This window comes from Alligator mississippiensis, chromosome 3 (assembly GCF_030867095.1).
Source record: "Alligator mississippiensis isolate rAllMis1 chromosome 3, rAllMis1, whole genome shotgun sequence".
NCBI classification, from domain to species: Eukaryota; Metazoa; Chordata; order Crocodylia; family Alligatoridae; genus Alligator; species Alligator mississippiensis.
In genome coordinates, this window is record NC_081826.1 from 243,891,373 (window position 1) to 243,963,461 (window position 72,089).

Consider the following 72,089-nt stretch of genomic DNA (forward strand, 5'->3'; position numbering starts at 1 on the left):
CAAAGACACCATATGGGTCTGGGTATAGCTAGTGTGAAAAATAAGTTCCACATCCAGATACTAACTTTTAAGTGTTCTCTTTTTTTCCCATCGCCAGGTGTAAACAATGATTTTTCCATAAGACTCAGAACAAATCTTACCATCCTCATACAGTTATTTTTAAAGATTAATTTCAAAGGAACTTTTTTCATCTTACTATATCATTAGCAGCTTCATTTCAGACTCAGGCTCTTGGACATATTATGTGGACTGTTCTGTGAAAAAATACTTCTATTTTTTCTATTGTATACAATATACTTTCCATTTCTTAGACTTTTTCTTTTTTATATATAAAGCCTTATACCATTAAATCAATTGCAAGGGTGATGTGGTAGATCTTGCAAAATACCTGTTTAAAAGATTATGGACAGTTTATTAGGCCCCTGCTACCTATTACATATATTACACAATTAACTGGTTAAGCATGCAATAAATTTAGACCAGCCACATATGCCAAGTAATTATCACGTGATAAAAATGACTATCCAGCTATAAAAAGAGCCAACCAGTAATAAAGTTAGTGCTTGAAAATGTGTAGCAACTCTGTACCTGATTTCTATCCAGCTTTAATTTAAATGTGTAGCAGGGCCCTCAGTCATGCAGAATAAACAAGCCCTTAGTACCCTCCTCCATTACATTGCTGAAAGGAAAAAGGGGTGCCTAGTACAAATAATTTGGAAGTTCTAGAGTGACAATTGGATAACATCACCCTTAACACAGGCCATTAGGGGCCAAAGAGCATTCTGCATGAGAGGAATGAGATTACAGACTTCTAGCTTAGGATTCTAATTCCCGTTGTTCATCTAAGTAACAGTTTTTATGCTGTGTAAGTGCTAACATGCCAATTATGCATAGCCATTCTGTTTCCCCAGAAGTGTGGATGTGTAAGTGTGTACACAATAGGCTACGCACTGGCTGGGCATGTACGCTAGGGCTGTGTGATTCGGCCAAAATTTGGCCTGATTCGGTGGCCAAATCTCCAAATCTGAATTGAATCAGAGGTACTTTTAATCTCTCCAAATTGAATTGGAACCCTCTGAATTGACTTGGAGAGATTCGGAAAGATTTGGAGATTCGGACATAAAGACAGCTTTAAATGTTGTTTCTACATGCTTCTAGGTTGCAGATGGCTCGTGAGTGCTGTGATGCTGGGATGCATGGAGCATCCCACAGAAGCACAGGGGGGCTCCCCAGCACACTTGGCAGCAAACCCGGTTGTGGACCAGAAGCACTTCTGATCCACTTCCGGGTCCACTGGGGAGCATGCAGGGGGCTCTCCCCCACCCCCCTGGCTCAGTGACTGGTGCCTCCTTGGTCTGGGGGGACACCTGGGGTCCTCCTGTGGCCAATCGCCGAGCCAGAGGGGTGTAGGTGGGCCCCCAGCTTGCTCCCCGGCAGACCCAGAAGTGGACCAGAAGTACTTCCAGTCCACTTCTGGGTTCACCTCTGAGCATGTGGAGGACCCCCACACTCCTGTGGGATGCTCCATGCACCCCAGCATTGCAGCATTCATGGGCCACGCCTGCTACCTCAAGGTATATAGAAAAACTTTTAAAAGCTGTGTCTATGTCTGAATCGCTGATTTTCTGAATCAGCATTGAATCTTCAGATTCGGATTTGGCCTAATCGAATCAGGGACAGTGATCTGAATCAATTAATTGAATCGCTGTCCCTGATTTGGGCTGAATCTGAATCAACTAGGGCCCACTTTGCACACCCCTAATGTACACAGTTATGTACATGTACCCATTATAGACTGATCTAAGGCACAAAGATATAGGGGGCCAGAAACACATTAGTAGTATATGTTAGACTCAGGAGGAGGGGGAGCTCTCACATTTTTAGCCCCAGTAGTTGAGTGGTTAGGGCACGCATCAAGGAAACATGATGTGGTGATTCAAGCACTATGCTGAGAAGTCAAATAGATGTATGTTCAAAATCTCTCTAGGCAAGGAGTATCTAGAACCCCAAGCCCTGGCCTTCCTGGATGACTGCGTGAGTGTGCTAACAACTCAGCTCCTGGGGCTAAAAGACAACCTGGGTCATTTTTTTCTGAAACTTATGTGTGTATGTGGCTACATGTATATGAAGCATGTGCATTCAGGCTTACGTGTCCAAATCAGAAAGTGGAGGCCCAAAATGGTCCAGTAGATGACTAGGAAAAAATTACTTAGATGCCCAAAAGAAAACAGAATTTCATTCATAGTCTCTTCAAAAAGCATTATGAGTGGTAACAAAGCTAAAGCTGTTAGAAGAATGGATACGGGAAGACAGAAATAAGAAACTGCTGTAAAATCATAGAATAATAGATAAATAGGGCTGAAAGGCATCTCAAGAGGTCATCTAGTCTAACCCCTTTTTCAAGCCAGATTCACCCCTATTTAAGGCACTACAGTCAAGTGTTTATCTAAGCTGCTCTTAAAAACTTCCAAGGATAGAGATTTCAGTCTTTCTGGGTAGCCTGTTCCAAAGTTTAATGACCCACACAGTTAGAAAATTCTTCCTACTATCCAACCTAAATTTCCCTTGTTGTGGTTTAAGACTGTATTTCTTGCAGACTGTCTCTGCATGCCTGTGCAGTAGTCTTGTACTCATCCCTAGTAATATAGTCAAGTTCCCACTTTTTTTACACCTTTTTGAATTTCAGCTCACTGAAGAGTTCACTGTTTAGCCAGACTGTCTCTTGCTACACCTCCTACCCTTCCTTTGCATGAAAACAGCCTCTTCCTGTGTGCTTAAGATATCCTTACTGTATAACTAGCAATACTGGGCTCCTTTTCCCCTCAGGCTTCTCTCCATCCAGGAGCAGGGATTTCATGGGATCTTTCCCACTGGTTCCCTATCTCTTTCCAGGAATCCTTCTGCTTGGAACACCAACCCATGATCAAGGAAGCCAAAGCCTTCACAACACCATCTATGCAACCACAGGCAGATCTCCATAATGTGTCTGCTCCTGCCTGGGCCTTTGCCTTTGATAGGAAGGATCAATGAGAACTCAATCCAAGTCTCTATGGGTCAGATGAAAAGTAGAGTTTTTCAGAAAGGGGAGGAGAGGAGAGGAGCCATCTGCCTTCCTTCCTAGAGAATCTAAAATAGCAGCTATAATGTGACAGGTAAAGCAACAGCAGCACATCTTTCCAGTTGGTCATTTGGTCATGGTTGCTAACTGTCTGTAAATTTATGGAGAGTCCATTAAAAAAAAGGATAAAAATGTTTGTCCACAGAGCCTGAAAAAAATCAAACTGCCCATAAAATGCTAAATAACCATAAGCCTGATGGAAGATACCTTATTATCAGAATGAAGCTGCATGCAAGTGCTGATGGATGGCAAGCAGAGCAGTGCTACCGTATATCTGAGCAGAAGCTCAGCTCAGCTCAACACCCTGCAGTGAGCTCTCCATTAGGGGAAGCCTACGTAACTCACTCCCTCATCCCCAGTCACATGCTGCAGCTACATCCTTTTGACCATTGCCTATCTATAATGGGTGCTTGCCTCCAAAATAGGCAGGGCTAGTTGGCCCCCAACAAGATGAGGCCCTGAACAGGACATGGATTGGGGGGGAGGGGGGGGTGCATCTGAGATGAAGCTGTGGGGCCAGAAGAAGGGAAAGATAGTGCAGGAGGGTCTGTCCTTGGATAGGGGGAGCAGGGCTGGCAGGGTTGTTGAGGTTAGTGGTGGCCTGGTGTGGGGGCAACATGGTGCAGAGTGTGGTCAGAGATATCAGGATGTGGGGGTCAGTGAAGGAAGGAAAATGTCTCCATGTGTCTTATTTTAATGTGGGAATGCTGTTGCACATCAACAACCACATTAGACTTTGCAGCCATTGTGAAGTATTCTTTTTTCATTCTATTTTGCTCTGCCTTTGAGGACTTTTATTTTATTTTTGGATTGTTATTAGTTTGGAAAACTTGCTCTTGAACTTGCCACCATGAGGGATTCTATCAGGGGTATAAAACTTCAGATGGCATTGCTCTCAGACACTTAAGCCTCTCCGCCTCTGCAACTCAATTTTGGGTCCATTGTAAATTTAAATTTATCACTAATACTCACTAATACAGACAGAGGGCATGGTACTGGAGAGCATAAGAATACAGAGACACTATTGTCACAGTTTGATATGCTCTTTTTAGGTTTGTCTAGCTAGGATGGGAAACGAGTATTCTGCAGTTCCCTATTGTCTCCTTACAATGGATTAAGTGCATTGACATAGCCATGGGTCTAAAACAGGAGTGGAGAGTACAGTGGACCTCAGGTTTTGAGGCTGAACCTGAAGAAGTTATAACAGATACACTGAGAACTAAAGAAATGAGCTAGGAAATCTGACTTGCCAAGGCATGGAAGACAAAATAGAAATCATCCTTCTCAGATCCATGGGATCCATCTATGGTTGAACATCAAGTTTCCTTCTCAGAAGTATGTATGGAATGAGAAATCAGTTTAATTTCTTTCCCTCATGCTCTGAATTTTCCTGTCCTGCATGACTGCCCAGCTATTCCTCAGGTCCTAGGAGAATCTGTGTTGGGGGCTCAGCTATAAAGTGAGCAGGCTGGGAGCTATGGTCAAAACACACTTAGGAGTGGTGAGGAGTGGCCAAAATTTGACTTAATCACCAACAGACAATGTCATGTCTCTTCCTCTTCCAAAGAGTTTACGTACCCCCATGTCCTGACACTCCCCAGCTGCTGAAACAGAAGGAAAAAAAGGCAGGGTTTCCGATAAGAACTTTTTTGCTTAGTGTAAAAGTGTAGTTAGAGCTTATATAGTACCAGAGTCTCTGTTGAAGTCTTTGGCACCATTTAATTACAGCAAAGTATAGTGTCACTACAGTTTCTTTGTCAATTAAGTGCTATGCACTAATTATTCATAAAAGATCTTAGGCATCACTTAAACTCCATTACAATGTAAAGACTTAAAAATATATTTTAGGAACAAAGCATCTAAAAATTTTACTTTTCTCTTGCAACTTTCTTTTTAAAATGCAGTAGTTTCAATTATTTTTAGTCTATCTACCCAGATATTTGAAAATATAAACTATTGCAACAATAAAAAGGGAAGAAGCAGTACAATATACTTCTTGATTGCAAACCACAGTTACATCTTTGATCTTACAAAGTACTGCATGCCTTCTGACCAATGCTGGATACCTTAAATTTTCATTGACATTGATGGGATATGAGATTGTTCAGTACATGGAAAGACTGGGCTCTAAAAATGTAAAAAGCTCTGAATTTTCATGATCCTGACTTGGCAAAAGTTATTCATCAAACCCACAATAGCTTCCTTTAGTCAAGTGTTCAACCACATTTACAATTTATATAAGATTACCTGGGAGGAGGAGGGGTGAGAGGAGGTGATAGAGATGGCTCAAAATTGTAATATGTTCTCCATTTCCAGGCATTATTGTTTTCTTGGACATTAAGGATGTATGAGAAATGAGCCTTTTATTGTGCTGTTAAAATGCAACATGCAAAGCATTATGTTTTATCAAAACCTCAGTGTGAAAAATAATGAATCTATTGATAAAATTTAGGATACTTTTATGCCTTCTGATTCATGGCTAGACTCTCTGTGCTTAGTGAATAACATTGACTTGTGTGAGGAGTAAGTGTAGGCATTTAATTCTGAACTTTAGCTTCAATTTAAAGATCACTGCCAATCTACCAGTGATATTTTGATCATTAAAGTAAAACACAAGATAAATACTGAAAAGTCAGAGTGAATACAGAATGTGCAAAGTAGGAAGAGTGAAAGGAATGAACCTATATCTGTCCTCTAGGTACAATTTAAAATCCAAAGCAATTCCTCTCAGATTTTTAGACACTTTTCCAATATGCCTAATATTCCATCAAACAACCCAATATATCACAGGAAATTTTTGAAGTGAGAAAGCTAGCTATTGATTATTTGTCTGCTGTAGCCCACTGAGACAAACCATTGATGGGAAGAAATAAGACCTGAAGGGCATCTAGTTGTGAAAGGGGGGCAGGTATTGTGTAGCCTAATTATTTCAACTGACCACTTAAAAACCACATTCTGGAGATTTTTTGAGGGAAGGGAAGTATAAAAGATCTCTCAATAAAGCAGATGATACCTAGAGAGAGAAATGTGTTTCTTACAGTGCCCAGAAAGAGAAATAAGTGAATGAGACTTAGGTACTTCGTAACATCCAGGCAACACCCAAGAAACTTCCTGAAAGCAGGAACAGACAAGCTCCTGTAAATATCTCTCTCTCCAGACCAAATTCCAGTGAAAACTAATAATTCAGCTAAAACTGCATAACAAAAGCCTATCTGGACAAGTTGGTTTAATAAAAGCTATCACCTTTGTCATGAGTTCTGATTCGTTTTGCCTGTAGACCAATACAGCTACAACCTGTATTCCTGAAACATGGATGTACCTATTTTTTAAATGAAAACTTCATAATTTTACAAGAAGGAAGCAAAATTTAACACCTGGAAACCTGAGAGCTGACACCCTTACTCCTGCCTTTTGTTGTCAAGCTAAATGTCCATGTTCACAGACCACAAATCTGCCTCAACACAAGATAAATTCAAGAGAAATTCCTTGCCCAGGACAGCATTCCATCCCACCATCCTCCTGTGAAACGTGAAACAACATAACCAGAAGGAAACATAATTCACCATCCTGCTTGCCATCAGACAACATAGATTTTTATCTGAGCCTAACTGGCACAAAATGAACTTTTCCAATCAGGAGATCTTACAACACTTTCAGCTCTCCTGTGAAATATGAATTTTCATTTCCACCTAGGAGAAATTTTACAATCTTTGCATTCTCCCATGCCTGAAGAAGGGTGAGTATGTCTGAAAGCTTTCAAATAAAGATTTTTTTTTACAAACATCTAATTGGTCTAATAAAAGATATCACCTCTACCATGAGTTCTGATTCCTATTTGGACAAGAAGCATTTGTACAGGTTATATACCACATCATGATAAAAGAGGAGAATGTGGGGCTCTAGAAATATATAAAAAATATTCTGACTCCCCCACTTCTCCTCCTCTTCCACATCCCCTGCCCCCACCTGTCCTCCAAACAAAGAGAAGGCTGAAGGAAAGTATAAGAAACTTATATTTGAAACAGCTCAGTCTTTTCTGCAACCCTTTTTTTTTCTATTCTACATCATGAATTTTATATTCCTGATTCAACTGTGTGCGCAACTACATGCATGTGTATGTGTGTTGTGCATTAGTGTAGGTAATGTACTGATAAAACACATCTTTGAAATAAAACATTTTGATGTGATTATTTAAGGTTTTCTAGTGACATTTGCTTTTAGCCATTTTTGCTAAGCTAAAGATATTTTTAATAATCTTCTCCCATCAGAAGCCTGGTGTCATGGAACAGATGTTGTCAATAATATTTAGAAATTGCAATCAGCTTTGTACCTTGCTCAAATATAGGTCCACAAGTATAAGGTGCTGGTACCTTGAGTGCTATCAAACTCACACTGAAATCAATGGCAAAACTCCTATTCTTGTGCAGGATTAGGCCAAACGGAAATAGAGGGCATGCTCAGGAAGTACCTAATAACATCAATACAGGTTTTTTTAACAGTTTTTAATTACTCAGTAGAAAAGTTGAAACTATCTTTTTGTGAATGCAAACATATTTTAGCTCTGAAGCATCTGATTTCTTCTTGCCTCTAGCCTCTGTCAGGGAGGCTTGCTAACTATATCCCATGGGGAAAGTCACATGGGTTTGACTCAGCCTCCAGCACTGGCAATTGGGACTCCCTGCAGTCACAATTGCTATAGAGTCCAGCACTGGAGCACTGCGTACTCCCTTTGGAAAAATTCAGGTCTTGCAGGAGAAGTATAAAATGTGCTGACTGATTAAGTCTGAACCTTAAATGGTAACAAGAGAGCCTGTTAGCAATGCAAAATGAGTGATAATGCATACATCAAATGCACCTGTATTTGCCCTATTATATGAGACTAATAATAGAACAGAGTTGAAGATATTCAACAATTAAAAGCCAGTACTTATGGATCATAATTACCTTTTCTGAACATTATTTAATTCATTTATTTGTTTTGAATTATTAAATGTGCAGAAGGACAAACAAATGCCTGTTGTACCTTTGTTGAAATCTATCAATTTATGGCAGGAATAAATATAGCCCTTTGTCATAAGGTGATGCATTGTTACATGAAAATATAAGACTATGTGCTGTGTTCTTTTTGGATTAAATTTATTTCACTTGTGGAAATAAAAAATAACTGGGTATTGGGCAGGTAAATACTGGTGACGTAAAATCCACCCTTGTCCAGAGTGCAGGGCTTATTCTTGCAACCTGTGGAAGCTGCAGGTCCTCTACATTATTATGTAGCCTAATAGCCTCTGTCCAGGCCTAAACAAGTCATTGATCAAATTGACCTAAATAGAATACACATGAAGATCTAGATGGTATGTAGGTTCCGCAATATATATGAGAATATTTCAGAAACTAATAGTAAAACAGCTGACCATGGTGTCTGTATGTCTGTGACAAGTGGAAAGCTGCACAGCAGCAGGGAACAATGATGGTAGGTGCTATTGTTGAATGTACACATGGTTTATGACTGTAGAATCATAACATAGTCAAGTTAATAATCACTGCACACAAAATAGTTTTATTTGGGAAGTGCCATTATTTTCTGAAACACCTTTGTTTTTATAAGATGAAAAAACAGTCTGCTGATGTCCTACAAGGAACACTAAGTGTGCCACTTAAGTGATGCAAAAGGCTTTATGCTGGCCTTCACAGCTGGGTGCATTTTACTCCTTATGTTTTACACTTCCTCTGGTACTGCTGCTGCAAGGGGCTGTCTGATCTTTAAGTTCACATTGATTTTTAAAATATACATTTGAGTGCTTTCAAATGCACATTTTATTAGATATGCATTTTTATTTAACTAAAAAGTCCATGAAGTTTGTATAAGGGTATAATAGCTGATACACACTTAGCAGAGCTTTGCTAGTGGCTACAACAGAGCACTCCCATTTCTACAGTGTTTCAAATCCTGATTTGTCTTACACACAGCCTTTTCAATCACTTACATGAAGCAGTGGTGCAATGTCACTCCAAAATTGACACCACTGTAGTACATCTGGTGTAGCTGTGGGGATCACTGGGATTTCAAATATCCTGCCACATTAAGAAATAAGGAAAAAAAAGTTTAGGGAAAAAAAACTTGGCCTAATTAACAAGAATGAACTAGATTTAATGATGAACAATTTATTGGCAGTTAATAGAGCTCATACACGGTAGCCAGGAGCTAGATAATTTATCATTTAAAAAAATCTCTATTACATGTAAAATCCCTTTCCTCTCAATATGGTTACTGACTGCACTTCACAATTACCATTTTTGTAAGCTTGATTTACTGGCAAATGAAGCTATATTTTATAGACTCACAATGAAACGCGTAGATGCAGTAAATACTTAAATGTGCAGGATTTAAGTTCTTTGTCAGGCAGTTTACATGTTCCTCTACATTGGATGCTATTGTATAATTATGACCTTGATTCTACTTACAGTTTCATAGCTTTAGCCTCCAGTAACTTCTATGTCCATCTGAAAATCTCCTTAACGTGCTTTTGGTTAAAACAGTCAATTTATACGAAGTAGGAAAGAACTCTATGAACACACAAGTATGTTCCAGTTATTTCATACTGCTGTGTTTACACAAGAGGCTAAGTTCTTCTGAGCAACACAAGCAACTACCACTGAAGTCTGGGAACTGTACCTGTGTGACTGATGCCAGATTTTGGAATGATTCTGCTTTCTTATAATTTGTAAGTAAGATTTTTAGGGACTTCTTCCCTAGCATGTTAGGTGCTATCATAGGGTGCATCTACACTTACAATTAATGCAACATGATAAACTCCAGTACAGTTTGCACTGGAATCAGCTGCTCCCAGGCACAGAGTCTACATGTGCATCTGGGACTGCAGCACTTTGACCCAGGGGACAGCAGCCCTTGGCTGGCAGGGAGTCTGCAGAGTCAGCCCCAGGCTCCAGGTGCTGGCATCACACAGCAGAGGGGCTGGCAGCCCGTGCAGTATAGCAACCTTGTGCCCCAGCCAGCCTCTGTCACTGTCTACACAAGAGTTTCAGCGGAGTAAATTATTTGGGCATAGTATAGTACTATCCCCAATGGTATTATCCTATACCGGAATTAATTTACTGTACTCTAATACCGGTGCATGTGTAGACTGTGACACTTTATTGCAGAGCTAATTAGTCAACACCACAGTAAAATGCACATGTAGGTGCAACAATAGGTTGCATCACAGCTAGTTGTCCCCAGGGAACTCCCATTCCACGTGCACTTTGGTGTGTGGCAAGTTACCCTGGTTAAGGGAGGGGAGGCTGCCTTACCTGGGGGCCTGGGGGCCTCCTGGAGCTGCAGCAGTGGTGATTCTGTCACACAGAGCCTGGCCAGCAGCTGGAACATGGCTCTAGGTGGCCTGGCTCTACTTTTCAAGTGGCACACGCTGCCAATGCATGCATTGCTCTGTTTTCTTTTTCTGCAGGTTTTTTGACCCCTGGATATCAGGTGTTATTGAAAGGAGTTTTTTAAATTAATTTAAGAAGTAAACTCAGATCTTTCAGCATGAAGGGAACTATATAAAAGTGGGAGTTTATTCTCTAAAACTGTTCATTTGAGTTGGTATGTGACAAGTTGTGTGATAACTTTGTTATGTGAACAAACTTGTACCACAAACTACTCCCATTGGCATTAATGGTAACAATCTAACCAGTTTCAGAAGGAGTAGGATTGGACCATAGGCAACAGCCACCACATTTTAGTTGTGACTTGAAGGACAAATGAATGCATAAAACATCAGAATTGAAAAAGTGAGTTATTAACTTCTCCTAGCATTTATCAGTCTCATGAATGGATCAAAAAATTAGCAGCAGTCCAACTCCAAGGAAAATAAGTAAAAACAATTTATTCCCCTGAAGAAAGTAGTTTTATTTCCTCCTTAGACAAGCAACAGAGAACTGAAATAATATTTTGGTTTCTTGTTTGTTGACAAGTAGTTTCTACAAGTATGTCAGCAACAAGAAGAAGATTGAGGAAAGTATGGGTCCCTTGCTAAATGGGGGAGGCAACCTATTGACAGATGATTCAGAAAAGGCTGAAATAATGCCCTTTTTTACCCCAGTCTTCCGAGGCAAGGTCAGCTACCAGACTGCAGGCAGTCCTTGGACTTACGACATAATTGGTTCCTGAAAACTGCATCTTAAATTGAAACGTTGTAACTCAGAACCATTTTTCCCATGGGAAACAATGTTATAAATGTGGATTGGTTCCTGAACCAAGGCCTGATACCCTATTTTCACCAAAAATAACCCAGAATTTTGTATTCGATCAATTACAGATGATTAATATCGCTACATTAATGCTACATTTATATTGTAAATAGCAGTCATATTGATTTGGAAGGATTTCTTTGAGGTGACTTTGCTGGACTTTTTGAAGGGCTCCTGGTTGAACTTTTTGAAGGGTTCTTGGCTGGCGTCTTCTCCAGAGTCTTGGCTGCAGGTTTTTCTGGAGTCTTGTCTGCTTTCTTAAAGAAAGTATCCAAGGAAGTTTGGACAGATGTTCTCCAGGGAGATGGATGATGCAGGGAACTTGTTTGCTGATGTAGCATCACATCAGATCAAGCATTGTAAAGTCGAAACTGACATCAGAAAGTTGAACCAGGATGTCATATAAACGTAAGTGTGAAACGTTGTAACTCAAAACGTTGTAAGTCGAGGACCGCCTGTACTGCACTTGGAAGAACAGTTTGGGGGAGGGTGAGCATCCAATAGTGTGAAAGAACAGGTTAGGGACTACTTAGAAATGCTGGATGTGTACAAGTCCAGATGCAATACACCTGAGGGTGCTGAAGGAGTTGGCAGATGTGATTGCAGGTCACTGACCATTATCTTTGAAAACTTGTGGAGATCAGAAGAGGTCCCAGGTGACTGGAAAAGAGCAAACATAATGCCCATCTTTAAGAAAGGGAAGAGGGAGGATCCAGGGAGCTAGCCTCACCTCAGTCCCTAGAAAAATCATGAAGCACTCAAGGAAACCATTTCTAAGCACTTGAAGGAGAAGAAGGTGATTAGGAACAGTCAGCATGGATTCACCAAGGGCAAGTCATACCTCACTAACCTGGTTGCCTACTATGATGAAATGACTGACTCTGTGGATTCAGGGAGACCAGTGGACATGATATACCTTGAGTTTAGCAAAGCTTTTGATTTGGTCTCCCACATCAATCTTGCAAGCAAGCTAAGGAAGTATGGGTTGGATGAATGGACTATAAGATGGATAGAAAACTGACTGGATTTCTAGGCTAAAAGGGTAGTAATCAGTGGCTCGATGTCTAGTTGGAAGTCAGTATCAAGTGGAGTGCCCCAGGGATCAGTCCTGGGGATGGTTTTGTTCAATATCTTCATTCAGTGACCTGGGAAATGGAATTGAATGCATCTTCAGCAAGTTAGCAGATGACGTCAAACTGGGAGGAGTAGTAAATATGCTGGAGGATAGGGGTAGGACCCAGAAAGACCTAGAAAAATTGGAGGACTGGACAAAAAGAAATGTCATGAGACTCAATAAGGACAAGTACAAAGTCCTGCACTCAGGACAGAACAGTCCCATGCACCAGTACAGGCTGGGGACAGACTGGGTAAGCAGCAGTTCCGCAGAAAAGGACCTGGGAGTTACAGTGGACAATAAGCTGAAGATGAACCAGCAGTGTGCTCTTGTCGTGAAGAATGCTAATGGCATACTGGGCTGCATTAGTAGGAGCATTACCAACAAATCAAGGGAAGTGATTATTCCCCACTATTTGTGCACTGGCGAAGCCACATCTCGAGTACTGTGTCCATTTTTGTGCCACCCCCTGCTCCCCCAAATTGGAAAAATTGGAGAGAATCCAGTGGAGGGAGAGAAAGCTTTTGAAGCTGAGAAAGCTTTCGAAGCTGAGCTATTGAATCATTAAGATGGAGAGCACCATAGTAGGGAAGTTTTTGCCCCATTTGGAACAAGGGTCCTGACTAGAACCTAGGGCCTGATACTTTTTGAAAGCAGTGCATATTTCACTGAGCTGTATAGAAACTAGCTTGTTTCCCTTTTCCTGGCCCCATCCTCTCTCAGCTGTCCAGCTTCAAGATGAAGCTAGAGAGGAGGATTTAAATAAAATCTAACTTGTGGCATGGTGGTGTGAGCACAGTGCTGAGTAGTTAGAAAGAGGCACTTAGGGAAAGGAGACCTGGAATTTAGTTTTTCTGCTTCCTGGGGAAGTGCCCCAACCACTATGCTACTGGGTTAACACATGTAAGGATCCACCCAGTAATCATTGACTGTTCCTAAGTAGAAATTCATGATTTATGCATGTATGAAACTGTTTACCTGCTCAGCCAATGCAGAGCCTACTGAGCACGTCTCACATTCACAATACACATTGAGTAGGATCACAAACTATGTGTAAGTGCCAAAAATGGCAATTACACAGCTGGATAACTGCCATTTGGGCTGGTAAGGTGAAATAGGATTCTGCCACTATGTTCTATTTCCAGCTATGTCATTAGCTTGCTGAATTACTTAGGGCAAGTAACTGCCTCAGTTTCCCTCTTTTATGTTCCTATACTGATAATGACCCACTACTTCCAAGGACTTAGAGACCAAAGAATGTAAAAGAACCATACAATTGTTCAGCTCTATTACCCCGTGTGGTGAGGGATATCAAAAGACTTTGAGTTCTAAGATCTAGAATCGTATCTTAGCTGTGACTTGTGTGAATCACTTTAAAGAAGGAATAAAAGAATGAATTAAAGTGTCCATTTATAAATTCCCCTGCTGTCAAAGAAGCTTTCTGTTTGACCAGAGAAGTTTGCATTCCAATTGCTCTAGTCAGGAAGGAGCTCCCTTTGACAAAGGTAACATTTAGTAAAACAATGGCAACGTGCAGAATTACATCAAAAGTCTGCTAGCGGATGGAAAGAAAGTCCCATACAGAGAGGAACAGCTATCTAAAGAGAGCTGGCTGACTGAATTTTTTTTAGATCCTTTGGATGGAGAGAGTGAGGTGTGTTACCTCAGTGCAGCTTTTTGATCCCAGGTATAATTGGAGAAACAGCGTATCAAACATGTCCTCCATTGTGGAGTTCTCATGGTTGGAAATGTCTGCACTGATCTCTTTTTCCAGAGAACCAGATATAAGAAGAGCTTATCCTCTCAGGGATTATCTTCACAAAGTAATACAGGCCACTTAAGCATATAAGTCATTAAGTGACATGCTCTTTCTTTTTAGCCCAACTTTGGGTGTACACAATGAAACAATGCCATTTCAAGTTCAGAATGACCGAGTCTCTGATGTATTACATCTTTTGTCCAGTAAAATCACAATTTTACTAAGTAACAAATATAGTCCATTTATGCTATTTTACAGACAGTCATTATAGACATAATCAGAGGAACAGATTCATATTTGTTCAGTTTTCTCCTTCAATTATTTCAGCATGCTGAACTTCCATATTAGTACTAGCATTTACTAATGACAATAATTATCATCAGTTATATAGAACTAGTACATCTTCAATGCACTTTCAATTCCATTAGCTCACTTTTTCTCTTAGATGTTAGTGATTTATTATTTTACTCATTCTATAAATGAGAAAATCAAGACACAAAGGTCTAAGCGATATGCTTCTGAGATGCAGGACCTCTTAACTTCTGTGCTCCCCTTACTAAATCACATCTTTCTTTAAGCTCTTATCTATCCATTTTGTGAGAAAGATTGTAACTAAAAAGTACATGACAAAAATGTATTTCTTCTTGTGACGATGCTGTATTGAGGGAAAAGCTGTCATTCTTCTAATCACAAATGGAGTTCTGTCACACCATGGTCACCTTTAACAAGTCAACACTTGTTAACAGCAACCATTACACTCTTCACCTTTCAGAATTTCTATTATACAACGGCATTGAAAAATCAGGTTTTTACTATAAAATGATAAGAGAATATTCATCTTATCAAGGTAATAAATGTGACAAATAGTTCCATTGAGCCAATACAAAGATGATTGATGCAACAAATTGGTTGACTGTTGGACAATCAAAAATGTTCATTGACATCTTTGCAATAGGCCATTACAATTCAATCCAATACTTAAAATATTAACTGAATATGAACTTCAAATTCAACCGCATTTTTTCTCTTTCCCAGTATCTAACAAATAATTTTACAATAATTTATGAAAATGGAAATCAAAGTAAGATGCAATCAATCATTCCTTTTTCTGAATGAAAATCTGGAAATAGCAAGGACGCTCTACTAATTCCTGAAGAAATGTTGTTCCCATTATGTTTGCCCTGTCATTCTGATGAAGTTTTTGCCTCATCAGCCACTCAAACAAGTTTTTTTCTTGACAAAGTGTTAATTAATTGTGGTTTTCAGACATTTATAAAAGGAAAAAGGAAACATTCTTTAAATATTACACATCTGTCTTTTTTTTCTTCTAGTGACCCAGCTGAGCACTTTTTCCTGCAGTACAAAAGCAAATCATTGCAGCCAGGCAAAATTATATTTTTCAGCAAATAGGAGATTTGCCAAAAATTCATTTTTACTCAACCTGTGGAAAAGGGGAGAATATTTTGAAAATGTCCAAACATTTCACTTCTATATTTTCAAAATTAAAATATTTGTTTTGAAGAAGAAAACCCAAAACATTTTGTCTGGACAGTTTTGAAACGAAGTATTCCAAATTTTCATTTCTAAATTGTGTTTTATATTGAAATTGGCCTAAATTAAAGACAAAATAATTAAAGGGCTTCATAATCAGAAAATGAATAAAAACATTTCATTTTGAGCCTCGCAAAATGTTTGAACTCAACCCCAAATAAAACAGTTCAAGTAATATTTCATTTCACCAAAAATAAAAAATAAACACCCATTTTTGCTTTACCCAAATCAAGTTTCTTTTTACTTTTAGTTCAGCTATAGAACTGGATAACCCTGGGCTTCTGAAATTGAGGCAGGACTAAAGTTGCCAGCCAATTAATTTCTAAAGAAGGAAGGCTGGGAGTTCCTTTAAGGTGGTTATGCTTATATTTGCAGGGAGAGGTCCAACCATAGGAATTGTGATATTGAGAAAATGAGACTATGTTAACGGGCAAGGAATATATCACCACTGAAAGCAAGAAAGATTGTTTAGCCAATGATTATATGGGATAAAATACAAAAGTCACAAAAGGCTCAAAAAGTCTTAAAAAGTTAGGGTTCATTTCTAAAGTTGAGCAGATTTCATTGATTCGTATTCCATCCACTCATTTCCGTGATGCATAGTGCTGGTGTACAGCAGCAGGATTGAAGTTTGTTTATTCTAAGCAAAACAAAGATTTTACATCTTTATTCTCCTGGAATTGCATGATACCCGGAAGAAGGAGGTTGTGTGGAGAGGAGGCAGGACCAAGTCTTTTATACCGTGGTGCGGGAGAGGCTAGTTTTGTAAAAGGATAGGTAAAAATGGCACCCTAAAAGGTGTAAAGGAATGGAGACATAGTTTGTGCATGCCTAAGAGATCTGGGAGCAAAGTAGCCCCAAAGCATCTCTTATTATACACTATAAGCTTGATGCAATACTCAGTGAAGTCTTTAGAAATCCTTCATTGACTTTGATGGGTTTGGGATTGGGTCTTTTGTGTAAAAGGCAAAATCAAGTCCTGAGTATGAGCATATTATCATTTTGAAAAATGCTTTAAGTCTTCTAAATCTATTTGTATTCAATCCAAACTGTTTCATTTAAAAAATCTAACCATACAAATGGCAACATTTTAAACAAAAGATTTTGTTTCATTTTCCTACATATTGCTATCGATCCTTTACATTCACAATTTTCAAATCCTTTTTGTCAAGTAAATTACTTTAACAGTGTAAATTTTCCTGATATTTCTTTTATTCTACTGAGATTTGGCAGATCAATTCTTCATAAAACCAGTGTCTTGCCCTAACTGATTTCTAACTCTCTATATTAAATTAGTGAATGCAAAAAAAAAAAAAATGTTCACAAAGCCATGTTTTCTTGATGTTCTCTATTTAGAAGGTTTACGGAATGAAATAGATGTAATATAGTCTCCCACTCTGACTCTATCAAAGCAAGTCACATCAATGCTTTTGATAAATGCTACAATGGTGATATATAAATGTGATCACTTTGCCACAATCATTATGTAAGTAGCCTCCTGTCTTGTTGGGGAAAGAGAAAATGAATTTTGTGCCAAGACAAGCACAGTAAATATTAGTCTACATTTGCTGCCTAGTGGCATATAATATACCACCAAATCAAGAGAATAAGACCAACAAACAGAACATTTTCCATCAGATCTTTTCTACAGACAATTGGTTATGCAACAAATTAAATGGTTTCATATAAAGGATATACTTACCTTTAAAATTTTGAGTTTTCATTAGAAAGCTAAAAACAAGTAAAAGAAATCATTTTATTTACTTGAATGAGAAGCAAGCAAAGAAATCCAGTTCATGCCAGATTTTGACTGATTATTTTTTACCTGTAACAGGAAATTTGAAATTCTCAGTTTTTCAAAAACTGCTTCTGAATAGTGAGGCCTAATAGCCCCATATATATTTAAACATGGGGAGTGAAAGAAGAAAACTATGTAAACTCCATATGATTATCCAAATGGCCAGATTAGCAGTACCCAGTGCTACCTTCTGGAATTTCTGAGGAAGAAAAAAAAATGGTGCCAGTCAACCCTATATGATCCTGAAAAGGCCCACTGAATTTTCAGTAGCAATTCATAGTTAACAGCATGACAGATTAATTACAAAAAATGTGCATAAACAGTGAACTTTTATACATTACCAAAAGGAGATGATTAACTAATAAAACCAATGCAGTAACTGGATTGTCCTTAGTTCTGCAGTAAACTCTGTAATTCCACTTATGGGATAATTCACTATTTGGGTTTAATTCACAGTTGTTCTGATTCCCCATGAATTTCTGATAATTTCATAATTCACTTTACATTCCTTTTAGAGTGGTGAATTAAAGAGAGTTGCTATATATACATAATTAGGAATCAAGGTCCTAAAGAATGCGGGCATTGCTTCTTGTCTTGGTTTTCTCACTGGTAAACAACTAGGGATTTTTTCCACATTGAGCAAGGTACTAAAGCAAGATACTTTTCACACAAGGTACTGAAAAACTCTTCTTTAAGAGAACCTATCAACATCCTAAAGAAGGCATAATCCTAAAGAAAGCATAATGGTCCTGCTTTGAGTTGGGGGTTGGACTAGATTATAGACCAATTTTTGCCCCATTGGATGGAATTATAATTGGTTATAACTCACTATATATAACTCCTATAATTCTGTGTTTGCCCCATTGGATGGAATTAATTGGTTATAACTCACTTTTCCACCAGGTCATTAAAACATCTGTAGATAACATCACCTTAATTCAGGATCAGAAATTTGTCACCAGCTGTCATGACTCAGTTACCATAGAGGCAGACAACTTCAAATATAAGATACTCATCCTCATATTTAAAAAAAAAAAAAGAAATGAAATCACTCATAAACTCTATTCATTTTTGTTTTGTGTCTGTTGGACAGTCTGCTAAGTGTATAATATTGCACCACACAGAGGACACTGCTCTGGGTGATGTCCTTCTTATGAAACATGCTAGCAGTCAGTTTCTTATGTGTCTTTGTCAGTAATGCCATTAAACTCCACTCCAGCCTCATTTAGTCTCTTGATTGTTTGACTCTTGTGAGTGTATGCAGTAGCTGGAAAAACCTATCTTGCAGTTTTTGTGAAATACTAAAACTGTATTGTACAATCTTTTTATCAGTTATGGTGATGTGAAAGTTGAAAAACTCCTCCAATTTCCTGCAGATCTCATGAAAATCCACACTTCTAATGCATTTTAAATCTCAGATATCCAACATAGATATTTTTTATCTTAACTCAAATCTGAGTATTGTAGATGTCCAGATAAAGGCAGAAGCAGCTAATTAACCCTTTAAAAATAAAGTTTGTTGAGCCCCAATCCTACAAAGATGAAAACACATAGTTATGATTTTTCAGTTCAGCCTGCCAGCCACACAGAAGCATTGTGCTTATCACTTTAAAGCTCAAGATGGAAATCTATTTCCTTTTGCATGGCCAAGTGAATGTTTTCTAGCTGCCTGCCTGACTGTTTCTGGCCCCCTCTTTAGTCTTTGTTCACACAAGCTTGCACACACAGATGCAAGTATGTGAGTTCCAAGTCCCAGAAAACAGGATGGGTGCCAAGGTGGATGGCCCATCCACATTTTGGCCCCAGTAGCTGACTGGTTTGGGTGCTACCCTAGAAGCTGGAAATCCAGGTTCTAGGTCTCACTTGCTCAGAAGCAGCATAAACCTATATCTCTCTGACTTCCCAGAGCAATTAATTAATCACCATGCTTTAGGTCAGGCATTATCCAGAGCCCTCTCCAGCACTCCTTTCAAAGCTGAGCCATTGTCCTTTGAACCGAATAGGTGTTTGACAAAATGGATGGAGAGCCACACAATGCTCCTGGTTAGTATCTATGCCTTCATCCTTTCCAGATAGCAACTATCTCATAGAGCCATGCACCTTGTAGCTTTCTCTCTCCCTCCTGACTCCACATACCTCCCTCTCTCAGCTGCATACCAGGCCAGTTTGGCTGTCCACAGTCTTCAAAGAGGATAAAAGATAACACAATGGAAAGTCAGATTGCAGGTTTAAGCCCCCTCTGGGGAAGGAAGAAGTAGAATCTCAGGTGTCCTGAATGAATGCCCTAACCATTCAACTATTGGGACTAAAACATGCAAACCTCCTCAATGGCCTGCTAGTTATGTTGTTCTGATTGACTAAATCTTCCGGACTTGGGCACCAGTACACATCCACTACAATATGGATACATGGCCATGTATACTTATAGTCAGGGTGTAGAATACTGCAACATGCTCAGTCTATGTGCACCTACTTAGGTAGCTATACTGCTGGGAAACAGAATCACTACTTGCACCTAAGTGGCATTTTTGGCACTCAGATGGCTAGAGAGCTGCCATTTACACCCGCAAAGGGAAATAGAATTGACCTTGGATTAGAAGCATTAGAAGAATGTAGAGTTTCAATGCACAATGTTCCTGTCATTCTGTTTGCATTTTAGGTCTCTAAGTGGTGTTTTTTTCCTATTTCTAAAGTTATCCATATAAGCATGCAAAAAAACCCTAACTCCAACACTACGAGCCACATCTGCTTCCGCTAGAATGAAATCCTCTCTAGGAATCAATGAAGCGCATGTAGAGGGTCTAATTAAATCCCTATGCCATTTCCTTTGAAACTGTCAAACTGCAATTGTTATCTTGTATTCACTCACCCCCAGTGGTGGTGTGGTAATTTTAGAAGTGGGTGTACTTAAGCAATAAGACAGGACATCATGCAAGTCATGCTGGGATTGTGCCACACCTTGAGTTGTAAGGTTAGAAACTGAAGACAGAGTACACCAATCTTTGAAGAAGTTGTGTTAAATGCCTGACACACACTAAAGCCTTGCATCTATATTAGTGGGAGGAAAGAAAAAATACAATTGAATAATTTGGCACCTTAACATATTTTCACCAACAAAATATTTAGAAATATTTCGCCAACAAAATATTTAAAAATATTTTTAAAAGATATACATATATTGGAAAAAGGAAATTTTTGCTTACTAAAGTGATTATTTTTATTGATTTTTCTCTTCTTTTCAAGTTCCCTGGTATACAACTTTTTCACCTTCATCCAAGGCTTGTCTTTTGCCAATACACACCAATCCCTGCTCTTCCAATGTTTTGTCTCATTTGTCTTGACCCTTCTGACAGACTTTTTGTCCTGCATTCAAACCGTATCATATGAATGCAGCACACATTACCCTAAACAACTTCTTTGACAGGATGAAAAGCAAATTAAAAGACAATTAAGATAAGAACATTCAGAATTTTTTTCTTAGAAAAGGAGCAAAAATTACATCCTCTACTCCAGAGTGCTACTGAGAGCAACTCTAAAAAACTAAGTCTTACCATGATGATTGTCCTGCACTTCCTTTCTCACTATAATACATTGTTTCAAAATTATACCCCTTTATAATGAATCTACTTCTAGGCTGAGTTCCTTTTCTACCTACTAGATATCATAAACTCAGCAGCTGCTTGCCTGCAAAAAAACACATCTCACCTCAGGAGAATGATCTAGTTTTATCAAGGGAAGCACATATCTTTCCTGTTCTCTCAGGCTTCATGCAGACATTTCCCTTAGAAGTTTCGGGGTTTAGATTGGGTTTAAAATGGCCCCATCAATCTAACTCATTGATTAGGTAGGTGCCAGGAACCTGATCTAAGGTATGTTGGGGTAGGGGTGGGATCTGGGGAAAAGTGGGGCCTGTGGGGGTATTGAGGAACTAGTGATGTCCATGATGGGGCTTGGGGAATCCATAGAGGGTTTACGGAGTTGGAGGGATGGGGGTGGGAGGGTCTGGAAGGGTGTGATGGGATGGGGGGAGGCTAGCACAGTCTATAGGAGGGGACTTGGGGAGACTGGGGCAGAAATGGTGGGATTGAAAAGCCTCTCTGATGCTTCCAAACCCCTTGGACTCCCCAGCCCTCCCTGATCTGACTGAACTGCCCCTGTTCCCAGGGCTAATTTTACCAGTGTTAACCAGTGCCAGGAGGGGTGGAGGAGAGGGGCTGGTGGCTTCATGGGTGGGGAGGGTTGGCCATGACTGCATTAAGTTAATATAGGCTTCTCTCTCCATTTCTCATGAATCCAAGCTATTCTGAGTGTTACCCACTACAAGTGGCTGCCTTGTTACAAAAAAAGAAGCGTCAGTAAAAGAAAAAACTTTTCTAAACTTCATAATCTTTATAAAACTGTGAACCATTTCTTATAAGATCAAAATAAATGGAATATCCATTAACTGTGCCCAAGCAAATCAAACCTTAGGCAAAGGTTCTATTGCACATCTTAAATGCTCTTTGAGTAGCTGTGAAAAGAAAGACCCTGGGGATGGACAAAACCCCAGGGGTGATAAGTCCCTTTCACTTACCCAAGATTGTAGAGGGAACACTGCCAGGGACCGGAGCACCATGCCACAGTGCCGGAGTGAATACTCCATTCAGATGGGTGGTTACAAAAGCCAAAGCAGTACTTCCGGCCCTGGGGAGGGGCATCTGGGGAGAAACTGCAGTGTCTGTCAGGAAAAAATGCCGGAGGATTCTTCTGCCTACGCCAGGCTTTGGCAAACTTGCAGGAGAAGAGTGCAAGGCAACAGATGTGGGTGGTTGGAGGGCCATCAGTCAACTCAGTTTGGGACAGAATGTCAGTGTGCCCCTGAGTAAAGTGTGGAGCTTGGGCTGAAGTGGAACTGGGTCAGAGGAGGAATGGGAGCCTAAGTCCATGGTGAGCTAAGCAGGGGGTCATGAGGGCTACCTGGTGTGGATGCCACCAAAAATTGTTTTTGCTAACAGACTGACAGTAAATTGATAGGAGGATTAACCTTGAACACATTGATGGACTTTCAGTTAATGTTTGTTTATGAACGGAGATATGAATTGATGGGAGGTTGGGTTTTTTTGCTGTTGATTTGTTTTGTCACTTGAGATTCTTAATCATTCCATAGAGGAGAACAAGCTGAAAAAAAAGTGACCTGAGTTGTTGTCCCCTCTGAGACTGTGCAGAAATTAAGTGGGTAGGCCTAAGCTAATTCATACTTGAGTTATTATCATTTCCCATAAAAGGGAAGGAACACCACAGGTGAGATGGATCTTATAGACTAGAGTGCTGGAAAGACTGCCTTACCTGCTACCAGGGTGATAACCACAAGGAAGACACTGAGTAACATCTAGGACATGGTAACAGTGGGGTGTAGGGAGATGGAGTCCCATGAAGAAATTTCTCCTGCAGGCCTGCACTCATTCCCAATAGGACCAGCTCCCTATTTGAAACAAGCTCAAAGTCATGGCAAGTGAGAAAAATAACATCAATGAGTGTCTAGGAGGATAATGCCAACCCCTCCCCATCCTGATGTCATTCACCGGGAAAATGCCAGGCCGATGAGACCTTATAGCACCTACCCCTCACAGCAGCATATCATATAGTTAATGAATCATCCAACCATATGTATTACCTGTGTGTCAAACTTAGTATACTAGGGACATGTTAATGTAATTCTGTGTGTGTGTGTGTGTGTGTGTGTGTGTTCACAGTGAAGAACTGGACCTTGTTTCGAGTTACAGTGAACTAATATATTCCAGATCATTTGGGAACCAGGAATCCTAATTCTAATTTAATTGCTTGTTTGCTATGTGGCCTTGTGAAAGTCACTTAACTTTATGGTCTCCATTTTCCCATTGGTAAAACACAGATAATATTTTTTTATCAACCTCACAGGAATGTGGCATATATTTGTCTGTATAGGCTTTTGCATGGATGGTGCTTTGAAATGTGAAATTTGAGATAAGGCTATATTAACATTATTTACTTGGTTTCAAAAACTTATGAGATGTGAGTGAAAATGTTGCTGTAGGAGAATACAATGAGTTCTGATAGAAAAATATTCTAGTTATTTCACCGAAATCACTTCTAACACATAAAGGGAGGAATTTTTCACAAGCATTTAGCATTAGTCTCACTGTTTCTAGTAAAGTCAATGAAAGATTGTAATGGAATCAGGTTCATGTTGAGCACTTCTGAAATTTTGCCCTATAGAGAGACAGAGTCAAATTGAAATCCATATTAGAAAGGAATAATAATTAAATTGTTGTACAATAATCCTGCATACAGATCTACTAGTAAGGTTCACTGCATCATGTGGAGTCTCACTACAGGAGATCCTGTTGGTAGCATAGCACAGGCTTGACAAAACGTGATTTGCTATTTTTTTCATATACTATCATATTATAAAAGAATCAATTACAAATACAGGATCAAACCAATTTCAGCCTCGACACTGTTTCAATGAATGTAAACATCCAGTTTGTATCTGTGAATGTGGTGAACAAAGTATTAGTAACAACTTAAAAAACTAACTAGCACATAACAATGTAAGCAGGTTATGATGCCAAATAATTAGTTATGCAATTAGTCTCTGTCCAGATGAGACACATGCAGACTATATACAGGTCTAGGCATTTTAGATTCGATAATATGTGACTTACCTAGAGAGAAAAAATTAAAGAAAACTTCAGAACTCTGTTGATTTACTAAGAATGCTGGTCAATACCCAAATATTCTTTGCCTGTAATTTTATTTCTGGCTAACAAACATAGGTTTCTTACTGGTGTCTTGGCTTGTTAAATGTTATATATTGGATTAACAAATATTTGTAATTAATATAGTTATGTGGCATTGAATTCAATGAGCAAAATATAAAACAATCCACTAATTTAGGTATACACAGTAACAATATTGTTCATAATGGAAAGCATGTTGCTGTGTATGTTCCAATAGGAACTGTCAATTTAACTGGCTGGCATAGTTTCAGAAGTTCAAATACTGAATCTGAGAGCATCCAGGGCAGACTTTGAACTTCAGGATAATTATAAGGATTTCAGATATCTATTTATTAACAAAAAAAGAAATATTTTTTAAAATAAACATAAAATAATCTGTCTATGAGAGCTTTCTCCTAATAAACCTCACTCCTAAAAATTCAAGAATGAGGAGAAGAATAAAAATTATGTATTATATATACATATAATACATTTTATATTTATATATATATATATATATATATATATATATATATATATATATATATATATATATATATACACACACACACACACGCATTATTTCTGACATATTGCAAATTACTGTGCTTAAGAATAATAATGCTGTGGCCTGAGCTTATTTCCAAATACAAGGGATATATCTCTCTGTCCATTCTGGTGTCAATAGAGGTATGGAAGCAGACTGCTCAAGCCTTGAAATTTAGGAAGAACTTAATGACATTAATCAGCAACCTTCTGGGACAATTATATAAGTTATCTTTTAGTATACCAAAGTATTTCAGTGAAAAGAATAATGCAGGACCACCACATCAGCAGGATTAAATAATGGAAAACTTATTAACAGGATCCTTTAGGATCCACAAAGAACATGTACAACTTTTCTTAAATCTGAGTATGAAGGTATCTCTCAGATTACCAAGGGATCATATTCTGTATTTTTTTTTTATGTAACACTGAAATTGAAGGCACAATATGGATATGTGGTGTTAACTACTTTTATAACTTCATGGATTAGATCCTGCAAACTGCTCAGTTCCCACTGATACTAATGGGGGTGCCAAAAGTACAGAGTATCTAAAAGGAGATTGCAACACCCTGGCCGCATCTACACAACACACTACTGAACAGTGGTTACTGCGCATTTATTTAGTACTTGTTTATACAAGGTCTAGGCATTTTAGACAAGTAGTAAATAAATGCACAGTAAACTGAGTTACACAGCTGGCAAACACCTTTTTTGTGACACTACTGAGCAGTAGACTAATACTACTGTTCAGTAGCATCACACCATGGTTTTAGCCACACAGTGCTACTGCGCAGTAGTATCAGGTTACTACTCAGTCAGTATCTCATGTAGACACGCCCCCGGAGTCCTATCCTTTCATCTCAACTGTATGTTATATCACTGTGAATTAATGTAAGGCCACTTTGAATTCTGATTCCTAATCATAAGTGAATAAATATATCCCAAGATGTTATTCAGAACCAATTCTGAGAGTATGGGGCTGATTATACTCTTCTTTTAAAATGGGTTTACATTGGTATCCTCTATTGACTGAATTAATATACACTAAGTAAATATGACATTAGAGGCAACAGATGCAATATTTAGCTGTGAGTATTCAAACCATAAGCATCTTTTCCCTTATAGAACAATGAATATTCATCCTAGATATATTGCATAAAAAAACCTCCTTGCCTTATGCAATCAATTTAAAAGAATTCCTTTCAAACCAAATCAATTTCTACGCCCTGCAGCTGTCATTAGTTAGTTAAAATTCTAACTAAAGCAGAACCTCACATACCAACATTCCACACACACACTTCCATTTTCACTTCAAATAGCAACATCTCTTTAAAGAATTAGTACTTGCTCAATTCTGCAGAAATAAAGTACATGTTGATCAGTAGAAAAAATATTGTATTTTCAAACACTGAAGTGACTTTTACTTGCACAGAAATTGTCACCTGTCAATAAGGTAATAATTTAGGAAAAGAAATGTGCATTTTTTAAAAGCAAAATATATTGTGAATATATATGTTTATTTAATCAATAAGGCTATAAATGGAAAGTAGGTAACATGACCTGATAACCTTGAGAAATGACTAACATATACCTACCTATGTAATGTATTCAGCTGTCCAAATGTAAAGTTTGAATCTTACAGCTTCACATAATTCTTCACCTTAATGCAGAAGGATTTATGTACATTTGCCATTGCTTCAGGAACAGATTGAAAGAAGAATGATGCTGGATTTCAGATGTCTGGAGAAAAAATTGCATGCATGGCATCTGATTCCCCTGGGGATTTGACACACATTTGTTTTAATGTTACTGGCATGTTCCTCATTATCTTAGACGCTACACACTGAAAGCAAGAACTTGTTCCCTTTTTCAGGGAAAACATAAATCTTGCATCTCCACAGAATCTCATCAATTTAAGAGATTAACTTTAAGGGAGGGAATAACAACAGAAAAGGTAGAGTTGTTAGGAGTGCAAACATTCTTTCATGCAAACAGATCTTGTCAGATGCCCTGCATCCATAAAGCCAACGACTGAAAAACAAAACAAAAACAAACCTTACACCTTTGCAAAACACATAAAGAAAGACAAAGAAGGAAAGACAGAAAGAATCAACAGTATTTTTCCCTTAAAGATGTTCAAACTGTCGCTCTAACATTCTTGAGGTGTTTATCCATTGGAAAAAAAATCTTATGTCTCTACCAGCAGTTCACTGTCAGACGTCCTTGGTTGGAGGCCTGGAGTTTTGCCACATGCTGACACATAAAGTTCCAGGCAGAGCACAAAAGCCACTGCTGCACACTGCAACAGCTGGGTTGTAACATCCGCCTCTCATTGTAATAACACTTCATTAAAAAACACAGAAAATGCTCAAAATATTTCCATGCCTCACATTCTGTATCTGGTAAACTGATTAGAAAATTAAATGATCTGTTTTCTTCAAGTTTTTTTTGGATTAAGCACATAAAGTGTGCAAGAATTGCTTGAGTGACATTCATATCCCTAATTTGACCCACAATGCATAATTAAGTGCAATAGTTATAAGCAGTGATAGTACTACATTTTACAGTCTACAGTGGAACAGATAGGAAATTAAAAAGGCATTTTTTCTACTTTAAAGATAAGTGCAGTGCTAGGTTACATCACACCACAACAGGAGCTGTCTGATGACATTAAACATCACAGTCATCTTCCAAGCCTACAAGGTGTGAAAAGAATGACCATGAATTGTAAGCCACCTTACCATCAGCTGGACAAGATCAACTAATAAAACCATACTCAGTGGATGCATCTATATGTGTAATAATGCAACATGATAAACTCCAGATCAATTTGCTCTGGAATCAGCTGCTTCCAGGTGCCGTGTCTGCATGTGCACCCAGAACAGCAGTGCTTTGAGCCAGGGCAAAGTATCTCCAGGCAGGCAGTAGGCTCAGGAGGGAAATCCCAGGCTCCAGATGGCAGCATCAGGCAATGTCAGGGCATCTGGGGCACTAGAGTGCCGAAACTGTGGAGCCATGCGGCTGACCCCGCGAGCCTGCTACCAGCCTGAGGCTGCTCCACCCTGGGTCAAAGTGCTGCTGTCCCAGTCACTGTCCAATATGCATTACAATGCAGTTAATAACGCCACCGTAAGATAGTACTGTCCTCAACAGTACTATCTTACAGCCAAGTTAATAAATTCACTGTGCCCTAATACTGGCGTACATGGGGACAGTGATGCATTACTGTGGAGCCAATGTGTCAATTCTACAGTAAAGCACATATGTAGATGCACTCAGTGAGTGCTGAATCAGTGATGCCTGAGTCTTGCATAGATTTCAGTGGGCCCGGGATGTTACCCACTCTTTCTAATACGCAACTTGATATTGAGCGTTTGCTTCATTTACTCCAATGTAACTATTCTTAGACACTTTTGTCATAAGATGTTATTGATTGCACAGTCTGAGAGTGCATAAATGAATTAATTCATCTAATTTCCCCAACCCATTTAAAATGTCATTTCTACAATGGCTTTCTGAAAAATATTTATTCAGTATTTCATCTAAATACAGTGTAAAAACAGCTGCATTTTTAACACTGTGTCAAAGAGGGAACAAAACTACTGTGAGAGAGACAGGTCTCCTAAAATGGCTAAATCAGAAGTGACTTTAACGTGCAGTTCAGCTTGCCAAATAAGAGTATAGCTGATCTTTCTAATTTAAATCAGAAAGTCTTTTCTTGGTTACTGCTGAGGTTAGCACATAAAAGACGTGGTTTTCTGAAGGAATAGAGATATATATACCTAAAGGTTGAAATAGTGACAGTCTTGAAAACTAAAATCCTCTGTTTATACAGAAGCTAGATATAGTGAAGACAGCTACAATATGAGCTTGGGTACCTTTGTTTCCCAGTCAATGACACTCTTTAGGGCTGAACAGTAATTCCTATGTCATCTTGACATGCAAACAGAGCTTGGTGACTTGAGTCAAACTCAGTGGCTAGGGACAGAAATTACACATAAACTGGTATAAGTGATCATAAACCAGCTCAAATCTATAACAACAGAAGCTCATAAGCCTCTTTCAAACTGACCAAAACCAGTTTAAGATAAACCTGGATGGATATAGTATCAAACTTAACCGATGTAGGTTAAAGTGGTTTATTGAACTTCTGATCTAGATCCCCTCCAGATTTAAGTTAACTCCCAGTCCCTCAGCATCCCAGGATGCTTTGCAACTCCCCCTTGCAGGGTGGGTGGGCTAGCCTTGGCCCAAGCTGCCTGCTCCAGCTAAACAGGGAGGTGTGCTCTAGTACCCCCTGGCTTCTGGCCTGAGCCACTGTACGCATGTGGCTGCATTTCCAGAATCAAAAGTGAATGTTTTTTCACTTGCTTATCAGTTCAATCTACCCAGCTTAGACTAACCTGTGAAGATTGAGTTGATTCAGCCTCCGTCTTTTTGGCTATCTGTATTTAGCCAGTGAGACAGATTACTGTGAATGAGGAACCAGTACTCTAAAGACTTGCAAGCTCCGTCTGTCTAAAGACTATTGAGTGAAGTGTTCACAGTTAAGTCTGTCAGTGGCAAGGGTTTAATTTTTTAAAATGTAGATGAAAACAGAGGGTCCACTGTGTATTTTTCCTCTCTGAACATGGGTCAACTGAGATAGTACTTGAAAATGGAGAGCATCCTTAAAGAATTGGAGCAGATCCTCTACCCTGTTTTGGTGCTGATCACAAAAACAAATTCCCCCATGCTACTGTGGCTTTTTTTTAAGTATCATATGCAAAATATGAACAGGATACCCCAAGACCAATTCTGAACCCTTTTGCTCAAGTTTTATTGTAGTATAATATCACATACTATAATGGAGTTACATTTGATTAATACTGGTGTAAATGGCTGATAAATGTAGCCTATATCCTATTATATGCATATTACTAATGCTTTCTCTGTGTTGCATACAAACTGGCCCATACATGAGGAAATCTGAATATCTCAGCATCCTTCAATGACAAATACAGATATGATGCAATATAGTCCTTTTCCCAATGCACCGTAACATAAAGTATGCCATTTCATATTATGCTACAGCAACTGAAACGTTCTGCAGCCCAATGGAAAATATCCCTAAAAATAGCTGTGCCGTTTCTGGGCAAAGGAGAAGTAGTCGACATTTCCTTGAAAATGTTCCCACCTGGATTTGCTAGAACAGCAACATGATCATTCAGTGACAGGAAGCTCTCTGGTAAGGAGCTTTCTCCTCAATATGATTCTACTTTCCCGAAACCACTGCAAACAGGGTTCACAGTGATTCTTTAAAATACTGTACATGAAAGCTGTATTAAACTGTTTAAGTGCTCCATTGTGCAGTACTGTATTAGGAGCTTTCTGCTGCTCAAGCAACTTTATATTGTAATGTATTGTAATCGTATGCTATTCTAGTAGCGATCATTTTACAAATACAACACAAAAGATTGTCACATGAGAATCTTCTAAATCATATCAATGAAAATAAACACCATTGCAGCAGGACTTGCTTATTTTGCCAAGACATTTTATAGCATATTAGCATAAAAATACTACTTCTGCCTTTCAGGTTCACACACAGTGCTTGCTCATGAGCCTAAAAGCATGAGATGTGTTACAAATACAAATGACTTTGGCAGCACGATAATTTGTTAATGCATATTTGCAAACTTTAAGTGCTCCTATTTGGCCCTGGCATGCACCCTACATAACTCATAGAATGCTGCATATTTGAAAGGGGAGGGAGTCTGGTTAGCCAACTCTTCCATTTAACTTCTGTGACAAAGCCACTTGGTCACTTGTCACAGAGTAAACTCTTCTCTCCCATCACAACCCAGTGGCTGAAGATTCCAAACACCCGGGAACCAATGTGATTCTGCTTCCCCCAGGGGGAACAATGCAGAGAAAGATACTATACCAGTTCTGCTACTTTTTTCCCAGTGGTTTGCATGGGACTGCAGATGATACCATGCAATAGCTCCACTCCTTGACTCCTACTCCTTCCCCTCTCCCCCCTCCCAACATTCCTATTATCTACAAAAGGATTCATATACCCCTATTATTTTACAGTCTTTGCTGTACTTATCTTCACCTGTATTCCGTAAGGGACACACTATATCCCCATCTTACAAATGAGGAACTGAGACAAAAATAACAGGCCCAAGGTTTCAAAGGAGTCTCATGGCTGAGCAGGAGCTAGAACAAACTCTCCTGAGTCACTAGATGATTCCTTCTTCCATCTGCCCATTCCTTCCTTTAGGCTGTTGAGCCTTCACCTCTTCCTCTGAGCAAGGCTCTGGATAGGAACTACCGGTAAGACCTCAGAAGGGGTGAAGTTTGTTCAAATAGATCCATGTTTGAACACAACCCAATCTGGTTCAGCGTGAGAAGCTGATATAAACCATCAATCATCAAGCTCTGGTATGCTGATGATGCTGTAATCTGTGCTCACTTGGAAGCAGACCTTCAGGCATATAAGAAAATGGGACTGATGACTTGCTGGTCAGTCCCATACAAGAAAATGGGACTGACCAGCAAAGAAGCCTCTATCTCCAAAATCTTGATTTTTCGTCTGATCTAGTGTGTTCCGGATATCTGATATCTGGAACACAGCATACAAAATTACTTACATGAAATTAATGCTAAAAAGCTTGATGTTTATGACACTCACTTGATATTTATATTATATTCCATTTTCCAGTATGAAGTTAGCTTGAACCAAAGCTGCTCTGCTTATACTGATGCAACCATAAAAAGAATTACAAAATGTGAGAAATCTTAAAATGATGTTTCTCATTGTATAACAACCCCCCTGTGTAAATTAAACTAGGAAAAGCAGGAGCTATAATATTAGGTTTATGCAGAATTTAACTTTGTTCTGTGAAAAGGGGCATCTTCTCTGTACTAGTCAATAAGCATCAAAAAAGAAACTTTATGACTATATGAGACATAGCTAGGCTGAATGGAAAATTACATTCACATATAAATCAAGAACCTACTACAGTTCAGTTGAAAACCAATTATACAAAAATGTGAAGTACCCCTTCCTCACATATAATGTATAAAGTTTGGGGACAATACAGTAAACTTTCTTGTAGTTTTTCCTTTTTCTTTTTTTTTTTTTTTGTTCTTTTCACTGCCTCTGCAGATAGCTCCCTGTACAGAGACACACCTCTTTTGCAGGAGTTTTACCCATTAGTTACCTGGAAAACTTTAAACATTTAATAGAAAACCTTTGTAATAATCCTAGTTTCCATGCTACTTTCTTACTGCACCTTTCCCAAGTTCCTGTGTGTTTTATATTCAAAGTCTGTTAAAAAGACATTGGATCAAGAACTAGAAATCACACTTTTTCTTATTGAAAAGCCAGCTATTTCTATTTAATAGACAGGAGAAAAATAGACAAGAAGGGTTACATGTAAGAGTTTAGTGAAAAGAGAGACTACTTCAGCATGGCATTTGGAACTGTGGTAGAGTTCTTTTTAGAGCACTGATTTAAAATAAGTAGATTAAACTGTTCTTAACTCATCACCATCACCATCATCAATAACTTCCAAAAACTGAAACAGTGCATTGTTCTGTTGAAGCTTGGTGAAGGAATTCTGGCTTGGATGTAACACATGGTACCTTCACATGCTATTATGTATGCAATGTGTCTCTAAACCAGCATTATTAATTTGTAGCACACCAGTGCCCAAAAGCCCCCACCAGTACCAGAACTCTATTGCCTAATTACTATACATACAAAGCCATTTCCTACCCTAAGGAGCTTACCAGTTAAGGCCCAACTCCGCAGGCACCTCCTCTTGACTGGATTACTGTGTCCAGAAAGAGCTCCCAGTGACTTTAGTGGAGTTCCCAAAACAGAACACTGTCCACAGAACACCTTTTGAAATCTGGGCCTAAATCCCTTTAGACAAAAAGCTGATGTCAAAATCACATATTACTGTGTATTAAATATACATGTCTGCATTTTCCAAAACCTTACATGCCCAAAGAACATAAACTCTGTCTTTGTTTTATGTTGGCACAAGGCTTAGGGCCCACTGTGGGTCCCTTACTACTAGATAATAAATAAATAAATAACAGCCCTTACAAATTGATTTGGGATTTCCTTCAAAACACCAATAAAATTAAATCAAGCAGCAAATGTCCAGATCCCAAATAATAATACAAGAAAAATGGCTTTTGCATGCACATTTCAAATGGCAACAATTTAAGTCAGAGGTTGGAAACCTGGAACCCCCAAAAGGGATTTTACCTGTCACCCTGTTTCTGCTACTACTCAGAGAGACTCCACCATGTCTCCCCACCCCAGGTTTGCAACATAGGTGTCTGGGAGAAGTCCTATGGGTGTAGACCAGACAAGTCAGAGATTTGTGGGCCCTATTGGTTCAGCAGAACTGCTGCAGATCTGTCACTCTAGCCATTTGCAAGATACATAGACCTTCATCAAGATTTGCATAGCCTTGCCGCCCTCACTTCCCATTGGAACTCCAAAAGTACAGTGCATGCTGGGAGTTGCAATTTGCCCCACTTTAAGATGAAGTTGTGCTAATTCAACAAACTGGGCATATCTACATAAGACACTGACTGTACAGGAGCTGAATATACTGAACAGTACCTCATCGCAGCATGGACAGTGTCAATACATTACTACACAGTATTATTCAGCTACTGCATAGTCAGCATCTCATATAGATGCACCCAGTTTGTTAAATTAGTACAACTCCATCTTAAAGAGGGCCAAATTAAAACTCCCAGCATGCACTGTACTTTTGGGGATCCAGTGGGAAGTGAGGGTGGCAAGGCAATGCAAATCTTGATGGTGGTCCTATGTGTCTTGCAAATGCCTAGGGTGGGGGATCTGCAGCAGCTCTGCTCGACCATCATGTTTACTGGCACTACTGCACAGTGGCTCTGGTTACTGTGCATTTATTTAGTACTTATATAGTGCTTATACAAGTACTAAATAAATGCGCAGTAACCACTATGCAGTAGCATCTCATGTACATGCACCCGGCGCCTGTGAAAGGCTGCTGACCCATTTTTGATGCTTATTATTAGGGCTGTGCAAAGCTTCGGTCCCTAATATGATTTAGCGGAGATTCAGCCCAATTTGGTAGCGAAATCTCAGAATCTGAATCAAATCAGGGGACCCTTTAATCTCTCTGAATCGAATCAGAACCCTCCAAATTGATCTGGAGAGATTTGGACATAGACATAGCTTTAAATGTTTTTTCTACTTACTTCAAGGTAGCAGGTGGCTTGTGAATGCTACGATGGTGGGGAGGATGGAGCATCCCATAGGAGCGTAAGGGGGCTCCCCAGCACACTCAGCAGCAGACCCGGAAGTGGGCCAGAAGCACTTCCAGTCCACTTCCAGGTCTGCTGGGGAGCATGTGGGCCCCCCCCCCCGTGGTCCTCCCCGGCTTAACAACTGGTGCCTCTTGGGTCTGGGGGGCCACCTGAGGCCCCTCTGCAGCCAATCACGAAGCTGGAGGAGCATGGGGGGACCCCCCTGCATGGGGGGACCCCCCTGCCTTCCTAAGCAGACCCAGAAGTGGACTGGAAGTACTTCCAGTCCACTTCCAGGTTTGCCACGGAGCATGCGGGGGCCACCCATGCTCCTGTGGGATGTTCCATCCGCCCCACCATTGTAGTGTTCACAAGCCGCACCTGGTACCTTAAGGTATGTAGAAAAATCATTTAAAGCTGTGTCTATGGATGAATAGCTGATTCTCCAAATCAACATCAAAATCTTAAGATTCAGATTCAGCTGAATTGAATTGGGGACAGTGATCTAAATCAACGAATTGAATCACTGTCCATGATTCGGGTCAAATTTGAATCCAAATCGAATACAGCCTATTTCGCACACCCCTACTTATTATATCTATTAAAAAATTAAAATTAAAGTAAAATCCTACATGAGCTAATTTAGAAAATGCTGTATATGAATTTTAAAAACTTTTTATTTCAAAGTTATGGAGATTCATGCTGATTTGAAATGATACACAAGGGTAATGTCTAATCTGCCATTATTAAATCTAAAAATTCAAAAATGTAGATTTATTTTTACATGTTTTTAATTAGGACTTTGTAAGCAGCTGGTAAACCAGTACGTTTTCCCTAGTAGGCTGGATCCCTTTTTCCCACCAAAGGCAATCCCTGATGAGGAAATTCTTTAAGCAGTAATATCTGGCTTTTTGGTGAACATCACAGAAGAGTGTTAGCAACACTGCAGTTACCTCTGGTCTGTCCTGTGGTTAGGCTGTTGATGGACTGTCTGGGCTTAGGTTGGCCACCCATCTAGTTTTGGATCTGAGTACCTAATTTTGTGGGTGCCTTTCTGTTCTTGTTTTTTGGAACATATGCTTGATTTTCACTGTCTTCCTATCTTGCTGATCTCTGAAGTTAAAGGTAGCACCACCAGTCATGCAGTGGAATGGTATAAAAGCAAATCAAGTACAGTGAAGAGGGGAAAAACTTTTAGTTTTTTTAGATGGCAGTGTGATTTGGCCTATAGGGAAAAAAAGAAAGTGTACAAATGCATTGTAAGCTTCACAAGGACACAGAAAACTTTAAAACAGCAAAACAGCAGTGGTTTTTGGATTTTAAGAAACTCCATGTAAAGGTTTATTTTGAAAAGAAAACCAAACACTTTTCTTCAGTACATAGCATTTCCACAAAGGAACTGGTCTGTGCAGTTGGTTAGTATTATTTTAATTCTACAAGATAAAGAGAATTGTTTATTTTAGTCCATGGGCATTCACAGACTGTTTTCTTTAAATAGGGATATTAATTTATTTATTAAAACTTTTTTCTGACAGGATGCCTCACAATATATGTACTTATATTCCTTAACTTAGATTTGAAATGTATCTAAGTATCTATAATTTGGTAGAAACAGTGAGATATATTTGATATTTTAGTTATGAATCCTCTTCTAAGTTTATTTTCCATCCTGGTTATTTTTAACAACTAAAGTTAGAAGAAGCAAGTCTTATTTTTGAAAATAAATGAGTGGCCAACATTTTTAACTGGTCTAAGTTACAGATGTACTCTAGCTGAGGATCTGTCTCAAACTGTTTAAAATGTAAATATGAAGGCTTTATGATGGTTCCCAATGACAATGTATACCCCATCCTGCAAGGACTTGCACATGCTTAGGGTATGGACATACATAATATTTAGATTAGATTAAATGAGGTTTAAACCTGAAGTGGATATACAGTTTAAAGCTCCTTGGAACTGTTCAGATGTATACCTGGAAAATCTAGGTACAATCATTCAAAAAGCTTGAGGTGGAATCAAGCTAAGAAGTTATGCAGTTTTCTATAACCAGTGTAGTTTAGATCAGTAGTGAACAAAGCACACATTCACCCTTGGGGCAGAAGGAGGCAAATCTTAGACCAGGTTCTGCCATTTTTAAACAAGTCTATAATGCCAAACTTCTGTTCTGTTACAGGTACAAACCAGTTTTCAATCACTTATGCCAGTAAAAGTATAATGTCTATACCTGGCCTCAAGTACTATATTGAACTGGGTCATTGTCACCTGGTCCAGTACAATGTGTGTACACCAAGCTTTCTGTGACACAGGTCTTGTTGGTCCTCTAGACATCCTATGTTTCATTTTTCATTAGTCCTCCTCCCTCATTCCTGTAGCTGGCCACTCTGGTACGCAGCCAAAACTCTACTGCCCCCTTTTTTCCTTTCCTTTTTCCACTTTTTATCAACAAGCTCCCTTGCACTGCTTGTTCAATAAAAGCTGTGTTTCTAACAACCAGCTGTGTCCTCACTCCTACTCAACAGTGTCCCTTCATTATGTCCCTTGAGTCTCTAAGAAGTTTTAACCTGGTAAGTAAGGGGTTAGAGGCCTTGCCCAGGAAGTAGGAGACTCAAGTTCTGCATCTCTATGACCATCTAACGTAGTGCGTTAACCAATAGGCCACTGGTTAGGCATGCTACAGCCTCCCTCCAGCACCTCTTTTGAAGCTGGCCCCCTTAGAAAGCCAAGAGAGGGAGATACGTAAGAGCAGGAGGAAACAAACAAGCTAAAGGATGTGTGGTTTAGTGAGATAGCTGCTGCTCTGTGTGAAAGCTAACTCTGGGTTGTAGCCTAGACTTCTGCTCTGAATGAAGCAGAAACGTATGCACCACTCTCTACCAATTTTATTCAATGACTAGTTATACAAGGGGCAATGGCTCAACTTCAAAAGAAGGGCCACGAGAAGTCCTAAGTTGTGGCCTACTGGTTAGAGAACTATTAAAGAAGTCAGAAGAACAGACTTTCAAATTACCTCTGGAGCAGATGGGTCTATATTCTGGAGCTCTGGGTAAGAGTCCTAACCCCACAGCATTTGGGTTAAAGCATGGGAAGATCCTCCTCTGCTGTTAGCCTTGAGTTTTTTGTTTGCCTACATTTCGGTGACATGCATGTAGCCGCACACATAACCAGCCAGTGCATAGACCACTGCACATAATCAGACTATATGCACGCATCTAGGTGTTCACACTGCAGGAGTAACAGAATTACAAGTACCAAAAATATGTGACATTATAGTGTTCCAGTGCTACACACCTGAAAAACTGCCATTTAAGTATGCAAAGGAAGATTCAGGTACATTGAAAGCTGTTTTGTACAATTTATGTGACTCTGGATTAGAGAACCTAGCCCACAGGGATAAAGTGGCATTACAAGATTACAGTTTTAGTTTAGGGCCAGGGTTTGTTATTCTCACATATATAAAATAATCCCTTATATACTGGGACCAGACCCAATAATGGCAGTAGGATTGCTCCTGAAATGTGGCCCTCCACAACAGGAACAATACTATTGGAATATGCTTAAAGGACATACAATTTAAATATATGGACCACAGTAAAGATGTTTCCTTATTAGAAAAAGAAAGAAGTTTCATAGTTTCATAGTGGGTGGGGTTGGAAAGGACATGAGCAGATCATCAAGTCCAAACCCTGCCATGGGCAGGAAAGAATGCTGGGGTCAAATGACCCCACCTAGGTGATTATCTAGCCTCCTTTTGAAGACCCCCAGGGTAGAAGCAAGCACCACTTCCCTTGGAAGTTGGTTCCAGATCCTAGCTTCCCTGACTGTGAAGTAGTGCCTCCTGATGTCTAGCCTGAATCTACTCTCAGTCAATTTATGGCCGTTATTCCTTGTTACTCCCGGTAGTGCTCGGGGGGAACAGGGACTCTCCCATTGCCTGCTGGTCCCCCTTGGCCAGTTTGTAGATGGCCACCAGATCCCCTCTCAGCCTTCTCTTGTGGAGGCTGAACAGGTTCAGGTCCCATAGCCTCCCCTCCTAAGGCCTGCCTTGCTACACCCTGATCATGTGAGTGGCCCTCCTCTGGACCCTCTCGATGCTGTCCACATCCCTCCTGAATTTCTTCCTCTCTAGGTGCAGTACCTTGTACCTGTCAGTATTGAATCCCATCCTGTTCTCATCCGCCCACCCCTGTAACCTGTCTAGATCTAGTTGCAGCCTGTCCCTCTCCTCCAGCATGCCCACTTCTCCCCACATCTTAGTGTCATCTGCGAATTTGAACAGGGTGCTTTTTACCCCCTTGTCTAAGTCGCTGATGAAGATGTTGAACAGTGCGGCCCCGAGAACCAAGTCCTGGGGGACCCCACTGCCCACATCCCTCCAGGTCAAAAAAGACCCATCTACCACCACTCTCTGGGTGTGGCCACCCAGACAATTTGCAACCTATCTGACTGTGTAGGCATCGATGCCACAGTCGCCTAATTTCTTAATGAGAATGAGGTGAGAGACAGTGTCGAAGGCATTCCTAAAATCCAGAAAGACTATGTCCACCGCCACACCTATATCTAAGGATTTTGTGACCTGGTCATAGAAGGCCACCAGGTTGGTCTGATAGGATATGCCTCTTATGAACCCATGTTGATTGCCCCTAAACAGAATCTCCCCTGCTGGTCCCTTGCAGATAATTTTCTCAAAGAGCTTCCCCAGGACTGAGGTAAGACTAATAGACCTGTAGTTTCCTGGGTCCTCCTTCCTCCCTTTTTTGAAAATGGTGACTACATCACCCCTTTTCCAGTCCTCCAGCACCTCACCTGAGCACCATGAGTGCTCGTAAAGCTGTGCCAGGGGTCCCGCAATGACCTCTGCCAATTCCCTCAGCACTCTGGGGTGGAGATCGTCAGGACCTGCTGATTTGAACACATCTAGTCCGACCAGAAGTTCCCTAACTAGGTCCTTACTGACCCTGGGCCTAGCAGCACCTCCCCTGGGTCCATCAGGGATCCCAGTGTGGGGGATGCCCCGGTCCCTGCTCAAAAAGATGAAGGCAAAGAAATTGTTAAAGAGGTTAGCTTTGTCATCTGGTGTGACCACTAGATTTCCTAGCATATCCTGCAGAAGCCCTACATTACCCAGTACCTTCTTTTTACCTTCTATGTATTTAAAAAAGGACTTCTTGATTATCCTTGATCTGGAGCGCTAGTCCCAGTTCCATCTCCAAATTAGCCTTCCTAATAGCCCCCCTACTGTCTTGAGCAATGGAGGTATCATCCTCCTTGGTGTTGACCCCTCCCTTCCATTGGGTGTACGCCTCCTTTTTGGCTTTGAGATATTCCTGGATGCTTTTGGTGAGCCATGGGGGCTTTTGAGCACTCTTGCCCCCTTTAATCCACATTGGGATTGTTACCCTTTGGGCTTGGAGGATTGTCTCCTTAAGGAACGACCACTCATCCTGGACTCCCAACTCCCCTCCTCTCCGGGACCTCAGTGCCTCCTTGACTAGTCTCCTTACCTCATTGAAATCTGCCCTCCTGAAGTCTAGAGCTGTCGCCTTGCTGCAGGCCTTTGCGACCCTGTGCTGGATAGTGAATTCCAGCAGGTGATGATCACTATCGCCCAGGTGGTCGAGAACCCACAGTCCACTCACCAGGTCATCGCCCGTAGCCAGGACCAGGTCCAGCAAGGCATTTCCCCTGGTGGGACTGTGCATCTCCTGGGTTAGATGGAGGTCCTGTAACTCGGCTAGGAACCTACGTGAGCGGTCAGACCTGGCTGATTGCTCTTCCCAGCAGATGTCCAGGCAGTTTAGGTCACCCATGATGACTACGTCCCTTGACTTAACTGCCTCTGCAAGCTGACCTGAGAATTCCTGGTCCAGCTCTTCCCCCTGGTTCAGTGGCCTGTAGTAAACCCCTACCGTTAAGTCCCTTTCCCCCCGACCCCCTTGTATACGGACCCAGAGCACCTCAGTCTGCCCCTCCTCTGACCCAGTGCTGTTTGCTGAGGATGTGTATTGCTCTTTGACATAGAGCCCCACACCCCCACTTTTCCTCCCTGTTCTATCCCTCCTGTACAGCCTATAGCCCTTGATGTTTACCGCTCAGTAATGCGTTGGATCCAACCAAGTTTCACTGAGCCCCACTATGTCTGGGTTACTGTTAGCTAGCAGGGGGGCAAGCTCCTCCTGCTTGTTCCCCATGCTTCTGTTGCTAGCTAGCTTCCCATTGCAGAACTGTCAGACTCCTCTAAAATCCAAACACTTTTCTGTGAACTATAGGATTTTTATAAATAACTGCTTGATGTGTAAAAGTACTGAATAATGGAATAAGTTCCTTTATACTGGTAAGCATTACCCTAGAACCCAATAACACTATCTCATGATTTAGATAGCACCTACAGCCCTTAGCAAGCAGACACTGACTTGCAACATTCAAAGAAGAAAACAACAACAAAAGTATTCCAGCATAGCCAACCCACCGAGAGCTGCATAAAGTGAGTGCTATGTTAAATAGCCTAGTTAGGAGAATTTACTTAACCAAACTAAAACAAGTAAAAAACAAAATCATTCCAAAAAGTGAAACTAAATAACCCTATCTTGCAACTTGCCCTCCAGGGCACCCAATTCAAACTCCTGTGAATTTCAAAAGCAGGACTTTGTTTCGTAAATCCCTACTAATGATCCCTGATAGTTCTAGCCCAGGAATCAGTTACTGCAACAATATTCCAGTTTTCCCTGTATAGTTAGCTTTGGGGAAAAAAATGTAACAGAAAATTACAGAATGAATTAGAAGTGTGTAAGATGGGCAGGACAAATGACTAAAAGAAACTCTTATAAACTCAATATGGTCACTTAAGTTTTGATTGTAATAGTTTAGAACTTGGAAATGCCCTTTTAAGCAAGAAATTTGGAAAAAAAAGGGGTTTTTTTGTAAAAATTTGAAATTGACAAAATTCCATACTCTATTCCCTTCACACTTCAAGCACGTTTATTATGGCTCCCATGGACTTCAAAGATTTAGAATCTGGGCCTTCACACACAATTGGTTTGGGGTATGAATCCCAATGGACCATCCCCTCTCTACTACACTTTTACTTGGTCTGACGTAGATCTTCCACTTGCAGTTTTGACCGCTGTTGTAAAGCCCAGCTTTCTTCAGGCAACTGATATGGCTGTATTGATATTGATGTCAGAGATTAACAGTAACATCCTTTGTAGTTTCCAGTCTTGAGGCCACTTTTGCTATCCTTGCTTATGTTTTAATGCCACTTCTGACAGGGTAAGGTACTATTCAACAAAAGGTCAGTAGCATTGGATCCTAAATTATTACTACCCTAAAAAATTAAGCTGATATAAATTTTTCAGCCATTTTATAGATTTCAAATGCTCATAGTTAATATTATACAGGGGCAAAAATGTTTACTCACAAAATTCTTACAGCTGGATGAGGAGTAGACTAATTATAATGGAAGAGAAAAATAAAGGCAACATCATGAAAAACACCACTCATGTTACACAGGAACACTGTAATGACACATTCTCTTAGCTGCATCAAAAAATGTACTGGAATCTCTCTTTGCAAACTACAGAGACAAATTTATCTTTAGTAAGCTATTGAATTGTCAGTTGGCAATCTTGACACTCCTATGGTTTCTCTTGTCTCTTGATACATCCTTGCAACTCTCACAATGGTATATCACCATCAGTTTTTCAGACTACGTAACTATGCTGGGAAGACACTTCTGTGTGGTCTTGCCCACTTATCATATGGTATCTAGACATTCTTCAGGGTGACGGCTGTCTATGTCAGATACTTCTAATGTCATGAATCACATCACCATGGAAATGGGAAGGTTCAGGATGACAAACTAAAATTAGTTTATCACTATCAACTTTGAAGGATCAAATATCAACCTTTTTACTAAAGAAAAACAAACAGTATCTGTTCTGACAAAAAACAAATCTTCAGAGTGGTAAGCTAATTTGGAAAGAGAAAAGTCTAAGCTGTAGCATCTACTTTATTGATTATTATTATTTTACAACAGTACTTGGATGTACAGCTTTTAAACAGCACTTTTTGCCAAGAAATCTCAACCTTACAAGCTTTAATTAATTAAGCCTTGTAACACCTCTTTGAGATGCTATTACACCCAATCTACAGGGGGGTTAACCACAGACATAGAGGTTAGGTCACACAGTGAGTCAGTGGCAGAGCTGAGAACAGAAACATGCTGCCACAGTGACATCAGGAAAAGGAACAGAACTGCTGACAGAAAGTGTCAAAGCTGAGAACCAAAATAACCGGCAAAAAGTTTTTCTAGACCAGGTGTTACAAGTACCTGAGTCATACAGAACTGAAAAGATGAATGTTTAATATTGGCAAGGAAGTGTGGGATGCCACGGTCTCACCACTATTCGTGTAGTTACTTTTAACAGGCAAAAAGTTCCTGTTAAGACAAGGAGCTATGGAGTTTGTTTTGAAACAACTAATACGTTTATTGAAGTGGTTTGTGTTTTTCTCAAAAATTTAGCTTGAAGTTTGAAATAAATATGTTTCTTCTTTCTCTTCCAACTTGAATAAATGATATATACACACTACATCTGCTGCAGCAATCTTCATTTCTAGGTTATATTCATGATCATTACTGACTTGCTACTGCCGACTACTAATCAAGAGCAGTGAATTTCACTTTCTCAATACAAGCAGTTACTTGTTCTCAATTTCTTAAAGTTCATAATTCAGTCTTACTGTCATTTCTTTCCTCCTCCCTGTGCTTTCATGAAAGGTAAACTTGAATAGAAAGAAACCAGAGTCATTAACTGTTGGAAACTTTAATGTGCTACAAAACCAGACTTAGAAGTGATAATGAAATTTCCATTGCTGAAAGCAGACTTCACTAACTGAGGTATGTAGTGAGAAAGGTGGCCACATAACCAAAAAAATAAAAATAAAAACCATATTCATTTTTAATGTTTCATTAATTTTTGTTTGAATTGGCAACATAACAAATTAGGATTTAGGTTAAGATATTATTTTTAATTTTCAGTAATTAAAATAAATAAATTTTAAACATTCTTATTAGATTTCATTAACATCTATACTTTTGATCAAAGGGTGTAATGACAAATAATTTGATGGGTTTTTAAAGAGCAATGTCTAAATACTAAATAAATGTTTTACATCCAGGCCCTAGGGTGCACGGTGCTGGGCCTCTCAGTGTGGGTGTGGAGGTCCTGGGTTCTGATCCTGGTCTCCCCTGTTTGGGGGCCAGGCTAGATGATCTGTTCAGGTCCCTCCTGACCCTAACTACTATGAAACATCCCCTGAAAAAAACAAGATTCGCTCCAACATCAGGATCCAGTTCTACAATAAAGTTACTGTTATAGGTACCTCTATTCCACTGAGTAGATCCAGCTCTCAATGAACAGGATTTTCAAAATGTCTGGGTGACTGAAGAACCTAACTCAAATTGAAAAATCTCACCCAATGGGCCTAATACTGTTCCTAGTAAATCAATAGGAGTTTTGCAATTGACTTCAATAGAAGAAAGATTTGGCAGAACGAGAACTTTCACACAAATAAGGTCACTTCAGGCATCTGATAAGACCCACCAAACAGCAGAGACGATCAAAATTTTCTGCCAAAATGTTTTAAAGAATAATAATGCCTTATAACTTTTCATCAAAGAAGAAAAATATTTGGTTCATTTTTTTCCTTCTTTTAATAACAATAAAAATGTTTTTAAAATGTTATTTCACATTTCTAAGGAAAAAGTATAGTATAATATTTTCTTCCTAACATAGCTAAATGATTTTTTTCAAGAATTTTCATAGGAACGCCACCCCCCCCCCCCAATTTCAAATGAAACAACAAAATTAATTTATCTCAAACTCTTCAAAAAATACAGTCACATTTTATACCAGTTTTATTTAGCAATCTGTAAGATTGTGCTGCATTGGGCTCCCAGTTTACTACATAAAGAAAACAAGTCTTCAATAAAATAATCCATAATATCTACAGAATTAAAAGATGGTTGGGATTGGCTGGAATTTTGGCTTGTATGGGTGTTAGAGTAGATGTAGTTGGTGGATTCTGGAGTTCTCAAGTTTTGAGCTGTTTTGAGGTGTTTGGGGGTTTCTACAGTTGCTTATTTATTTATGTAAACTACTCTGAAACTTGGGTAGGGCAGAGTATAAAGCTAAATAAATAAATAAGCAAATGAACAAAACAAATAATTAGATAACATAATAGCAAAGTTGAAATGATACCTTCAAAACAGTTATTTACATTATCAAAATAAAGCCTTTCAGCCTTAATAAAATTAAGCTTTTTCATGCATTGTTTGAATATTTCCCAAGCAAAATCTTAGGTTTGACCATCTTCAATTTTGAATTTCACACACCAGCCAAAGAGAAATATAAGAGTAAACAGCTATAGTATTTTGAGTAGCACTATGATATGAGTGTTAAGGTGGAAAGAAGTGGAAAGAAAGAAAGCTCTAAAAGAAAGAAGACCAAAATGAAAAGAAAGCAACTTCAAATGGAGAGATGACAGAAGTCAACAGTAGTGTGTGACAGACAGATGGGAGAAAAAGGAAGAGAGTATGAGAATGCTAGACTAGACAGTTTGGTAATAAAGATGGGATCCCCAATGAAATGACACACTCAGACTGTATTGAGGTAAGACTAAAATATTAGCTGAATAAACAGGAAGAAGTGTCTTGAAGAGGTGAGGGGATCTAGCATCTGAGACATTAGCAGATAAGCGCAAATGTTGCTATAAAATCAAGGAGAATGAAGCACACACATAGGATAAGAGAAAGCCAAGCCACACAGCACTGCCAAGGGATCCAACCCTGGAAGATTCATCTAGCCAAGAAATTGTGAGGGTTTGTTTTATTTTTGCTTACTTATTCCTGCCAGAAGATATAAACTATATCTATTTACTTAAGTGAAAAAAACACATTTGTACTGCAATAGGGCCAAGTTCTCTTGGGAAAAAATAATGTATTTTTACAGGCCTCATGTATTTTCACAATACAGCCAGAGGTGCCAAAAGGCTTTTAAAAATAAAAAATTCTGCAAGATTCTATTACTCTGATACAAAGGGAATGGGGAGTCATTGTGAACCAGATTCTGATCTGCTAAGTAAGTCTGAATAGACCCTCATTTCAGAAGTAGCCCTAGTGAAAAAAAGAATGACTAATCACAGAAGACAATACACACTGAACATTAGAAAATCAGAATCTGGTCCAGAATACACTGTGGTACTGCTAGTGGTTGTTAAATAGTGGTCTTAAATTAACCTTTCAGATACTGGGTTTTTGGTTGTAGCAATGTTGGTCTAAGGACATAGTTTTTTGGGTAGAGTAGATGTGATATCTTTTATTAAAAGTGTGCCAGGAGGTCAGTGAAAATGTAAATGTAAATGAAATATATTTCTACCTATTTACATTTTCACTGACCTCCTGGCACACTTTTAGCTTCTCTCTTTCCTTGGAGTCTCAGACCAGCAGAGACTCCCTGTGCCTGAAGAAGAGTGGCTGCACCTGAAAGCTTGCTAAGAACTTTTTCCCAACTACTCAGTTGGTCTAATTAAATGTATCACATCTAGTCATAGAACCTTGCCTGCCTTTCAGATACTGGCACTTTCCAGACCATAGTCCAAAAGATATTCTAAGGAAACATGTCTTCTATGACTCAGTATTAAAAAGATTAACAAAACTCTATTGCTACTTTTTTGCTTTTCAGAGTCTGACCATGCTTCTTTTTTTTCATAGCTGCCAACTTCAGCAATGGTTGAGAAGTTCATTTACCTCTATAATTAAAGAAAAAACATTCCCCGTAATTTGCACACAGTTCTTCCACAAACAGATAGTATATGATCTGAGCTTTAACTGTACAGAGAGGTTGGCAAGTTCAGCTGTCAGCTGCATAGAATTTAGGCCAAATGGCACATAGCGCAGCACCATCTTTCTAAGCTTTTATGCTTTTTCTGCAAGATTGTATCTGGTAATGTTTTCTCTTGCCTGTCCTTTTCTATATAGTCTCAAAGTAAAAGAGGAAGCAGTTAAGTATTACACCAAACAAATGTTATAAAATTTAAGCAAAATGTTAACAGGTTACAGTTTCCATACATAATTTCTTTAAAGTTTTAAGAGGAATCAGTTCTTCTCTTTTTTTTTAAGTTGACTAGACTTTGGCTGGCCACACCCTTCTAAATTGGCACAAGGGTTTTGCTTTTGTCTTTATTTTGACAACCCAAATTTTTTAATCCATGATCCCAGTTAATCCATATTTATCTCACCAAATAATTTTATGGACATAGCAAAACCTTTCACTTGAGGTGGCAGTAAAATTTCCATGCACAAAAAATACTAGGCACATCTATCATTTTCCTCCTTTATTCCAACAGCAATCCTACTTTTTTGTCACTGCACACAATGTAAGTGAAACTTAGCTTTGCAACTGTGCACGCCTTTAACATAATACATGGAAATAGCTTTATATCCAAATGAGTGTAACAGAACAATTAGACTCCTTCATATATACACCTATCTTTTTAGAGCTATATCTATTACTATTGGGTAACTGTCTAGTAACTGAGTAGTATCAAAGTATCAGAACTATCATGAGATTAATGAACCATCTTAAGACTGCTATCTTCAGAGACAAAAAAGACAAAACATTGGCCAATTGCTCCTTTAAAGTGAAATGTTTTCCTTACTTCTTTGGCTGGGAGAGAAGGCCTTAGTAGAAGTGAACTGCCACAATTCCTGTGAACTCTGGGCAGAGGTCTGAACTTAGGGAAAGAGGTAATGCATATCTTCACAGTGTCTTTTTCAGAAGCCGAGATGATAATTTTGGAGCTGTTGTGGGTTGGATGATGATTGTGGCCAGCAATTATGTAAGTTGTCAGTCTCCAAAAACATGAGGGCAGTCTTCTAAAGCCCCCTAAATAAAGACCCCTTGTAAAAAGCCTGCTTCCTTGTGTGCTTGTGCCAATGTTTTGTACTTTTTGTCTCTGAAGATGTCAGTCTTAAGAGTTCATTAATTTTCTGGTAGTTCAGATACTACTTTGATACTCAGTGACCAGTCAGTTAACCAATGTAAGTAATAGATATAGCTCTAGAAAGATAAAGACTTCTTTGCTAATTCAGACTGTCATGCATCTCACCCCCAGAGGACAGTAAGCAATGGTGCTTTGTTAGGGTTAAAGCTATGGATATGTGTAATTTAAATCTCTGCCTCCTAAAATTTACCTGAGAAGAACTAGAGCTTGACCATACAAAATTATGGAGGAGGAAATTTGTGGCGTAAAGTAATAAAGACCATTCACTCACTAATGCAGGACTGCTCTTTAATTATCATCTAGAAAATAGGTGTCCTTCTTTTTAACCTCAGTCAATGAACTATATAAAACTATGTCAGTAAGTGTTTTTCCTCATAATAGCAAAATGAAGGCCTGGTAGAAATGAAGCACAATATAATGCTACATAAGTTGTGTTTCTGTAGACCACTTAAAGAAAACATCATCCTCTGAGATCAAATAGGCAGGTGGAAGACATATAGTATATAAGTCCCCCTTCCCTTAATTACAGTAGGAAATTTGGCTTCTTCCTGAGTCACCATTAATTAAGTTATGCTAAAAAATTGTTGTAATAAATGAGAGGATTCTTATTAATAAATGTTGATCTGTCCCCAGTCTTTACATGTAAGATTCTAGAGGTAGTTTTTTGGAAATACAGTAGAATAGATATTTTCAACATATTTTGCCATTACAGCTAACTAATCTAACTTCCAAACAATGAAGCAGTGGCCACAGCATATTCTTTTATATGTTATAGCTGGTCATGTGAAGGGAAAAACAGTCTGAGGAAAAGGAAGACTTGACACTTAAGATTTGTAACAAGACAGCACTGAGCAATGCAATAATTGAGCTCAGACTCACGCAGGGAAGATGTGGCTTTGAGAGAGAGAAATTTTCTGGCAGGAGGGAAAAAAACTGGAAGATACACTTTCTGGAAAGAAAACTGAGGCCAAGCTGGATTACTAAAAGAATACAAGTTGGGTCTGTTCTCTTCCTGCAATTCAACAGGAATGTTCATCTAACTGAGGTTGTAAGGAGTCATAAAATTAGATAAAACTAAATATGTACGTAGGCCACTTATTGTCTTGAATTCACTTGCTGTAGGGGAAGCACTCAGACAGACCAGAAAAGCTAAAGAGAGGTGTATCTAACCTTGTAACCATAACCAGGAATCACTAATACTGATGCCATCCTCCTCCTCAGAATAAATTCACTGAAATCAATATAGTTACAACAATGTGAATTATGCAAAGAACAGAAAATAAAGGTCATAAATGGCTTCTCCTTCTTAAAATGGATTAACTGCTGCTCAGTAGCCTGGACAGTCTTTATAAAAGCTCATATGTCTCTGTTAATGTTAAAATCACAAAGTAAACCAGAGTGAATAATATCACTAAATTGACTATAGATAAGTCTAAGAGATACACCTTTCAAGACTCCACAAAACTAAGCTGGCACTATGTGAAAGAGGATTCTAGATATACCTCATCATATAAGTATGGAGAAATGTGCCTGTGTTCTTCACAGCAGTACTCAGAAATGTCCAAAGACTCATTTGTCCCAGCATGATGAAATGTAGATGAAACACCCATGAAAACTGACTATGTATCACCACTAAAATATTCACACCTCATTGAAGAGCTAAATGGGGACAGCAGGCTAACCACTGTAACCCTGTACAATATTGCTTGTGGAGTAGAATAATATAGGGCTCTGGCTTCATTTGGTTAATACAAATTTGGCTAATACAAATTTAATCTATGCCCCCTATCACATATGTTTGTTTATACAGTCAACTTTTTTATTGTACAGTGCTTGATGCTATTGGGAGTAGACAATCCTCCTTTATTTAGAAGGCATGTGATATATTTTGCTCCATTACTACGTATCTCACTTTTGATGTAACAAATAAAGCACTTGCTCCACAGTCATTACTAGCTCACTATGTGACTCTTGGCAAGTCTCTTGCTTCAGATGTTCTCTGAGCCCTGATAATTTTTTTCCTCTGCAAAGTTTATGGGCAGAATTCTGTTTCCCTTTGTGTGTTTAAATGGGAGCTTTGTAGCCATATAGATGGTATTCTTGGCACTCATGCAGAGGTTATGTGTCTATTATCCCTACACTATGAACACATAAGTAGGCCTCATGCGGAGCATACCCAGAATATTACTCACTGGCCAAGTAGGTACACAGCATTGTACATTATCCCATTCTGGATTCAGAAGTGTGTCTAAGTTATGTAGCTATCCAGAAATTCATGACTAAGGGACTATAAGGGCTCCTATAGACATGTGGGGAATGTGGGGATTCCCCACACATCTATAGGACTCCTACCCAGATATTGCTTAAACCTACATCTTTCTGATTTACCAGGCACAGTGTACAAATGAATTGAGTCTGCTGGAGCATGGAAATTGATGCGCTCCGGCAGCTTTCTGCATCACATGTACCAGCTTCCCCACACATCCCCATGCTGAGAAAATGGCAGTGGGCTCTTTGAAATAAAACACATTCAATAAGCTTTAGTTTAAAGTGCCCTGCTGCCATTTTTTCAGTGCAGGGACACGCGGGAATGCTGATACATGTGAGGCGCAGGCGCTTTTAATTAGCACGACTCGCTAATAAAAGCACTCAGCACCACATCCCAAACCACATGTAAAAATGCACTTGGATATCATAGGAGCAGGAGGATCTTCCTACATTTTAGGCCCAAGCGTTAGGGCACACACCCACAAAGTGGGAGACAAATGTCTAGGTCCCTCTCACTCAGAGAATATGCAAATCTCTGACTTCCTAGCACAGAGTGGTCTTCTAGTGAGGAGTAGGTCCTGGGTTCTAGTCTACACCCTTGTTCCCGATAAGCTGGAGACCTCTTTACTATTAAATGAAAAGAGCAGTGCCTCAGCTTCAAGAGGAGTATTAGAAGGAGTACTGGATAATGCCTAACCTGTGGGCAGAGAGACCCCAAGTCTCCCACTTTCTAGACAAGTGGCCTAACCACTCAGCTCCTGGAACTAAAACATGGGAGCATTCCTTCTCTCACACACTTTTTCCTGGACTGACACTCAGGTATAGTGTAGCCAAGTAAGCATCCAGCCTATGTTTTGAATAGTCTATATGCTCTGTGCATGCATACATGTGCATGCTTGCATGTTCACACTATAGGGGTCAGTGCCAAAAATGCCCAGGTAATGACTAGAAATCTGCCATTTAGAGACACAAAGGGAAACAGAATTCTACCCTGAGTGTATAAGTGTATATTTGTGACAAGCCCAGGACAGGTCTATATAGCAACACCTTGTCAGAGAAGGTATATCTTACTTGGAGGAAAACCATCTTGCTCTGGAGGCAGAAAAACAACAGAAATGGAAGGAAAGGAAATAAGACTAAAAAATCTACAGGTTGACCCTCTCTTTAATCACCACCTGTGGCATCTGCGGCTCTAGAATCACCCTTCTTAGCCATCAATGGACTCATCTACAACCCTTTACTTGACCCATGGGAGTGATCATCCTCAACCGTAAGGGGTCGCCAACGATGACAATATGTGTATAACAGCAATTACATATGGGCAAAACAAGCAAGTAAACAAGTAAGGTTTAATTCTTCCATCCCCAAAAAAGGTTAAATAAGGTTGAGTCAGACAATGGCACTCAGACCACTAACTTACTAAGCTGGGTGGTGGCATAAGGAAACAATGTACTGCTCTGCACATGCACCTACCTGAACTGGAAATTGTGTAGTCATGTTCATACAGTGCTTGAGAAGACCTTGAAGTAATCCAACACAAAACCAGCACTTATGCAGCATACATGTAGCATTTTTCGGAACGCTACAGGTACAGAGTGGATTGTAATGGAAACTGCTGGCAAAATCAGCTTGGCCACAGCAGACAGCACCATACTAGAATATAGGGGCCTTAGCAGTGGGTGACATGGGCAACTGCCAAGGGCATTGTGGTTAGGGGGGTGCCAAACACCCCCCACCCTACCTCACCCCACCCTGGCTAATCCCCTCCCCAAGCAGAAGGGATGATGCCCAGTCCAGCAGGGGCCAGCAGAGCCCAGCCACCACCCCATGTCCCATGGCCTCCCATCATGCATCCCCAGCTCAACCATTAGGGATAGTACCCCACCTCCCATCACCCCAAAATCCCAGCATGGTGCAGGGAGGGGTGGGTGGAGGGAGGCAGAGGGTGAGTTGGGCCAGCCCTGCCATCTCCTGATTGACTCTCAACTTTCTGGTCCTCTATGACACAAACTTTCCCTTCCTGGCTGCTGGCTCCACTCCATGCACCTGTCCCAGCCCACCCCACCTCACTCACTCTGTACCCTCCAGAGCACAGAGCAGGTAAGCACCCCATTCTCCTCTGCTCCCCCCATGCCACTCCCCACCCAGGAGGGCCCAGCCACAACCTGATGCTGGGCTCAGGTGGCAGTAGGTTGCATCGCTGCCCCACCATGGCAATCCCTTAGGTGCAGCCTGCCCCCGAAACCCGCCAGAGGGCAATGTGAGACGGGGCAGGGGCAGTGCCATCTGCCTGCAGCTTGGGAGCAGAGACACTCAAGGTGAGGTAGTACAGGCAGAGTGGCCTGGCCCAGTCCTCTGCCCCTGCCCACCTGTTGCTGCTGGTAGCAGTGACACTAAGGTGTATGTGTGTGTGGGGGGGGGGGTGCCAGGGGTGGGTGTACCGGAGGGAGAGCACCAAAATACAATTTAGCTCAGGGCACCATTTGCCCTAAGACTGGCTCTGCTAGAGTCTGCTAAGACATCTCCAGAAATAGTGGCAGAATCTGTAATTGAGTAACTGTTCATCCAGCCTCACGATGATATGGGAGAATCTTGTAGTGCTAGAGACTCTTTGCTACAGAAAGCTGACAATGTTCTCAACTAGAAGTGTGTTCAGAACTGCCCAGAAGGGACTTTTACTATGCTTTCCATGATCTGAATTTATTTAGTAATGTGGTATTTGTATAAGACTGCAATTTCTAATGATCTCTACATATTGTGGATCATGTGTCAGCTACTTACTGTTCATAAAATACACTGAGCTCAAGTTGGTTCTGAGTGGGTGCATCTACATGTGCGCTTTAATACACAGTAACCTATTCTACTGAGCATTAAAACATCATGGCAAAAGCAGTGCTAACTTAGTCTACTGCTCATTAAGCATCACTAAAACGATGTTCGTTTTTGCTACTATGCATTAGGACAGCCTAATGAGCCTTTATGTAGTACCTTATATTAGAAGTACTAAACTTAATGCGTAGTAGCAAAAGCACATTAATGAGCCTGTAGGCATGCCCAGTGTGATGTAAATGGAATCACATTGACATGGATTTGATGTACTTGATTTCAGGCTCTATTTTTGCAGTAATCACCTATGGCAGTATTGTCACTATTTGGGCTTTCTTCTGTCTTTTGACAGTTACTGTTCATTGAGGCCAGCAGATACCAGCATAGGTGAATCAGCTGGAGAGTTCAGTAAGTCATGGGTGAATACATTAAATAAAGTTGGTACTCATGTCAAGCCTTACAAAAGTCCTTTCTTCTGGAATCTCCAGGTGTTGTTTTTGTAGCCCACAAACACATGAATCATGTATTTCAGAGCATCTAGGAAGAACTCTTGACATGTACAGCTGACCAGTACACAGCTGATGTCATACATCAAGGCTAGCTCCATTTTTTTTCTTTTCAAAGCCATTCTCAAAGGACATACTGAGCACTAGAATGTGGATGCAGGTGTTTCAGTCTGACTGGAAATATACCTGATCATCTATTCAAAAGCTGTTCTGAAATAGGACAATTCTCCATATGGTCCTCTGCTTTAGAGCTGGTGACTGCAAGTGAGTCTTAATATTGAGTGATAGTTGTTGGATAAAGAGGGATCTTTGCATGGCTTTGGTATAGCTACCATGATAGGTTTTACCACCTCTTGGATACAGTAGAACAGGAAGATGAAAAGTCACTACTGAGGGGGGGGGTTTCCCTCCCCAGGATGTAGATGTTCTACTGGACTGTTGAAGCTTCTAACTTTCCTCATTTTTATCAACTTCAATACCATTTCTATTTCTTCCCTAGAAATTGGGCTGAAAATGCCTATCTTGTTCAAGCTGTGGAGATTGCTTGCATAAATGCCACTCTTTTTGATGAGTGCATAAAAAAATTGTAGTTTTCTTCTTTAGCAATGTTGATCAAATGTGTTGAGAGACCATCTGCTGCTATGCTTAAGTTACTAGAGACCAACGTTCTAGGCCCTCCCACCCAGATATTGCTTGAACCTACATTTTTCTGATTTACCAGGCACAGTGTACAAACCTCCACACAGTAGGTTAGGCATTATGCAGCCTCTTCTCCAGTGCTCCTTTTGAAGCTGAGCCACTGCCCACTGCATGTAAATAATCATGGGATAAAATGGATGAAAAACACAACAGGAGGATGAAAAGCTTCTGTCTCACTGGGAATAAGTGACCAACCTTAAAGACTGAATCTACTCCTTTCAAAAGCAATACCCATCTCATTGAACCATACACCCGCTAGCTTGAAGGTCCCTCCTGGCCCCACAGAGGCTTCTTTTGGCTATCCACAGAGTCAGGTTCAAGTAAAATAGTGGAGAGGTGGAACCCACCACCCTGTGGTTTAGCTGTTAGGGCCCAGTGCTGAGATTTCCAGAAAGATCAAGTGAAAAAGGGCCCAGAACCCAGGTCTTCTTTTTCCCAGGTGAATGCATGAAGCGCTCAGCTATTGGGGATCAAACATGGGATGGGACTTTTGCAGTCTAACCCTGTTAGTTGTGGATTTCTGACTGGCTACACTTCCTTGACTAAAACATAATGATACATCCAGTATGGGTACATGTCTCTTAGCTTACTGTGCATCAATCTACACACATGTGCTTATACATCCTGAATTCAGGGGAAACAGAATGGCAAGTTGTGTGTGTCAAAAATGCCACTTCTGCAGCTAGAAAATTGTCATTTAGACAGATCAAGGGAATCAGTATTAGAATTTCGATATGGAAACATTTTGAGGTTTCATTCATTTTTTACACTTGTTGAGTATTTGAGATCTGTGGATAGAAGATATAGTATGCAATTTTAAATCATCACTATTGTGTTTTTTCTGTCCTGTACTGGACTTGGGCTATTGCTCCTGGCTGTTCACACTGGATGGTTAATCCTGCACTGATGTTATATTCCTTAGTTTGGGATAATAGTAATCTGAGCTTTCTGCTTACTGCTTTTATGCTTTCATAAGTTTCAGGATCAAAAAATGTTTTTAAAATGGATCCGTATTATTTTCTCCTTCTGTCGCAGGGCACCTCAGTGCCTGCTCCTAGGGAGTAGAGACTGCCAGGGAGAGAGAGCCCTGGCAGAACATAACGAGCCCAGCTCAGGGTGGCAAGGGTAATGAGCGCAGCTGCGGGTTGCCTGAGTAAAGAAGGGGAGCCAGCTGCCTGTAGGAGTCAGGGCCTGGCCCTTATAAAGCCCAGGGCTGAGGCCAGGCTGGCAGTTCCCTGCCAGCAGCTGGAGAAGCAGGAGCTCCCTCAGTCAAGCTATGGGTAGAAGCCTGATCGCAAGTATAGCTCACGATAGCTCTGGAGGCTTAAGCCATGATGCTAAGTTATAGCCAGGCAGCTTATGTTAAGTTATAGCCTAGGGGCTTGTTTTGCTTTGGTGTTGTGTATTACACCGGTGGTTTGGGAGAGGCTATTAGGGGTTGGAGGAGGCCTCATAAGGACCCCAGAGGGGTGGGGCCCCAGTGCCTGAGGAGGGTGCAGTGTCCTCATAGGGACCCCATAGGAGTGGGGGACCCTAGCGCCTGGGGAAGGGCACAGTAGCCTTAAAGGGGCCTCATGTTGGAGTGTGAGGACCCTAACTCCAGTAAGGGTGTCACTGACGGGGTGCATAGACCCCAGCCCCAGGTTGGGGCACTTTTAAGAGCCCAGCGTGGGCATAGAGAGCCCCTAAAAGGGGGCAGTATTATTAAGGAGCCCAGCGGGGCCCAGAAGGTCCCAGAGAGGGGACCATTCTGAGGCCCAAGTCGGGCAATGATTGAGAGGCCTAAAAGGGGGCCATATGTGAGGAGCCCTGGAGCGGGGCAGTATTGATTCATAGATGTTAGGATCGGAAGGGACCTCAATAGATCATCAAGTCTGACCCCCTGCATAAGCAGGAAAGAGTGCTGGGTCTAGATGACCCCAGCTAGATACTCGTCTAACCTCCTCTTGAAGACCCCCAGGGTAGGGGAGAGCACCACCTCCCTTGGGAGCCTGTTCCAGACCTTGGCCACTCGAACTGTGAAGAAGTTCTTCCTAATGTCCAGTCTAAATCTGCTCTCTGCTAGCTTGTGGCCATTGTTTCTTGTAACCCCCGGGGGCGCCTTGGTGAATAAATCCTCACCAATTCCCTTCTGTGCCCCCGTGATGAACTTATAGGCAGCCACAAGGTCGCCTCTCAACCTTCTCTTGCGGAGGCTGAAAAGGTCCAGTTTCTCTAGTCTCTCCTCGTAGGGCTTGGTCTGCAGGCCCTTGACCATACGAGTTGCCCTTCGCTGTACCCTCTCCAGGTTATCCGCATCCTTCTTGAGGTGTGGCGCCCAGAATTGCACGCAGTACTCCAACTGCGGTCTGACCAACGCCCTATAGAAGGGAAGTATCACCTCCCTGGACCTATTCGTCATGCATCTGCTGATGCACGATAAAGTGCCATTGGTTTTTCTGATGGCTTCGTCACACTGCTGGCTCATGTTCATCTTGGAGTCCACTAGGACTCCAAGATCCCTTTCCACCTCTGTGCCACCCAGCAGGTCATTCCCTAGGCTGTAGGTGTGCTGGACACTTTTCCTCCCTAGGTGCAGCAGTTTGCATTTCTCCTTGTTGAACTGCATCCTGTTGTTTTCTGCCCACTTGTGCAACCTATCCAGGTCTGCCTGCAGCTGTCCCTGCCCTCCGGTGTGTCCACTTCTCCCCATAGCTTTGTGTCATCTGCAAACTTGGACAGAGTACATTTGACTCCCTCGTCCAAGTCGCTGACGAAGACATTAAAGAGTATCGGTCCAAGGACCGAAACCTGCGGGACCCCACTGCCCACACACTTCCAGGTCGAGACCGACCCATCTACCACGACTCTTTGGGTGCGACCCTCTAGCCAATTCGCCACCCACCGGACTGTGCAGTCATCCACATCACAGCCTCTTAACTTGTTCACCAGTATGGGGTGGGATACCGTATCGAAGGCCTTCCTGAAATCTAAGTATACGACATCCATCCCTCCTCCTGTGTCCAGGCGTTTTGTAACCTGGTCATAGAAAGAGACTAGGTTGGTCAGGCACGATCTGCCCGCCACAAACCCGTGCTGGTTTCCCCTCAGCATAATTTGCCCTGCTGGGCTCTCACAAATGTGAGCCTTGATAATTTTTTCAAAGACTTTACCAAGGATGGAGGTGAGACTGACCGGCCTATAGTTGCCCGGGTCCTCCTTCCTCCCCTTTTTGAAAATGGGGACCACGTTAGCCCTTTTCCAGTCTTCTGGGACTTGGCCCGTGCTCCACGAGCATTCGAATATTCCCGCCAGTGGCTCTGCAGTGATGTCAGCCAGTGCCTTCAGCACCCTCGGATGGAGCTCATCCGGGCCTGCCAACTTAAAGGCATCCAGTTCTTCCAAGTGACTCTGCACCACCTCAGGATCTACGAATGGAAGTCTGGCGCCTTGCTGCTGCCTCTCTACAACCCCAGTGAGAGACTTGTCGTGCCCCTTGCTTAGGAACACTGAGGCAAAGAAATCGTTGAGGAGTTCAGCCTTGTCCCCCCTATCTGTCACCAATTGTTTCTGCCCATTTACCAGCGGTCCTATTCCTCCCTGGGCCTTCCTTTTACTCCCAATATATCTAAAAAACAATTTCTTGTTGTCCTTTACTTGGGTTGCCATCCTCAGCTCCATGGTAGCTTTGGCCTGCCTAACTGCCTCCCTACAAGCACGAGCAGAGGAGGTATATTCATCTTTAGTGATCTCACCCTGTTTCCACTTTTTATGTGCTCCCCTTTTGGCCCTTAGGCTGCTCTGGATTTCTCTGGTCAGCCATGGAAGCCTCCTGGCCCCTTTCCCTCTTTTGCCTCGCTCGGGGATCATCTTGCTTTGTGCCCGAAGGATCGTTTCCTTTAGGCACAGCCACCCTTCTTGGGCTCCCATCCCATCAAAACTCCTACTCTGCAGTGCTTCCTTGACTAATCGCCTGAGTGCATTGAGATCAGCTTTCCTAAAGTCTAGCACTTTCACCCTACTAGTTACCTTACCCACTCAGTAAGGCGGAGTTGGTGACAGGTCTGCACTGCAGGAGAACCCAGAAGAAGGGCGGTACTGCGGTGACCCCGGGGAAAAAGGGGGTAGCAGTGTGATAAGCCTGAGGGACAGGGTGCTGTGGTGACCCTGGGGAAAAAGGGGATAGCGGTACAGCGTCTAGGAAAGGGGAGGCAGTGCGGTGGGCCTAAAAGACCGGTGACCTGATAAGAAGTCCTGGAGTGGACAACAGTCCCGAGGAGGGACGTATTTTAGGGAAAGCCCAGAGGGGGCATATCGAGAGCCCCAAAGGAAGTAGACTAGAGAGAGAGGGCCCAGAAAAGGGGTGCACCAGGAGCCCCGAGCGGGGCGACGTTAGGGAAGGCCTGAGAGGGAGAGGGCAAGTATACAGAGAAGGCCCGAGAGAACGGGCAAGAGTTTATGTTGACAGTCCAACATCTGGTACATCTGCGAGGCTTGGGGCATGGTATTAGGGGTTGGTAGGAGCCACGCGTAGCCCATAAGGCTAGGGTGTCTAGGGAGCACCCATCATCCCAGGAGACCCCAGGGGATCCAAGAACACATGGGGACAGAGGTCCCGGCTAACCGTGCCCAGGGAGTTGTAGGCAGCCTCCCAACTTTATACTAAACAGCAAAGACGTGGTGGGCGAGAATCGAGGAAGCCTTGGGCCGACTTGGCATGGTAAGGGGGCCACCAGGAGATCACGGCCCTCCTGAAAGACCCAGCTGCCACACCTTCTAACAGGAAATCACATAAGGATTAAGTTGCAGCCAGGTGCAAACTTCAGGTCTCCTATTCTCAATGATCTTCTCTAGTCAGTGGGCTATGTATGCAGTTACATGTTTGAACTCAGTTAGTATCCTCTTTTCTCTCCACAGGTTAGCCCTGGCTGACTTCATACACTCCTCTGGCTTCATCTTCAGTATTACCTCTACATAGTCAGCTTTCAAATCTACTTTTCTAACCCTAACCACTTACACTTCTTTTACATTTTAAATATAACTTTATTCCTTTGGATGTCACATCACCAATGACTTTAATCTGGCAAAAACAAAACTTCCTATGCTCCTTAATGTTCTACTATACTGTCTTCATCATCATGATGGATACTTTACTTATTCCTCCTTTGGCCTCAACATGGTGTTACTTTTTTTGTATCTCTCACAACTGGGATGTGGGCAGTCAGGGATAATCATTAGGCCTGAGGTCAGACCAGGGTCACATACAGAGTCTGGAGTGAGTAGCCAAGCCAGAGTCTGGATGTTGATCAGGAACAGACCAGGGTGAGGAAGCTGAAGTGGTGGTCATGGGCAAGCTGAAGTCAAGGAACCAGAATCAGGAAGCCACAAATAAAGCTGGTGTTGGAAAGCCAGAGTGAGGAACTATAGAGCAGGCCAAAGTCAGAGAGCCAGAGACAGGAAACCACAGATCAAAGGTCAGAAGCCAGAGATATCATAAGTACAGAAATAGGGAGCAAGACCAAGGACCGGAGTCAAGGCAAGGTGCTGGGAGCAGTTGATAAGCTCACTGAGAAACTTGTTGTGCAGAAATTATACCACTTTCTGTCCTGATAATGTTAGCAACTGTTTTGGGGTGGGTCAACTTCCTGCTGCACAATAGCCAATGTTGGGCTGCAAGAAGAATGATACATCCACAGATACATATCTATTGTAGACCCAGATCTAGATGGGAAACACAGGAGAACTTCTGGAGCTGCCAAAGGCTGAAGGCCATTCTCATCACCAGCAGCTGGAAGTTAGGGAGCAACTGAGGCAGTGTCTCATCAAAGTAATCTGCTAATTCTTCTTTTACAACAAATCCAGAATCCTTCTCTCCATCACCAAGAAATCTCTGTTCTAGTCTTAATAATCACTCGCATGCTCTAGCGCAATCTTTCTCTCTGGTCTTCTAACCATCTGCTTGGATTCCCTACAGGCTACCCAAAATATTGCCATCAAACTTATCTCTCACCCTGGAAAATAACACCTCCCTCACTGGTTCCTTCAATGAATCTTCCATTTGCATCCATTAGTTTCAAAATCCTTGCAAGTGCACAAGTTCATACTTAATCACTGGGCACCTGCCATTTTCTTGAAGGGACCACATGCTCTTCCATTTCTATCTCCCTTTGTTCTTCTTTATTCTTATGTCCTTTATTCTTCACTCATCTCCCACAAAGTGCCTCTATGCTTCTCCTTCTGTCTGAAATGCCACACAAGTTTGTTCTATCTTCTTTATAGTCACCTTTTCTCACAAACCATCAGAAAATAATCATCTAATTCACTTTTTGAGCCTACAAAAATGTGATTTAAAAACAATAGACAACTATGAACATTCATAAAGTGCCATCCAAGCAATTCTATAATCAGATCTTGCTTAATTCTTCCGCCTTCTATTCCCTTTTCCTCCTATTTTTTAGGATAGAGACCAAGTTTGTAGCCATTATGCATTGACCCATGCATATTGTGTAAATGTTAATTGAGACTAATAGTAAGACTCAACCTAATACTGGGTATCTGATTAAATTTTGACCATTTTGTAACTATGCTAATAACTATAGCTGTGTGTAGAGGAAATGAGAGGCATGTGTACACTACACTTTAAAGCGGGCTAAATGCTTTTCCACCACTTTAATGGTGTTTGCACGTGTTGGTGGCGTATTGCACATTAATTCCAGCCATTGGAGGAAATTCAGTGGCGTAATGTGCCTTAAATGACTTGGGGCGCAGCTGTAGAGTGAAGCACCGAGCTCCATGCAGGTCCACGGCTCTCCCAGAAACCCTGTAGACAGCCTGGCAGCAGCCCAGGAAAGCAGGCTCCACCCAAGAAAAACGGCGAGTCTGATCTTTTCTTTTGTTCCCTCCTGGAGCCTACCTGCCTGCCTGAGCTGCGCAGGGGCCAGGTGCTTCCCTCTGCGGCTGTGGTGTCCCCTAGAATCACCCAAGCTGGGTGCCTGTGGACAGGTGCCACCTGGGGAGGGGAGGCCACAGCTGCCACCGAGGGAAGCACCAGACCCCCCGCTGCAGCCCAGGGACCGCTCCACCCACCGGCAGCTCACCCTTCCCTCCCCGCCAGACAGGCAGATAAGTCAGCAGGGTGTGTGCATGACACAGGAGTTTAATTAGCCCTAAATTGAAGCGGTGCTTTTTAAAACCCACCGCTTCAATTTAGGGCCCCTATTTCATCCACACATGCCCTGTGCCACAGATTTTCTTCCAGGTACTGTGGTAATCTGTGCACATGTAGGTAAAACAGGGTGCAGTCTCAGGAGAGAGAACGTTTACTCTGCTAACTGAAACACAGCGTTTCATAACGGATATGAACACATCTGTCTTCCTCTCCACCGGAAGCTAGGTACTTGTTAATTCCTGACAAGGAGAAATGTTGGTAAGGAAGGTCATCCTATATCCATGAAAATCAGACTCCACCTAAGAGAAGTGTAAGGTAAAATGTATTTATTGCTCTTGTGGTACATAGTGGGCACGTCTACATGAGACATTTACTGCACAGCTGACTAATTAGCTGTGCAATAAATATATTCCATCTACATGTGCACCCCTGTTAGGATGGAGTAAACTAATTTACTCCACAGCAGGACAGTACTTGTAAATAGTACTATCCTGCTGTGGAGTAAAAAACTCTGCAGCAATGCACATGTAGATGCTGCCCAGCTGGCTGGGGCATGAGAGTGCTTCAGTGCATGGGCTACCTGCTGACTAACCTCACACTGAAACTCCCTCATGCTCCAACTAGCCCCTCCATAGCACACTGAGCTGGAGAAAGCAGCCCCAGGCTAACCCCCAGAGCCTTCTGCCAGCCAGGGCTGCTCTGCCCCAGCTCCAGATGCTGCGCATGAATAAACTGCAGAGCTTATTGTTCTGGAGTTAAGTGCTCCTAGGCACACGTTCAAACAGCATGCCCGGGAGCAATAAACTGTAGAGCTATAAGCTCCACAGTTTATTCATGCACCGGAACTGCACATGTAGATTTACCCACTAAGTATCTTCTTTCAGACTCAGATAGAGGATTAAAGAACATTGAAGTCAGTACTAGTCTTCCATTTAGACTTGAATGAGCCCACAGACTATAGTACTTAAATCAGCTTACAAATAAAATATGTCTTAGTTCTGATCTGTATGGGCCCTCATTGCCAGAATATACTCCCTTACTTGACTCTAGTTCTCCTTTCAAACAAGTATCAACCACATAAAAGAGGTCAAGCAGAGAAAACTCTGTAACTATTAAGATAGCTGCTCGATTACTTGATTTTTCTTTTCTTCTGTCTGTGCTCATTAATTTCTCTTCTGTCTGTTAAGTTTGCATGCTCTTATTGGCATGATTCTTAAAGCAGTACAGAAACAAGAACAGGACTGCTTTGATCAAGATCTCCTTTGAGGTCTGCAAGGTATACTTTTTTAAAACAGAAAACCTATGAGGAATATGTTATTCAAGAGGTACAAGAGTTGCTAAACATGCATGCAGAACTTTGTTACACAGGTCTACTTAGTAACCATATTAGCCTAAATATCAAGATTGTGGTAGGATGAAAGAGTGTAATTGAAAGTCATGAAAGATTATGAGTTAACATTTTATTTACACAAAATACGTTTTCAGCACAAACTCACTCAGGTGTAGCACTGTTCACCACCAGAAATGCAATTCAGTGTGAGCTGTTTCCTAAAGGAAAAGTACATGTGAGAATTTAGATTATTTTGTCTAGCACAGCTGCTGCTTGTACTGCAAAATGAGAGCTGCAGCTGATGACAAGGTAGTATGGAACTTGACACCTCTGTTGGCATTCATCCAAGAACACAGAATGTTTTAGCCAGTCTGTGGCATGTGATACATCTCTTAATTGTTGATAACATATAATTAGGACAATCTAAGCCTAGTTTAATGAATGCAGTAAGTTAAACTGAAGCGCTTGACTATACTTGGATAGACTCTGTTAGTCTTGGAGCATGAATCTGCAGAATAAAATTTTATAAACAGTACAAAATGGAATCTTCCCTTTACAAACTATCAGCCTAGAATTATGGCTGACACCCTAAGCCACAGTATAAATTCTATGTACTGTATAAATGTCAGCTGATCTTCATGGGTAAAGGTGTCTAAAATAAACTTTTTGCCTTAAAGATTTTAAAGATAAATTTTATATGGAGATCTCTGGAATGTAAAAATAACAATTACCCAAGACTTAGTTACATATGCTCCACTTATTTTCATAACCTTCAGTCATTTGTCCAGAAGGCACTTCAGCAATGAGGATTTGTGGATACGGGGGTGGAGGTGGCGGGGGGAAATGCAAATCACCAGGGTTTATTAAAATGATTAGTAAAGATCTGATAATATTATCATTGCTGTGACCTTTTCATATTTCATAACTGTCATTTGTGTAAATACTTAATGAACTCAGTAACTTAAATACCTGCATAGCATATTTACCTCTGAAGTGGATGATTTCAGCTTGAGTTTAACAAAATCTTTTGAAAGAAAAATAAAAAAAGTAGATATTACCACCTGGGAAGTAAAGAACTACTATTTTTTTTTTTTTTTTTTTTGTTAAACTAAAAGAGAGAAAAGAAAAAGGAAAGAAAGAAAGAAAAGAAAAAATATATGTGGGGAATAAAGATCTCCCTATTTATTCATCACATGCTTTCTAAGTCTTTTTGCGCTTTAAATTTGTTCTAATGTTATCAGAATTGATTTTTAGTCTCTCTGCTCCCAGAGGAAATGTCTTCAGCTAAGCTCTCGATGGGTAACTGTAATGAAGAATCAGCTTGCAGAGCTGTTACTATGGTGCTCTTAAGTCTACAGCTTTGGAAAAGGAATTTAACAGATAATAAAATTCCAAAGAACTACATTTACAGGTATTTTATTTCCTAGTTCTTTTACATAAACATAATTTGACAATTAAAAATCTAAATGAGAAATATTTATTTTTTGCATTATGAGAAACTACTTCATTTTTTAAAAATTATTTTATTGTTTTTTAAAATAAATCATGAATCTAGCAAAAAGCCCAGATACCAAACCTGAAAAAAAAAATAAAACTAGGAACAAGAATATATTCACATTTTCATGTTTTTGTCATCATGCAAACAAAATCTATTAGGCTTTACTAGAAAATATTTATGTACAAAGAGCTCTACTTGAATGTTTACTTTTACCTTATGTTTAAGAAAGCTATTTTAACAGGGGTGCTACTTTCCGACTCTTTTGGGCAAAGAGCCCAGGTCTATTTTTAGATGTCAACGTCCTAAATTGTGTACTATATCACACAGGGCAATGCAGGCAAAAATGGCAAATTCAGCTTCCTATTATTTTTGAGAGTGAGCCAACACTGCCCCATTTCTGCAGAAGAGCCCAGTTCTAAGCCGTACATAATTTCCAATAAAAATCACTATAAGTAATATGGACTATGCACATATACAGACACTGTTTTATTTAACACATATATTTACATATTATATGGAGAAGAGGAAAGTAAATGGAAACAACATGTACCTGTTTTTTAATTTTCTATGCTTTTGTAATAAGTAAATTTATGCTAACACCTTCATTTTAATAATTTCTATTAAAAAAAAAAAGTCCTTCCTCACCAATTTCATAATGGATTGCCTACCAGTGCACAACTCAGTTCCTGAAAATCTGTTCAACAGTGTACTCAATTATGCAACATTCCCTCCTGTGAGCAGTCTTTACAGGAGTAGACCCATTTTGTGGGAGTAAGGGTTGAAGCCCTATAATGATTATCTGTATCATTTATAAATAAGGTAAATGTTTGATGGTGATACACTTAAGGTATTGACCATCTGCACTTTTCCACAACCACTTGAAACTCTACTCACAGCTCTAACAATCAAATTCCACCCAAGAGATGTTTCCTAAGTAGCCAACACACAGCCACAGAACTAGACTGCATGCTATTAATGGAAATGAATAAAATGTAGCTACTTTTGATTATCAGACAGACAAAGGTAATATTCAGAAACACTGTCAGACAACGCTACAGTACATGGGGTAGTAATTTTACCTTCACCAGTTCAAAAGCAAGAGAAGAGATTATAATAAAATTGTAATAAAATAATAATAATTATTTGCTTTTATGTAAGTACCTCATCTTTTCAAAGCTCACTGGAAACAAAACTAATTCACCTTCTTAACACCCAAGTGAGATAAGTATTAACAGGGGTAGGAACATACTGTATATAGCTCACCAGAGGTATCTGATTATGTACTATACTACAATATAATATGTCCTTTATGAAGTGCCTTGAGATCTGCTCATGAAAAACTTACTGTCTGTAACTGTATATACATATTCTATGGCAACAGATAGCAGACTTTTAGGTTGCCTTCTGCAATGAACCAGCTCCGGGCACAGGGAGGCAGGTGGGAGGGGGCTAGGACTTGACCCCTACCACTGTTTCTTTTCTCCATACAGGTATGTGAACAGCTCCTGCAGCTACTGATCCCTGCAGCCACATGGGTTGAGCAACAACTACTGAAGCCCCCTGCTGCCAAATACTGCTGAAGCCCCATGTCCATGGGCCAGAGCAAATAGTTCCATGGGCTGGATCCAGCCTGTGTGCCATAGATTGCTAACTCCTACGCTATGGAGAAATTCTTATGCCTTCAAAAATGCTGATAATTGGAAATGAGGATTGTATTTACCTCATATCCACCGTCTACAGACAGGCTTTAAAACTGAAGCACAGCAACTTTATGGCTTCTGTTTCAAACTGGCTAAAATAGTGGCTGGTATACTCCAAATCTCCTACAGGTCCCATCTGCTCCATCAGTAAAGGGTAGTACTTGTGTAGTATACAGAGTAGCATGGAAGAGAGAAAGTAATGCAGTTTATTGTGGTTGAGGGTCCCAATCTATGGTTGAGCCTGATGACTAAAAAATGGAGGCCCATAATACTGCTGTGTGCTGTTCCACAATATGAATATGTTCAGGGCAATAAACAGTAGGCCCACTTATAATTATTTGCAGGATCAAGCCCTTTGAAAAATTGTTTTAATTAGGTAATTATTTGTGTGTCCAACATCCATTAACCTAACTCTGTTGAGAAGTCCCTGGAAACATTCCCTTGAGTTGAAGAGCAGAAAGTGGCTTCAGGACAATATTTTTGTTTCTCCTCTATTATAGTTGGTAGAATTTAAATAATTTTTGCTTTGCTTATAATGGAGAACGCAGAAAGAAACATGGTCTAGTTCCCAATCCTACAAAGACTTTTTCACATGTTTATTCATTGTGAGTAGTCCAACTGTCACCAATAAAACCACTCATAACACATAACATGAGGACTGTAAGCATTTTCAGAAATGGGCACTTGTGGTGAAGTACAAGACAGGGAATCAAAAATGCTGAATTCTATTCTTGGTTCTCCCACTGAATCACTGTATGAATTGTATAAATCATTTAATCTCTTCTATTTCCCCAACTGTAAAATAGGGATAGCAACACTATTTATCTCACAGGCATGTTGTGAGAATTAAAGTTTTAAAGTACTTTGAGATCCCCAAATAAAAGACAGAGCATACGTGCAAAGTGGTTTTTTTTATGGTTGTTATTGTAAGACTTCAGAAGATGAAGAAAAAGAAATCTGTAATAATGATTTTCATTATTCTTGTACAGTGTTCATTTATTGTAGGGTTGAGGGCTGAGCTGTAGGCATCTGTGTTTTTATTTTAACTAAGCTTAAAATACTACTTTGAGAAAAACAAATCATAAGAAATTACATGGGTTTGCAAAAAAGAAACAAAACATTTATTAGGTCAAGTTTCAGCTTTTCCAACCTTAACGTTATTCCTTTCAACTGAAAGCGCTCTTTGTAGCAGGTACATGGATGTCCATATTATCCTCCATTCTTCTGATATCCTTAGAGCCCTGGGACACTGGAAACAATGGTCAGCATCAATGGATGTATTTTCATGAAGCAACTTGATTCCTCCATCCAAAGGAGTTCTTCTAGCATGACAAAGAAGGCTGACAATTCTGCTGTATGCATAAAACTGTCATTGAGATGTGGAAGAAGATTCTCCCCCTGTGACTTTAAGAAATAAGAATTTTTTGGACTAGTCCCGTTTCAGTGCCTTCAAAAGAGTCAGTTCTGTGTTTTGTTTTTTTGCTTTCTCAGAGCCTACTGTCTGATTTCTGAAAGAATTGGTGAGAAACAGAATATCCCATCCAATTTGGCACCACCAATGGACCATGGCAAAGCAAAACATAGTACATTATTGAAAATACATTCTACCTCATGAGCTTGTTAAAGTTACATTAAGTTTCAAGACAGTGCCTCTTATCAGAGGTATCTGATCAATCACTATTGTATAAATACATATGTTTACAGCATAGTCAATAGGGCTGATTTCCTCATCAACAACATGCATAGCTCCCATTAATGTTAATGTAAGCTATGAACATTTAAAGAAAGGAGAATACACTCCCAAGTGTGTAAATTCATTGTATGCCTCCTTCTCTTTGAAATGTTACATTTTTAGAATCCTGGTCTGAAACATGCACTATAAATCTGACAGCAAGCGTTACTGAAGTCTCAACTCTAAATAAATAGTTTAAAATAAAAGTTGTATAAATATCCATCTGTGCCAACGATATGGTTTGAAAGGGAGTGCTGTAAACACAAAGTAAATTAAATTGGATCTACTTTTGTGGGGTAAATGGCTACTTAGACTAGTTATTATAGAGAAGAGTTTGTTGTGTGGTGCGACAGCACGTACCCATGTGGCTAACCAACAACTGGTAGAAGAAACAAACCCCACCCATACCTAGGAGCAGTGCCATCCACGGCCAGACCACAATTCCTGTGAGGCATAAACTTAATTTGCTGAAAATGAAGCACAGACACTGTCGCAGCTCATTAGCTGGTCACAGACATATTGCAAGAAGAGAAAGTGGACTTTGGTGGATGATCCAACTTCTACATGTGCTGTGAATAAAGCAGACTATTGTTTTTTGATAAAGAAGTATTGTTTTGAATGTGCTGGGTAACTAAGGAAAGCCAGCAGAATTTTTTGGCCAAATATAGTCTCTTGTTCACTGCTAAAAATCCTAGCTTTTAAATTAGGAACTGAAGTCATTGAAAAAAAAGTTTACATTCCTTCAGCCTGCTGCAGCAAAGCCAAACAAATGTTTGGCTTAATATTCATCTCTTTCATGAGCCTTTCTTAAACATGTAAGTCAGAAAATACCTTTTCTATTATCAAGTAATTCAACGCTCAAAGAACGTTTTTTAACATGTTCAGAAAAGACGCAGAAGGGTCACTTGTGGTAGTAGGCTATGTGAGCATTTATAACTTAAATTATGGTTTTAGCTTCTGGCACGAGATACATTGTAGGTCACAATCACTAGCATAATCACCAATGTGTGTGGGGGGTAGGGGGGAGTTGTTTCCTTATACATCCCAAACTACTGAACTAGAACAAAAGAAGCCATCATTTTTACACTGGCCAGTTTTGGTGATATGGACCTGAATAGCTAGTGCTATATATGTTTTGGGCCTAGTTATAAAAACCAACTTTAAATACACCATTGCCTTAAGTAAATGCTGTACAGACAAAGTGCCACAAAATTATTACAGCAAATACTTTAGTGCAGGGATTCAACCTTTGAAGATGCAGGGCACCCCTCCGTAACTTTTCTGAATTACGCACCCCTTTCAAAAGCTAATTTCACTAATTTTTTGACCACAGAAATATAATCAAGCAATTCTTCTGTTGCATAGAATTCAAAAGGACCCCAATAGGTCAGAATGTTTTTGACACTATGATTTCCTTTGTGAAATCTCTGGGTTCATCTTGTGAAGCCTGTGTATGACAGCCCACACCAGCCTTAAAAGGATCTCAGAGCACCTCAGGGTGCTGTGGCACCTCAGTTTGAAAATCACTGCTCTTGTGGTTGGCAGCCTGAAAGCATTCCTATCTATACTAAAGAAGTCCATTCACAGCATCTGATAAAGTAGGCTGTTCTCTATGAAAGCTTATGCCTCTATGAGCTAACTATCACTCTGTACTGAAGGATATATTTTGTGCCATCTGCATGTAGCCTTTCTGCTAGGTCAAGCAGGTTTTCTAGTTCCAACGTTTAGGCCTCCACAAGTGCCACTGCTGAGATAGAGAGGAAATAGCTTGTGCCTCACCTACTCTTCTTCACTTTTTTTTCTATTATATTCCCTTGGTGGAGGATGTTTCCTGTTTAGGACTGAATTCTTGTTATAGCCTAACAGGATAGGCACTACTGGTATTTGTGCGGGGATTAGTGGGCAGAACTAAAAAGGTATGCTTCTTTGTTGCAAGATGCACATTCTACTCACTTGTGATCATATGCAAAATGGTGAGAAGAAAAATCTAAATATTCAAAGATCTGTTCAGTTGAAAGCTTAAGTGAAGCTCATCTTAACTAGCCAAATATTTGACCCAACGTGTGGAATGCAGGCTTGCTTGCTTGCTTTTCAGTTAACTAAGAACACTGTTCTCTATTTTAAACAGTATAAAAATGCTATTAATGCTCTGCACAGACTGTTATACTGACCCCCAGCAGAATAAGTACATTGTGTGGGTGGAAGCATGCCTCTCCGCCTGTTGATCAGTTATGGGTGGGGGGGTTGTTCTTTGTCACTGTTTTAACCCTGTTAATAAAGCTTGATTTGGCCTTTTCTATTTTTTCCTTGCTGCATAACTGCAAGGTTGCATGTGATCTGGGCTTGACAGGTGGCAGACACTAGAGGATACGTAGGACATTGTAGAATTGTCCTAGGAAAAATAATTGGGCCATTTATATTTACTGGACACAGTGGGACTGCAAATAGGCAGTGACAAAATTTATGATGGTGTTTTGCATTGTAGCACCTGCAGAGACAAGAATGGTGTAGACACACGTGTACCATGGTAAGACTTGTGTGGACATGAAATATTTAATGGAGTCTGCAGCAGCAAAACCTTCTGCTCCAGTTAGGATTCCTATTTTATTTACCACTGGACATGCCATTTCACTTCCCATACCCAACTGTAAAATGGGAATCATGCCAAGTTCACATGGTTATTATCAAATACTGTTTATAAAGTGTTTTGAGACCCTTGAATAAGAGGCACTATAACAATGCAAAGTATTGTAATAATAACAATTCATAGATTCATAGATAGATAGGGGCTGGAAGAGATCTTGTAGATCATCGAGTCCAGTCCCCCTGCACTAGGCAGGAAAAGACAACTGGGGTCAAGTGACCCCCAGCAAGGTGACTGTCCAGTCTCCTTTTGAAGATTTCCAGGGTAGGTGACTGCACCACCACTGGTGGGAGTTTATTCCACAGTCTGGACACCCTGACTGTGAAGGAGTTTTCCCTGGAATAAAGCCTGAAGCAGCCTTCCAGGAGTTTGTATCCATTGCTCCTGGTCTTCCCCAGGGGTGCCCTGGTGAACAGCTGTTCACTGAGTTCTTGATGTACTCCTTGATGTAGCAGTAAGCTGCTACCTAGTCCCCTCTTATATAGTATAATAATAATAATAATAATACATATTGTTTCAACATATAATTTTAGATTCATGTTTGGTGTGAATTGTTTTTTCCCCAACTAGCTGATGCCCCAAATTGGGGAGAAATCCCTAAATCAGTGATTCTCACCTAGGGTGCTGGGATACCCCAGGATGCCCCAAGATTCTCTGAAGGGTGCCACAGGAAGTGTGAAGAGATAAAAAACATGTGAGGAGAGAAGCCTATAAGAGTAGGCTCAGACTTTAGGTGTGAGAAGAAAAGCAGATAAGGGCAGACTTGGGTTCTCCCTGCTACCCTGCCCCCACTGCCCAGGCCCTTTGTACTATAATAAATAAATTAGCTTTGAAATGGGGTGCCACTGAAATCACCAGAGTTATAGTGGTACGCTTTGAATCTAAAAAAATTAAGAACCACTGCTCTAGAATAGATGATGTAGACCTGGGGTAGCCAGCACTGGGGACCAAACTTTCCTATATTTCCAATAAATGTTCCTTTAAAAAATGTAGGAGGTTAAATACAAAAACATCTTTTTCAAAGTTGATTTTTCTTAGGCAACACTGTATATGTGATATATGTAGCTATTGTAAATCCTGTTGTTTTTTGTAGTTACCTGCCTGGTTTGGGATTCTGATTCTCATTTTATGAGATAGCCCCTGATACACTAATATTGACTTGATTTCAGTGGGACTACTCAGAACATGTAAAACTAAACAGGTGCACAACTGTCTGCATAATTAGGAATTAAGGGCACATCTATACTGTTCACTTACTTGATTAGAAATATTCAAACATGCCACGCTGCCTTGTGCGTGTTATTTCCAGAGTTGGAAGTACTGTACCCATAGATGTGGCACTATGGAAAGGTTTAGTAGCTCTGCTTCTCAGCTTTTATAATCAGCCCAAGCTTAGTCATGTGCCTATATGACTACCTTGCTTGTAGCATGGCCTACATTGCTAAGTAAGGATTATTGGCCTGCCTGTGGTTTATATAGATAACAAGGAACACACACCACTCAGTGTGGCTAACTTATGCTGTTGTATGCAATGCAACTTTTATATTTTTGGGGGGGGGGGGTTCATTTCAACTGGGTAAATGTAAAACCATAACTTTTTGATTTCATGTTTGTTTCCATTTAGTTTTGAATGGCATAAGAAATTGCTCATTGCATCTTAACTGAAATCCCTGTGGATGAGAAAGATATATACATTATTAAAAATATCTAATTTTTTGTGCTGATATGCATCAGTGCCATAAGAGCAAAAAATCTGCAGTTCCTTGAATCATTTGTGTTGAAATATAATAAAAATAAGGCTGGAATTTATTCAGAAGTCTCAAGAAACTTGGTGGCTTTCTTAAAGCCCCAGTTCCTTTCATTAGGTGACTACAGTCAGAAGGAAGGACTTTTGACTTTTAACAACTTTATTTCACAAAAGATCAGGTACAGAAAGCAAAAAACCATCAAACCACACCAAAGAGAAACCATTCCAGGACATTCAGAACATCACACCATGACAAACACCTTCGCAGTAATACACATCATGTCTAACATGCTATATATAGCCCTCGAGAAACGAACAATTCCACCCTTCCCTGTCCCATAGTACACATACAAAAACCTTCAACTTCTCACCCCAAGAAAATAAACAAAAGCAGCCTGGTGAGGGCCCAGGGCACGGCACAAGCCGGAAGCCACATTCCGCCACCGCGCCCGCCCGATCGCCCAGACCGGTCGTGACATCAGAGTGCGTATTTGAGACGGCCATCCTCCACGTGGCACAGTGCTCCCTCAAGGGCCCAGAGTGCCTCGAAGGCGGGCAACCCCCCCCGGAGCACAGCATGCTCAAACTCCAGCGAGAGGCGCGCCTGCACTAGGAGGCCGAAAAGCCGCGGGGCATTGTCTGAGCCGGTGCCGGCAAGCCGGTTACGGCGGCTCTTGAGGACGGCCATCTTGGCCTGGCCCAGCAAAAAGTTGGCCAGGCAGATGGCGCCCCGCTCAGCCACCCGGTACGGGTAGG